This window comes from Chiloscyllium punctatum, chromosome 3, assembly GCF_047496795.1.
Source record: "Chiloscyllium punctatum isolate Juve2018m chromosome 3, sChiPun1.3, whole genome shotgun sequence".
NCBI classification, from domain to species: Eukaryota; Metazoa; Chordata; class Chondrichthyes; order Orectolobiformes; family Hemiscylliidae; genus Chiloscyllium; species Chiloscyllium punctatum.
The window spans coordinates 20,266,955-20,339,043 of NC_092741.1; the positions used below are offsets into that span (position 1 = coordinate 20,266,955).

General features: G+C 47.9%; 1 protein-coding gene across 1 annotated transcript; it reads right to left on the minus strand.

Annotated features, from left to right (window-relative positions):
- Positions 1–8,098: 8,098 nt before the first annotated feature.
- On the minus strand, positions 8,099–54,684 carry stum (stum, mechanosensory transduction mediator homolog). The gene is made up of 3 exons (XM_072549335.1): positions 54,430–54,684; positions 9,894–10,073; positions 8,099–8,284 (listed from the first exon to the last, which is right to left on the minus strand). The coding sequence occupies exons 1-3, from the start codon at positions 54,584–54,586 to the stop codon at positions 8,250–8,252; spliced, it is 372 nt and encodes a 123-aa protein (XP_072405436.1). The 5' UTR covers positions 54,587–54,684; the 3' UTR covers positions 8,099–8,249.
- Between the last annotated feature and the right edge of the window lie 17,405 nt (positions 54,685–72,089).

Consider the following 72,089-nt stretch of genomic DNA (forward strand, 5'->3'; position numbering starts at 1 on the left):
TGCTCTGACCAGAGAGCATGGCTTCACTCTATATTTCATAGATTGTGTTACGCATTTGGTGCCTTTTAGGAGCAAACACATTTAATTTAAACTGTAATTACCTAACCCAGGATCCATGCAGGTCCTTGGACTCCTCCATCGCCAGACCATAGCAACACGACGGTTGGAGGAAGAGCGCCTCATCTTCCGCCTAGGAACCCTCCAACCACAAGGGATGAACTCCGATTTCTCCAGTTTCCTCATTTCCCCTCCCCCCACCTTGTCTCAGTCAAAACCCTCAAACTAAGCACCGCCTTCCTAACCTGCAATCTTCTTCCTGACCTCTCCGCCCCCACCCCCACTCCGGCCTATCACCCTCACCTTGACCTCCTGCCACCTATCGCATTTCCAACGCCCCTCCCCCAAGTCCCTCCTCCCTACCTTTTATCTTAGCCCGCTGGACACACTTTCCTCATTCCTGAAGAAGGGCTCATGCCCGAAACGTCGATTCTCCTGTTCCTTGGATGCTGCCTGACCTGCTGCGCTTTTCCAGCAACACATTTTCAGCTCTAACCCAGGATCATGTCTGGAAGGGTATAATTGCGCACAGTTTCAACAATTATTCAAGAATTCAGCACCAGGTCCAGGGTTACATAGCACACAGGACAGCTCTGCTCAGGGGCTAGAGTGTTTTCCCTGGAACTGGGAGAGCACAGATGACAAAATGCACATAGGTGGAGGAGGAGGAGGTGTGTCACACACAAAATTAGGCATTATATACACACACATCCTCAAATGGGAGTAAGAGGGCCTTACACAAAGGGAGGGGTATATTGTAGGGAGGTGATGATCGAAGGGTTTAATCGATAGAAACTCAGCTGATGTTCTGGGGACCAGGGTTCAGATCCTGCCGTGCCAAATGTTGGAATTTGCATTCAATAAAAATGTGGCATCAAGAGTCCAATGATGACTATTGTCAGGAGAAACTTAAAGGCTCAATATTGTCCTTCAGGGAAGGAAATCTGCCATCCTAACCTTGCCTTGCCTACGTGACTGCAGATCCACAGCTACGTGGCTGACTGCCAACTCCCTCTGAAATGCCCTCGGCAAGTCGTTCTGTTGTAGCGGTCGCTATGAAGTCTCAACAATGAAATGAAGCTGGACAGTTCACTCAGCATCAACCAAGGAATTGGAAAAGACAACGGCAGAAACAGTTCTGTTGACCCCGCATAGTCCCTCCTTACCAACCTCTGGGAGTGAGCAACAAAAACTGGGAAAATGGACTGTCAGACTAGTCAAGCAACAGCCTGACATTGTCACAGTCACACTCACAGAATCATACCTTACAGACAATGTCCCAGACACCACTGGCACCGTCCCTCGATGTGTCTTCTCTCCCACCAGCAGGTAGACCCAGCAAAGATGGCAAAGGCAGAGTGATATACAGTCAGGAGGGAGCTGCCCTGGAGTCCTCAAAGTTGACTCTGGACTCCATGAAGTCTCATGGCTTCAGGTTAAAGATGGGTAAGGAATCCTCCTGATTTTTCCCATGCACCGCCCTCCCTCAGCTGATGAATCAAAATTCCATGTCGAACAAGGAAGCACAGAAGGTGGCAAGGGTGCAAAAATGGACTCGGGGGGGGGGGGGGTTGGGGGGGTGGGGGGGGGGGGGAGGGGGGGTGGAGGATTGCAATGTCCACCTCCAAGAATGGCTTGGCAGCAGCACTACTGATCAAGTCGGTCAGGTCTTAAAAGGACATAGCTGCTAGACTGGGTCTGCAGCAAACAATGATGGAACCAACTAGTGGGGGGGAGAACATGCCTGACCTCAGCCTTACTAATCTGCCAGTTACACCTGTCCGTGACAGTAGCACTAAGTGTCGAGTGGATGATACATCTCAGCCTCCTCCAGTAGGCCCTGGAATCACCAGGCTTCAGCCAATTTAATGCACTCGACATGATATCAACAAACAGGATACTGCAAAGGCAATGGGCACTGACAACGTTCTGGCAATGTTATTGAAGGCTTGTGCTCCAGAACTTGCCACTCTCCTAGCCAAGCTTTTCCAGTACAGTTACATCTCCAGCATCTATCAGACATTGTGGAAACGTGTCCAGGTACATCCTGAAAACAAAAAGCAGAACAAATCCAACTCGGCCCAATTACCGCCCCATCATCAGTAAAGTGATGGAAGGTGCCATCAACAGTGCTATCAAGCAGCACCTGCTCAGTGACACCCAGTTTGGGTTCTGCCAGGGCCACTCACCTATTACAGCGTTGTTTTCAAACACAGGACAAAACAGCTGAATTTCGGAGAGAGTGAGGAAGAGAGAGTGACAGCCCTTAACATCAAGGCCATGTTCAGCCAAGTGTGGCGTCAAAGAGCCCAAACAAAACTGGAATCAATCGGTTTAAAGGGACAAACTCTCTGGTGACTCGAGTCATTACCTGGCACAAAAAGAAGATGGTTGTGGTTGCTCGAGGTCAGTATTCTTAGCTCCAGGACATATCTGCAAAAGTTCCTCCAGGTAGTGACCTAAAGCCCATCCATTTTCAGTCAATGACCTCCCCTCCATTATAAAGGCAGAAGTCGTGTATGGAATGAGCTGCCAGAGGATGTGGTGGAGGCTGGTACAATTGCAACATTTAAGAGACATTTGGATGGATATATGAATAGGGAGGGTTTGGAGGGACATGGGCCAGGTGCTGGCAGGTGGGACTAGATTGGGTTGGGATATCTGGTCGGCATGGACGGGTTGGACTGAAGGGTCTGTTTCCGAGCTGTACATCTCTATGACTAAGTAGGGGACCATTCATGGTTCCTCAAATACTGAAGCAGTCCACGTTCAAATGGAACAAGATGTGGACAACATCCAGGCTTGGGCTGACAAGTGACAAGTAGTGTTCACACGACACAAATGCCCTGCAATGATCATCTTGAGTAAAAAAAAGAATCTAACCACTGCCCTTAGACATTGTTACCGTCATTGAACCCACCACTATCAAAACTGTGGTACCATTGACCACAAACTCAACTGGACTGGTCACGTAAACATAATGGTTACAAGAGCCGGTCAGCAGCTGGGAATACTGCAGCGAGTAGGGTCACGTCTCGACTCCCCAAAGCCTATCCACCATCTGCAAGGGAGAAGTCAGGAGTATGATGGGATGTTCCCCACTTGCCCCTGGATGGGGGCAGCTCCAACAACACTCAAGAAAGCTTGACACCATCCAGGACAAAGCAGCCCCCGCTCGATTAATACAAACATCAACTGCCTCAACCACTAACACTCAGTAGCAGCAGTGGAAACAACCTGCAAACCTCCTTAGACAGCAAATTCCAAACCCACAGTCACTTCCATCTAGGACAAGGGCTGCAGATACGTGGGCACACCACCCCCTGCAAGCTCTCCACCAACCACTCACTATCCCGACTTGGAAAGACATCGCTGTTCCTTCACTGTCGCTGGATCAAAATCCTGGAATTCTCTCCCCAAGGGCATTGTGGGTCTAATTACAGTACATGGACTGTAGCAGTTCAAGAAGACAATTCATCATCACTCCCTTTTCAAGAGAAACCATAAACAGATATTAAATATTGATGCGCTGAGATTCCCACATCCTGTCAACACAATTAGAGCCTCATAACCCTGGGAAATCAGCAAGGAGTGTTGAGGAAATAACACAGGGGTTGAAAGGAAGGAGGGGTGAGTGGGGACAAACAATGGCAGGGATAAAATAGATGAAGCAGGGCAATGGATGGAGGTAGCATATAGGAGAGGCCTATTCTGCCCCCAGTGACGACTGATACCTCAGCTAAATAAGCAGAGCCCAGGAATAAACAGACTAGTGCAGTACCTTCACTATCTCTGCACAGAGCTGACAACGGAGGAAGGGCGACTTAATGGCAACACATACAAAGGAAAGTGTTTGCAGCACCATCTCTGGCTGGGGATATCTCACGCTGACCTTTCACCTCAGTCTCACTACGAAATCACGAGGCGAAACAGAAAAAGCACTGAAGGACCACCAAGACTGACCTGCGCAAAGTATCTCTGGGCTGCAGTTCAACATTGGTGTCTTCCTCACTTCATATCTGATCTCACCTTGGATTAATTAGGAGGCCGATTACTGGGATGAAGAAAGGAGGACCGATATTTCTACAATTTCCAAGCCTTTGAACTCCCCTATATAATACCTTCCAACCCGATTGGCTCTTTCTGAAGTGTAGTCATTGTTGGGTTGTGGGAAACGCTCCATTAGCAATACTGTTTCCATCAGGAACTCCTCGATCTCCCCTGGTCTCTTATTCTAAAAGAAAGGCAGAAATCAGCAGGCTGCATGGTCAGAGAAAAAAAAAGTCCTGGGCCTAGAATCAGACTGTCAGGGAGTGCGGACAGGTTGAGGGAACTAGTGGATGCCCTTGAGTAACAGAAACAGAGACAATGGGAGCTGGAGTAGGCCAGTCGGCCCTTCAAACCTGCTCCACTATTCAATACGATCACGGTTAATCATCCAATTCGGTACCCTATTCTCATTTTCTCCTCTTACTCTTTGACCCCTTTAGCCTCAAGAATGACATCTAACCCCTCCTTGAAAACATTTAACACTTTGGTCTCAACTGTTTTCTGTGGCAGAGAATTCCATGGGCTTACTGCTCTCCGAGTGAAGGAATTCCTCCTCAAGTCTGTCCTAACTGGCTACATCCTTAGATACTGACCCCTAGCTCTGGTGACACACACACAGTCAGCAGTAGCATGGTGGAATGTCACTCGACATGCCTGTACAGTGTGAGCAGCACTGGCTCGGTCTCACACCTTCACCATCCTTCCCCACTGTTTTCAAAAATCACTCCTCCGGTCATACAGAGAAGAGGCAAATTGCAAACTGGGCCTTAAAGTTCGGGTACTAAAATAGAAATTGCTGGAAAAAAAAAACCCCAATAGAAATATGATCAAATGTGGCTTGTGGCACTATACAATCGTTGGTCCCTCTCTGACAGACTCGATGACAGCAGCAAGTTGGAAAAATTCAGCTTCCACACCGACCCTCTGAAGAGTATCCCACCCAGACCCATTCCCCTCTGACTAATGCACCTAACACTACGGGCAATTTAGCGTGGCCAGTTCACCTGACCTGCACATCGTTGGACTGTGGGAGGAAATCGGAGGAAACCTTGCCTGAGGTTGGATTTGAACCCAGGTTCCTGGCGCTGTGAGGCAGCATTGCTAACCACTTGGCCACCGTGCCGTTTACCACAGACCATTGAAGGTGACAGGGCAGGTAGAGAAGGTAGTAAAAAAAGGGCCAATGGTGTGCTTGCTGTCATTGGAAGAGGCACTGAGTATAAGGATAGACAAGTTATACTGCAGGTTTATGGAACTTTAGTTAGCCACCCTTGGAATATTAGGGACACAGTTCTGGTGACCACACTATTTTGGGGCATGCTTTAGAAAGGGTACAGAAAAGGTTTACCAGGATGTTGTCTGATATGGAGGATTTTAGCTATGAAGAAAGGTTGGATAGATTAGATTCCCTACAGTGTGGAAACAAGCCCTTTGGCCCGACCCTCCGAAGAGTAACCCACCTAGACCCATTTCCCCTCGACTAATTGACCTAACGTTATGGTCAATTTAGCGTGGCCAATTCACGTAACCTGCACAGTTTTGGACTGTGGGAGGAAACCGGAGGAAACCCGCGCAGACACGGGGGAGAATGTGCAAACTCCACACAGTCACCAGAGGCTGGGATCGAACCTGGGTCCCTGGTGCTGTGAGGCAGCAGTGCTAACCACTGAGCCACCGTGCCGCCCTAGACTGGGGATTGTTTTCAGGGGAAGGCAGGAGGTTGAGGGGTGACCTGATAGAAGTTTGCATGATTATGAATGGCATGGATAGTGTGCAAAGTAGGAGACTTTTCCCCAGGGTGAGGGGGTCAATTACCGGGGAACATGGGTACAAGGTGTGGCGGGGGTGTGGGTAGTTTAAAAACGTGAGGCACGTTTTTCATACAAAAGGGTGGGGAGTTCCTGGAATGCACTGTCAGAGGAAGTGGTGGAAGCAGGCATAATAGCAGCATTCAAGAAACATCTGGACAAATACGTGAATGGGAAGGGAATAGACAGATACAGATCCTGTAAGTGAAAACAGTTTTAGTATGGAAGGGCAAAACGTGTTGGCGCAAGGCCGAAGGGCCTACTCCTGTATTGCACTGTTCTTTGTCACGCAAATCAGTCATTCATCAAAACGAGCTGACTGATCCCTTTGGCTTCCATAATAAAACAGAACCACAACCACATCCGATTGCAAATTATTCGTGAAAAAACACTTCCTCGTCAGTTACGAAGAAACTATCTTGGTTCTACAACTCGGGGAAAGAATAGGCACGGAGTGGCCAGGTGGTGATAGACCACTGATCAAAAAGTTTCAGGACTACAGCGAATATTGGTGATTCTAGTTAGGAAAGAAATGGAGGCTGTTACTGAAATACAGAAACATCTTTACTATCTTTCCCTGCACATGCACTTTTCCCCCGGGTACAACAGAGTGTTACAAGGGGACATAAAGTTAAGGTGAAGGGCGGAAGGTGTAGGGGAGATGTCAGGGGTGGGTTCTTTACCCAGAGAGTGGTGGGGGCATGGAATGCGCTGCCCGTGGGAGTGGTAGAGTCAGAATCATTGGCGACCTTTAAGCGGCATTTGGATAGGTACATGGATGGGTGCTTAATCTAGGTTAGAAGTTCGGCACAACATCGTGGGCCGAAGGGCCTGTTCTGTGCTGTATTGTTCTATGTTCTATGTTCTATGCATCCCACATTCCAGTTTTTATATTTTAGCCAATATGGAAAAATCCCTTCCAAACCTTATTTGTGGACTGGATGAGGTGTCAGCTCAATTGAGGGGGGGGGGGGGGGCGGAAAAAAAAAGTGATTTGAGCATCTGGACCATTCCTTTTCATTAAAAAGCAAAAAAAGAGTAGATCTCACAATAAACTTGTACAATTACCAATCATAAAAGTTAGTCACATGAAGCAAACATTACCCTCAATCCTCCAAGGGGCATGAAAAATGCTCACATTATCAAAATTGTTTCCATGCATCGACTAAAGATTTAAAACGCTCAAATATGCGTACACCAGAATATATTTACAAATATATACATACAAATCCACCCTGGGTGGTTTGAAAGTCTACCAAATTCACAGGCAGAAATACTCAAATCATAATTTTTTGGCCCTTTCATAAATATCTCAAGAATTCTTGTGTTTGCATTTTGGTTTTTTTTGAGTCACTTGGGAAGACGACTCTCGGGCTCCCTGCAGGAATCCCTAAGGGAGTTAAGGAGAATGTTCTGTCTGGATAAATGCCAGGAGATGCTGAAAGAGGGCAGTGGACTCAATGTTAATTGAGTGGCTAGGAGTGGGCATCATGCAGAGCCCAGAGGGGCAGGAATATCGAAGGACGAGGGGACAACAGGTCACATCATCCATTTTCAATCAACCAACCAACCTGCCTCAATTTTCATTTATATTAGAATTTCCAGTAGGTATTTACAGATCATATTGATGCAAAACGCTTTCACTTGAATGAAACATAACATGCACGGTGGTGAGGAATTGAAAAAAAAACTTTGTTGCCCTCAGCTTTTTGGTTAGTCTTTAATAACTACATTTTTGAGGGTTCCCAAAAAAAAGGGCAAGCATAAATCCCTTTCACTGGTTCTAACACATTGTCCGCACACTAACTTTCCGAAGCACGAATTAATTCAGAATTTGTTCCCAGCGTTCTTCAGAATTGCTCATCCGAACATGTGTTTTTTTTTTTAAGCAAAGCAGTGGGTTTAGCACTTTAAATCCCAGGCTCTGCCAGAAACATTTTTAAAAAAAAAACGTCCCTGGAATTTACTGGAAAGCCGGATCTGGTCCCTGGGCGGCTCGTGCTGGAGACCGTTGGCAAAATGAGGGCGGCTTCACCATGGAAACGGATGAAGAAACGGTCGTTGCAGGTCAACCGAATGGGCAGTTCCAAAAGCAGAGGGGCAAGTACAGGGCGTTACCGATCAGGTTTATTTTTAATCACATACCACCCCCCTGCCCCCCCCCCCTCCCCATTCCCCTTCAGCGTAGTTATGAACAGTTGACTGAAACAAATAAAAACAAAGTCAGCCTGACATTCGGGCCTACTGACATCCTGAAGGGCCCAGTGAACGTCCTCGGGCCGCAGCTGCGGGTGGGAAATGGCAGGACAACGACTGATCCTTCCACGGACGGAATTACACTTGGTGAGGAATCCCCTGCTCTTTGTAGCCTGCAAATGAAAAAGGAAAAAAAAAAACACTTTTTTTTAACCCCCTCCTTGAAACTGGAATCAAAGTATAGAAGGAAGCCAATTCTCCCCCGTGCCCAAACCTTCGCCCAGACACTCATTCCCTTGGGTGCCTGCCCCAGTGTTTTAACCATCTTGTCCCCCTTAGGCTTGGTTTTAGCCAAACACAAAAAGAAAAGGTGGGAGGTGGCTATTCCAAATAAACCATTCTCTTGTCTCCTCCTTCTGGGAGTTCACTAGCTGGAGGCTCTGAGGCCGCAGTGGATTCTGAGATACAAGGTGATCCAGGGAAGGGCCAAGAGCAGACTGGGAAGACGCAAGCTTTTACCTCAGAGGAATAAAATGTAGTGAAAGCAATGGAAAATACTATCAGTGAAATTTACTGCTTAAAACTTCCAGAAGAGTTGGACTGGTTCCTCCCAGTTAACACAGTCATCTCAAGACTAACCCCAGGAAATTCTTCACTGGAACCGCACTGCCAGAATTACTGGGAACAAAATTAAAAATCACACAACACCAGGTTATAGTCCAACAGGTTTAACTGGAAGCACTAGCTTTCGGAGCGACGCTCCTTCATCCACACAACCACCTGATGAAGGAGCGACGCTCCAAAAGCTTCCAGTTAAACCTGTTGGACTATAACCTGGTGTTGTGTGATTTTTCAACTTTGTACACCATCTCCAAATTAGGAATAAATGACTGAGGAGCAACCAAGTGCAACATATCGTATAGTGTTTTTTGGTTGGTGAGTTAAGGTGAATGGAACGACTGATCTCCATCTCGGTGAGAGAGTGGCCCATGGCCATTGACACCTTTGACCTGGTGAATGCGCCAATGCACACTGTGCCAATGTCAATAGACCAGTGTCGGGTGGATCACACCATCCTGCTAATGAGCGTCACACCTTCAAACCCTGCTAAATACAAGACAGTTCAGAGCAATATAGTCAAGCAATACCGGAGTTATTAGGGCAGGTACAAAGCGTAGTCAGAGGTAGCTTTCAGGGAGTATCTTAAAGGGAGATATGTTTTCCAAACTATCAGCTCAAACATGTTATGATGCACCTCTGGAGCAGGTGGGACTCAAACCCTGGGCCTCCTGGCTCAGACATAGGGACACTACCACTGCACCACAAGAGCCCTCAAATCAGAGGGATTCCAGAATTTGAAAACCAGGCATCTGTGCAGGCAGGGACAACAACGGATTAAAATTGGAAATCCCCATGGGGCCAGCGTTGGGAGTGCGCAGATATCAGAGAGGGACAGAGCTCAGGAGAGGTAGGTTCACGGGAGATCCGACATTGAGAAAAGCAAAGTAGGGTTTTAGATTGGAGATATGGAAATGATGTAATTTAAAACACTTCCCGTGCCTTGGATTGAATTGACTGCAACCAAACTCCTACAGAGTTAAGCGAGCGGGAATTATTAACCTGATCTAAATCTCTCTAGGGGTGTAACCGTACAATAATCACCCCCCCCCCCCCCCCATCCCAGCTCAACACCATCACTCCAACTCCACCATGAACTCCCCCCTTTCCTCCGGTGACAGGACGCTCAGAGAAGGGAATTTGAGACACCCAGCTTCTACTTACTGGCGAGGATGACCATGTCCATGCCCCAGAATATACTCATGATCCAGCCCACCATCACCACCGCTGTGAGGATCTGAATGAGGGCAGCAGCCACGTTAAGAAGAAAGACACAGCACATGTGACGGTTTGGCAGATCGGTCCTCGCTCCACACAGCACCATGAAGGCAGACACAAAGGTTCCTGAGAGACAACAAGGAACAAAAATAAAATCCACCGCCCCACAGCCCCATTTCACCAAAGGGGAAGCGCGGTCCACAGAGGTTCAGATCCAAGTGGACACACTCATTGTTTGGGGCTGCCCTTTCCCTTTAATTATTAAGGGAAAACGGGAAGCAGCATTTAACGTTTAGCCGAGTACATCCACTGTTTTGATGATATAGTGGTTTCACAGGATAGAAAAACTCCATTTCGCTCCAGTGGACTGTGTACACAACTCTAATTTCTTGCACTCTTGGGCAGAGCATTGCCATACCAAGCTGTGGTGTCTGGATGGGATGCATTCTATGGTGGATCTGTAAAACGTTACATACAATACTCCAGTTGGGGCTTAACCAGCATTTTACACAGGCCCAGTTTAACCTTCCTGTTCTTCTATTCGATGCCTCAGCTCAGAAAGGCTAGAATCCCATATACCTTCTCATACCTGGAGATGGTTACCTTACCCACTTGCATTACTCGCTCCAGGAGCTTGTGAAAATGCACACCAAGAATTCTCTGCTTTCTGGAGCTTCCAATGTACTCCAATGCCTGGCTAGCCCTCCAGGAGTGAATTCTCTCTCATGGTTTTGGGTTGAATTCAACTGACCAGTCCAGGGATAGATTTCTGCAGTTAATCCCCGTTTTTAAACACTTTCCCAATTTTCTGTCATCAGCAAAACCTCCCGATTATGCCCTTTAAATCTAAATCCTTAATGTACACCATAATGAACAGAACCCCAGTGAAAACAGACTTCCAAATCTCAGAGACGTGCCACTACCATCACTCTCTGCTTCCCAATTTTGGCCAATTTTGGATCCAACGTGCCACTGTTCTTGAATCCCATGGACTCGTACTTCGTTGAACACAGTCTGTCACGAGGGACCTTACCAAAAGCTTTGCTGAAGTCCATATAATTAACAAATGCATTATACTCATCAATACTCTGGGGGTTAGCTCCTCAAAAGATTTGACCAAGTTTGTCAAACGTGACCTTCCCTGAATAAATTGATTCTGACTATCCCCAATTAAACCAAGTCTGCGATTTTTGAGAAGATTTGTAGCTCTGTTTTTGGTTCCGATTGCACGTTTGCTCACTGAGATGGAAAGTTTGTTCTCAGATGTTCTGTCACCATGTTAGATAACATCAGTGAGCCCCGCTGAAGTGCTGGTGTTCAGTCCCACGTTCTATTTGTGTGTCTTGGTCTGTTAGGATGGGCGATAGCATTTCCGGTTCTTTTTCTGAGAGGTTGGTAAATGGGGTCCAAATCGATGTGTTTATGTGAAATTCCAGTTTGAATGCCAGGCTCTCGGTATTCCCGTGGGTGTCTTTGTTTAGCTTGTCCTAGGATGGATGTATTGTCCCAGTCGAACTGGTGTCCCTATTTGTCTGTATATAAGGATGCTAGTGATAGTTGGTCATATCTTTTGGTGGCGAGCTGGTGCTCGTGTATCCTGGTGGCTAGTTTCCTGTCTGTCTGTCTGATGGAATGTTTGTTGCAATTTTTGCAGGATATTTTATATATGACGCTTGTTCTGCTGGTTGGCGGCACAGGGTCCTTTAGATTCATCAATAGCTGTTTCAGTGTGTTGGCTACCACGATGTGAAGGGACTGGAGTCGTCTGGTTGTCATCTCCGAGATGTCTTTAATGTATGGTAGCGTGGCTAGAGTCTCTGGGTGTGTTGTGTCTTCTCGTCGAGGAGCCAAACCAAGGACACAAATACCAGACAGCACCAACTCCATCAGCAAGGACACCATCCTCAAGCTAGTAGGCCTGTGCCCCACGACCCACTTCACCTTCCAACAACACCACCACCTACAAACAAATCATGGGACATCCATGGGATCACTGGTACCAGAGTCTCGGCAGAAGCAGTTGTGCAGAGGTTAGAACACACAGCCCTCCCCCTGATCCAGCCCAAGCTTTGGGTCCACTTTGTGGATGAAATGTTTGTCATCACAAAACGCAACAAATCTGAAGAAACCCACAAACAGCACCCAGACTGGTATAAAGTTCACCAAAGAGGAAGAGAACAATAACAGACTCACCTTCCTAGATGTCACAATAAAATGAACACAGACAATGTACAGGAGCAAGGTAAAAACAATGACTGCAGATGCTGAAAACCAAATACTGGATTAGTGGTGCTGGAAGAGCACAGCAGTTCAGGCAGCATCCAACGAGCAGCAAAATCGACATTTCGGGCAAAAGCCCTTCATCAGGAATAAAGGCAGTGAGCCTGAAGCATGGAGAGATAAGCTAGAGGAGGGTGGGGGTGGGGAGAGAAGCAATCATCCCAACACCCAGAAACGGAGCTGCATCAGGACATTGTTTAAACAAGCCACAACACACTGCAGCACCCAGGAACTTAGAGAAACTGAAAAAAACCCACCATGACAACATATTTAAGAACGGGTAACTGATGATCACAGTCCACTGATTCTTAAACAACAAGACAACATGCCTAAGAGAATCTAGCCACACTACCATACACTGAGGACATCTCAGGGATGACAACCAGACCACTCCGGCCCCTTGACATTATGGTAGCCCACAAACCTACCAACACACTGAAACAGCTATTGATGAATCTAAACGACCCTGTACCAATAACCAGCAGAACGAGTGTCCTATACAAAATACCCTGCAAAAACTTCAGCAAACATTACATCAGACAGACAGACAGGAAACTAGCCACCAGGATACACAAGCACCAGCTAGCCACCAAAAGATATGACCAACTATCACTAGCGTCCTTACACACAGACTAAAGAGGGACACCGATTCAACCGGGACAATACATCCATCCTGGGACAGGCTAAACAGAGACACGCACAGGAATTCCTAGAGGCCTGGCATTCAAACTGGAACTCCATAAACAAACAGATCGGTTTGGACCCAATTTACCAACCTCTCAGAAAGAGAGCCGGAAACGATGTCACTCACCTCAACCGACCAAGACACAAATAGAAACTGGGATAGAACACTAGCGCTTCACCGGAGGCTCACTGATGATGTAGCCTAGCATGGTGACAAAATGTCTGAGAACAAATCTACCAGCTCAGCGAGCAAACTTATAACCTAAACCATGTCTCTCAAGTGAAGACATTCTGTCCCTCAGAATTCTTACTAGCAACCTCCCCACCACTGTGACTAGACTGACTGGCTTGTGTTTTTCTGGGTCTATCCCTTACTGTTTTTTTAAAATAATGGGTCAATGTTCGCAGTCCTCTGGTACCTCACCTGTGACCAGAGATGATCTGAAATTACTGTCTGAATTAATGCACAGATTACCTCGATGAACCTGAATGAGGCTCTCCTCTTTTCCTAATAAATCTTTGTGCACTGAGAAAATAATCCTTCAAGCTTCCCTTTATTTTGCCAGCCAATGCTTTCTCTAATTTGTCAGAGAGATTTTCCCTTACCCTCAAAAGGACTCTGCTGTATTGAGCCCCTAAGTTTCTCCTTTTGTCTTTATGCTGATCTTTATGTCGGTTGACATCCAGGTTCTCTAGTCTTGGAACACCTTTGGTCTTTATGAGAGCATATTATTTCCACCTTGAATGCATCCTATTACTCTAACCATTCTATCTGCCAGGAGTTGCTCCACTCCACTTAGGCCAAATTGTATTTTGCTTTAGATAAATTAGCCTTCCCCTGTTTATCCCTGGCACATCCTTATCCATTACTGTCCTAAATCTAACTTGAGCTGTGGTCATTATCTCCAAAACACTTCACCTGAACTCCTTGAAATTCCTTCCACCTTCCCAGGCTCATTCCTAAAGGTTAGGTCCAGTACCGTCCCCCCAATTTGTTGGGCTATGTACGGGGTACACAAAGCTTTCCTGGATGCAAGATAAGATTTTGCTCTCTCCCTATCGTGCACGCCAAAAGGACCCCAGTTAGCACATGAATCATTGAAATCCCCAAAATGTTACGGCCTTATTATTCTGACACTTGTCTGAAATATGGTTCTTCCCATAGCATACAGACTGCAGTGGTTCAAGAAGGCAGCTGACCAGTCACTTCTCAGGGACAATTAAGGTCAGGTAATAAAATGCTGGGCCAAATAGCACTGTCCATGTCGAAGAGTAATTTTTTAAAAAACATATTTGATCTTTCTCCCTGAATGTGTGGGGTTATAGTTTATACCTGTTTGATCCCATTTGATGATCCTTCCAAAATATCATCGCTCCTCACAACTTTAACGGATTCCTTTATCGCCATAGGAAGTGACGTCACCACAGGAAATGACATCACCAACCCAAAGAAACCCCAACATATAAACGAAAAGCAGGAATTTTCAGCAGTGCTTCGTCCGGAAACTCACTGAAGATGTTACCTCGTTATGGCGACAAAACGTCTGAAAAATGAACTCTCCAGCTCAGCGAACAAACCTACATCCGGAATCTCAACCTGAGCTACAAACCTTCTCAAACCTCACTAAGCCTCTATTGCCTTCACCTTCTGACTCACTGAGTAGCATTTTAACTTCTAATTCCATCTCAGTTTCGTTCCCATTTGAACTCTGCGCTACATCTGGACAGGAATATCCAACTCATAGGGGTCCAACCTCCCACAGAATATGGTCCCAAAGCCTCAGGAATCTAAAGCCTTTCCCTCCTGCACCAAACCCTTCTGCCACATATTCATCTGCTCGATCGGTGTATTGCCTGACTCACTACTGCATGGCTAGGAGAAAGTCAGGACTGCAGACCCTCCCAGCTCCAGCCCTCTTCCGTTTATCTGTTGCCCTCCCCCCCCCCCCTCCCCCACATCAGTGAAGAGCTTATGCTCAAAACATTGACACTCCCGCTTCTCGGAAGCTGTCTGATTGCTTGTGCTTTTCCAGCACCACACCTAATGCCTCACCACTGCATGGCACCTAGAAAACATCACCTTTGACAGTATGAAGTTGTTGTTAAGTATTTGGTATCCGGCTATAAGTACAAATACTTTCTTTTATAAGGGATTAGGTACTTGAGCTCTTCCTCCCCTCCCCCACTCTCATCAGCTACAACTCTTCTTCCCAAAACCAGGGTTGGAGGAGTCCGGAATTTTCCCAATGATGCACTCCTAGCCCAGGAGCAGAAATCTAGAACCCAGTAACCATTTTCTACCTTCGCTGAGTCCCTAACCCCAGCTAGAGGTCCCCAGTTGACCCTATTTCCCCATCCCCCGTTAATCTTTATACACCTATAGAATAGAAAACTTCGAAAGGCAATCGGATAAATACTTGCAAATGAAAAATGTACAATGCCATAAGAAAACGGAATGGGGGAAGTCAGATTAATTGGATCATCCTATCAGAGCTGGTACACAATCATGGCCTCATTCAGTGACAGTATGATTTGAGTCACCTCACCACATACAATTTCCCATGCTCCACAATATAGCAGAGGACACTTTGGGTAAAATGGGGAGAGATCAAAAGGGCTCATGCCCGAAACGTCGATTCTCCTGTTCCTTGGATGCTGCCTGACCTGCTGCGCTTTTCCAGCAACACATTTTCAACAGAGATCATGAGAAAGGCAGCCAAATCATCTTCACCCATAAAAGGACACCACTATTAACAAAAATATGAAGTACTAAAAAACAAAATGAAAAAACAGCAGGGAATTTGAGTTGAAGATTTAAACAATATACTTTGCTCAGGGTCTGCAGGTGTCAGTGAAAGGTATCATAGCCTGAAATACTCGGCAACTCAAAACATTACAATAAAACTATATAAGCCTAACCCAACAACTGCAGGACAGTACTATCTCCAAACATCATTCCATTGTTGTTTTTCCAATCCCGATATCAATCAGTAAGTGCTCTCCTGCCTGTTGGCTCCAACCTCTTGTACTGAAGCTACATGGTATGGATTCAATTTTGAAACTCTATATAAATCAGCCTTGCTGTACAATAGTGGGATTAGACTCGCTGCTCAACACTGCTCCCTGCTTTATTCTGCCTTCCCCGCGTGTTCCTGGACTCACTGAGAACCGCAACATTCAGCTCCTATTCCTAATCATGGTTCATTTCAGCTCAGCCAACACAGGATGGATCCGAGTCTCTGATAGGCAAAAGTGAGGACTGCAGATGCTGGAAACCAGAGTTTAGATCAGAGTGGTGCTAGAAAAGCACAGCAGGTCAGGCAGCATCCGAGGAACAGGAAAATCGACGTTTCGGGCAAAAGCCCTTCATCGTTCCCGATTGCTGGGATGGCAGGGCTGATGTATTAGGAGAGACAGGATCGGTTCAGACTGTATTCACTGGAATTTAGAGGAATGAGGGAGGATCTCATAAAAACTGACGAAATTCTAACAGGACAAATGTAGGAAGGCTGTTCCCAATGACCAGGGCCTCCAGAACAAGGAGTCAGAGTTTAAGGGTACAGGATAAACCTTTTAGGAGCACGTTGTAAAATGTTTTTACCTAGAGAATGCTGAGCCTGTGGAATTCACTACCACAAGGAGCAGTTAGGGCCAAAACATTGAATGTTTTCAAGAAAAAGTCAGACGTAGTTCTTAGATCTAAAGAGATCAAAGAGCACAGGGAGAAAGTGGAAACAGGCTGCAGAGGAACCTCGATTATCCGAACGAGATGGACGGGCACTATTTTGTTCGGATAATTAGATTATTTGGTTAATTGATTCAATGCCTTTCCTCTGGGACTCGGAGTTTTCTGAAGTTTCCTTTTTCCTCGCTCTACCTGCCAAGCTCCCTCGGTCTGTCTCAGGGTTTGTTTCTGAGCAGACACACACACACAGTTGTGTGTAAGGGACCTGCAGCATTATTGAAGCCCCCCCAAACCACCACCACCAGTTCAACGGGATTGACACAGCCAGCACTTGCTAAGTCCGCGTCCCATTCAGGCAGCAGCACACTGTGCACAAGCCCCCCCCCGCTCCCTCATCCCACCCCCATCCGACACGGCTACTCCATCCCCCCCCCAACCCTGCCCCCATCTGCCTCCCCAATCCCACTTCCCGCTCCCTCCCTGGGCAGCTGGACTGGACACCAACAGTAAGACTGCTGCTGCCTTTGGGGAGAGCGCACATGGCACACACACACACACACACACACAGACACACACACACACACAGACACAGACACAGACACAGACACAGACACAGACACAGACACAGACACAGACACAGACACAGACACAGACACAGACACAGACACAGACACAGACACAGACACACACACACCTTTTTACTGCAACGTTTTGGACAGGTTCCACCTTTGCCCTGTCCAGGACAATGTTGGAGAGATTATCTGGGGAAGTGGGGGGGGGGGGGGGGTTAAGAGTACACCCCTGTGTAGAACTCCAGGGAAAGCGTGAGGAGAGAGGGAGAGGTGAACAGTCAGTCATTTGGAGACTGTGCCTGGGCTTCTATTGGTGTCCAGGACTGTACTCGGCAGCATTTTAGTAAGCGGAGTTCATTTTTAATCAATCATTGTAAACAAAAGCCACGATCAGTGTCCAAACACCTCTTTGATGTAATGTTTCTATCTGAACCTTGAGATCTTCTTTCAGATAATCCGATATTTGGATAATCGAAGTTCCTCTGTACTGAGTTAGATAATCAGCCACAATCATATTGAATGGTGTAGCAGGCTCAATGGGCCAAATGGCTTACTCACACCCCTATGGTCTCCATTTCTATGGATTACAGTGTTAAAAATGACATGATTTTTATTTGAAGGGGTGGTTACTGCACTCCAAACACAATGAGAATATTAAGAACGAACACACACACACACACACACACACACACACACACGTACACACTCTCTCTCTCTCTCTCTCTAGGTCATCGGCCTAACGATTGGTTTGGGAAAAGAAAGGAATGCTGCCTATTATTTAGGGGAAAAAAAAATGATAAAAATAAATACAAGGACAGCTTCTAAACCAAAACAGTTTTGGCATTTGGGAGCAGTTTCCCATGGGAAATGTCCTGTTCTGGGTCACCACCAAGCTCCAGTAAGTATTCTCCCCCGAGATTCTCAGGAAGGAGGATGAAGGAACTGTGAGTAACCTGCCAAAAACAAAAAGCAGCAGCAGCACATAGATCATTCCATTTTAGGTCAATTTATTTCATGGCTGGGACTTGCCCGATAACTCCCTTGCCAACATTTGTGGAGCAGAACCAATTAAACAATGCTTCCCTTACTTAGCTATTTTTCTATTCCTTACCACCTCCCCCCACACCCCCCGCCTCCCCCCCCCCCACCCCCCACCCCACCCCTCCCCCCGCCCACCCATCCCACAGACTCTATCGTCCATTTCCTTTTGGTGAAATCAGAGTGGTGTATAGGTTTTGGTGGATTTTTCAGTGTAAGGCCCGGTCAATTTTCTTGCCAGATCTTACTAAACATGCCTCAGCCATTACCCACCTCTGCGCACCCTTCAATGGCGTACCCTCCCATCGGATTCCAATCCCAACTCACCACACACCATTCGCAGAATGATTTAGCGGATACCCCAGAATTGACCAATTTCTCCTTGAGCCCACACTATCTTAAGGAGACCACTGTGCACCCAGACAAGTACCGCCAGCCCGGAGCATCCCTGAACTGTTCCTGACATTTGCCTTGGACATGGCAGAGAGAGGGAAATTGGCGCCTGCTATGTGGGCAGGAACATGGAGGCGCTGGTGGATAGGGGAATGCAGAGGTGGGATTTCCTTTGCCCCCAGGACACAACCAAACCATACACAAGCCCAGACCATGCTACCATGTGTGAAGCTGCCTACCTGGGCCAGTGTTGTCTCAGCTGCCTGGAGGAATGCCCAGCAATGTAGGAAGGTGGTCAATGAACCTTCCCACTCCACAATGTAAATGCCACACTCTTCCCTCGAACATTCACACTCACTCAAACTCTGACTGTGCCCACCTCCCACCCTGGCTCACGGCCTACCACTCCCACTATAGCCTGCAGCATCTTCCCTCACTCGTGCTAACCCACCCAATTCCCCTGACATCATGGCCTTTTGTACTGCTCGCTCACTCGTGTGGGACATCCCCCTCCATGGCTGTGCCATCCACCTTTCATTTCCCTTCAAACCTGCCTCTCTCTCATTCCAGGAGGAAAGCAGTCCACAATAGGATATAAAACAAAATTAAAGGTTAATGGCCGGCTGCCTGATATGCAGCTCCTCATCCTGACCAACTGCCCCAAGGGCTGATTGACCGTGTCCAAGTCCCTGGATGGTGGTTGCCATGGAGTCACTGCGCCTGAGGCCTGTCTCTCTGCCCCCTGCCTGAGGCCGGCTGACAACCAGAACAAGAGGCCTGGCTTTGTTTCTGTCCTAAACAGCACGGCCATGCATTGAGCTTTGTATCTCCAGCTGAGACGGCAAATTACACAAAGGCAAGGCAAAGCAGAAGGACAGGAGCTTCGAAGGAGTGAATGCTCGGAGACCCAGCAACCAAACTGGAGATACAGCCTGGTCCAGTCCGTTATCTGGGCAGTGAGAGCTGCTGATACCCCTTGCTGCAGCATCCTGTAAGTGAATCAGAGATATGTCACGAGACTTCAGAGACTGGTGCACACAAGATATTATTGCCTGTGACAAGAACATACCGACGGCCAGTGTCTAACATGGCAATCCATACAACACAGGAACAGAAGGAGGCCATTCGGCCCATCGAGCTTGCACACTGTTCAATGAGATTGTGGCCGATCTGATAATCCTCAATTCCACTTTTCTGCCTATTTCCTACAACCTTCAATTCTCTCAGGGACTATTTCAGGCCGGAGCCCTTCATTAGGAATGCTGAAGTTTCCTGATGAAGGGCTTAGGCCCGAAACACCGATTCTCCTGCTCCTCGGATGCTGCCTGACCAGCTGTGCTTTTCCAGCAACACCCTCTCGACTTTGATTTCCAGCATCTGCAGTCCGCATTGTCTCCATTCTGTTCTACTACCCTGATGTACTTATATAAAGACGCAAAACAATACTTCTCACTGTATCTCGGTGAATGTGACAATAATAAATCAAATCAAAAAAGAAAGTTACTATCCATTGTAGCAACCCTGGTCTCTCCCTCAGAGGCTGGATCTTCCAATTCGATGCTATCTTCCAATGACACAGGACACCCAAAATTGCTTAATAGCCAATAGTGTGCCACAGGAGCTGGCCACAATAGTATCAATACTCCTTTAATATTCTTAGGGAATGGAATCCTGTCCAGGTTTGGCCTCAGTAGAATTCTAAATCAACAAGGCCAATTCTTAACTGCCCTCTGAAATAGCCCAGAGTCCAAACCCGGGGCTTGGGGGAATACGTGACAAACCAGGCTTACATTTCAATTTAAAAAGATCACTTCTGCTTCAACTCAAACTTGCTCATCCTGGGCTCCAAGCAGCTCCTGCTGCTGATTCGGCACTGACTCATCATCGTGTTGTAAACCTGCAGAATGCATCACACAAAGTATCTCTGGATCATGATTCGGAGATGCCGGTGTTGGACTGGGGTGTACAAAGTTAAAAATCACACAACATCAGGTTATAGTCCAACAGGTTTAATTGGAAGCGACGCTCCGAAAGCTAGTGTGCTTCCAATTAAACCTGTTGGACTATAACCTGGTGTTGTGTGATTTTTAACTTTGTATCTCTGGATCGTCAGAGTCACAGCTCTCTCTCTCTCTCGAGAAAGCAGGCTTCTTTTTGGCAGTGGTGATGGTGAAGTCACCAGAATACTGCTTGACGGATCCCCCAGCCCTGAACCTGACTGGCTGGATGTATCCCACACTGTGGCTGGGGCTTCCTTTCATTGGCCATTCTACAGAAACATCATTGGCTTATTCAGCCCCTTGGATTTGTCGTCTGGCTCGATTGTGACGAAGCTCTACCTGGAAACCTCATCACTCTCTGCTCCGATAAATTTTGAAAATCATTTGCAAATTCCGAAAGCTGTCCCAGAGTATTTTGGAGGAGGAGTGCTCCTGATTCCTAACAGCGCGTGCGTGTGTGTATGAAGCACTTCCATTTTCCATTGAAGCCTTGGCCCTCATTTTAAGATTACATTGGGCTGCTTCCTGTTTCCCGATCCATCATAATCATCCGTCCAATTGCAATATCTTGATTAGATTTCCACCACCACCCCTTTCCCTTATTCAAAACTTGGGAATACAAACTAAGTTCATGCAATCTGTGTTTGTAAACTACACTGGAATCTTATTCAAGGCCAACGTCTCTTCCCTGTAAGCCAAACATTTAGTCCTGGTTTACATTTTAAACATCACCTTTTTGATGGACATACCTTCAGTTGCTGAGGGCCCAAGCCATTTCCCTCTTGCATCTAACCACCTCTTTCCCCCTTTAAAACCCAACTCTTGTGGTCAAGCTTGTGGTCACCCGCGCCCTGATGTCTCCTAGGTGTTAAACTTGGTTTAGAAACATTCCGGAAGTGCGTTGAGGTGTGAAAAGCACTATTATAAACGCAAATAGTTTTGGATTCGCCTCCTCCACTTTGGGAATCACTATGGTATTGGCAGTCCAGAGTGAGAAGGTTCTTGTACCCACAGTCCCATGCAGAGATTCACTGAACACCCAAAAAAAAAAACAAACAGGGCTGGCCTTCCCTAGCTGAGGGACTGTCCTTCTGATGGGAGACATTAAACGGAGCCCTGTCTCTGGTGGGTAGAGCATGGAGTTGGGTGGGGAAGGTATGGGAGATGTGGGAGTGAGCTTTGGTGCCCTGGCTGACAATCAACCCACAACCGAGAAACACAAAGACAGATTATCTCGTCGTTACCATATTACTGCTTGTGGGAGCTTGCTGCGCACAAATTGGTTCCCTGTAAAGCTCTGTGGGACATTCCGAGGTCATGAAGGCATCAGACGATCTAATTCAGAAGCTTTCCTGAAATCAGGATCATTTCTTCATGCACAGTATCCTGCCAGAGACTGGAGCCACTCCACATCACTGACTTGGTCAAGGATTGAGGCTTTTACAAATCAGATGGAGAGGTGTTGGCATAATGGACACATTACTGGACTCTAACCTAGTTTTCTAGGCCAATGTTCTGGGTTCAAATCCCACCGCAGATGGTGAAATTTGCATACAATAAAATCTGGAATAAAAGAACTGACCTAATGATGTTAAAAATCAGACAACACCAAGTTATAGCCCAACAGGTTGTAGACCACAATCACCTGATGTAGGAGCGGTGCTCTGAAAGTTAGTGCTTCCAATTAAACCTGTTGGACTATGACCTGGTGTTGTGTGATTTTTAACCTTGTACACCCCAGTCCAACACCGGCATCTCCAAATCATGACCTAAATGATGACCATGTGACCACTTCAATTGATATGAAAACCCATCAGGGTCACTCATATTTCAGGGAATGAAATCCGTCATCACCTTTACCCAATCTGACCCACACGTGACTCCAGATCCACAACAACGTGCTGACTGTTAACTTTGGGCTATTAGGGATAGAGAGTAAATGCTTGTGATATACGTGTCCCATGAATGAATTTGGAGAAAAGTGGGTTAACATGGAGGTGACAGAAGCCTGGGGAGGGTCCAGCTGGAGTGTTATCTACTGTTCAGGGCAGCACTTATTGAAAAGAAAATTGGACACATTGGAGAGAGACTATAGACGTGGTTCACAAGAATGGTTCCAGGGTTGAGGAACTTCAGTTATGAGGGCAGTTGGGATTGTTCTCAGAGTCATAGAGATGTACAGCACGGAAACAGACCCTTCAGTCCAACTTGTCCATGCCGACCAGATAGCCCAACCCTTCTCTTTGGAAAGAAGAGGAGATTCTACAAACTCATGAATGGTTTGGATAGAGTAGGTAGGGTGAAGCTGCTCCCACCTCACAAAAGAGGGCATGGATTTAAAGTTTAGTCCAAAAAAAAAATTGGTAATTGTAACAAGGGAGGAAAAAGTACTTTTCACACAGTGTGTAGTTAGGGAATGGAATGCCTTCCTTGAAACATGGTAAAGGCAGATTCAATGGAGGCATTCAAGAGGGCTCAAGATGGTTCCTCAAACAGAAACAATGAGTGAGAGAAAGGGAGGGGGGGGGTGGGGAGGGGGAATAAAAAACAAAGGAGATTGGCACTACATAACAATGTTCATTTGAAGAGCCAGTGCAGAGAAGACAGGCTGAATGGCCTCCTGTTGCAACATTGTGATTCTGTAATGATTAGGACAGAAGCTGGGGACAGATTTGAACACAAGGATGGGAACTTAACACTTAGGGAGTTGAAAGCTCAAGAAACGGCAGAGTCTGAAAGAGGCAACACCGACTTGATACGAATTAGGATTTTGGCAACAGATCAGTTCTACTTTAAGGGGAGCAGAGATTGGGAAGTGGCTAAGACGCCAGACCAAATAATAGGCCTGATCTTAACCTGCAGCCATGAACTGGGAAATGACTGGGGGCTTGAAACCTGGGGTCTTCCTGATGTGTCAGTGTAACACAAGGTGATGCATAGACCACTGAACCATTGGGTGGGGGGCTCTACAGTAAAACAGGGATTTCCGTGTTGCTCATGAGTAACTAGAGATCTGGAATAGAACTGGGATATTTCGCTATTGGCCCCAGGATCATCCCTTTGGAACAGTACGGTTTGAATTTGGAAATTAGCCATGAAACTCTACAAACCGTTGACTAAGCTACCTGTAGATTTTACTGCTCTGCTACAACTTGGTTTCTGTTTAGATTTTTTAAAATTTAAAATGTGTTTTTTTTTTACAAAATCAATGCAGGAAGTGTGACAGGTGGACGGTGACATATGACGTTTAACAGATGGGAGAGTGACAGATGCACCAGGACAGACTGGGCTGAGGACAGATGGAGCAACAGATTGAGCTTTATTTCAGCTATCCCCAAGCTTTCCTGTGGAAAATGTTATTAGTTTTTTTTTCCCCTGGAAGCCTCCAGGAAGGATGCTTGGGGGAATTACAAATCCCCAAACTATGGCTGGTCCCACAGACTTTTTAAATGACTGGTCGTTTCACCTCGGTTGGACAGGTTGGCCAGACTGACATACTTGCAGATCGACTGGGAACAGGTTGGAATGGAGAAAGGCCGGAAAATTTGGTTCAAGGGGACAGCTTTGAAACTCGCTCAGGCAGGGGTGGGAACTCAAATCGGACAACGGCATCTTCCTGGGAACGGGCAGGAGTTACATAGAATGTACTACTCAGAAACAGACCATTTGGTCCATCTGCAAGGCCTTGAAATAATTCCACAGTATCCCAACACTTATTTACACAAGAACAGCCCTTAACTATACGGTTTCCTGATGAAGGGCTTTTGCCCGAAACGTTGATTTTCCTGCTCCTCAGATCTGCCTGACCTGCTGTGCTTTTCCAGCATCACTCTAATCTAGACTGCTTCATACAGAGTCAGCATTAGAGCATCATTAGCTCAGACACTTCTCCCTTTTATAAATTAGCTCGGGATCCCTGGTTGGGGCTGTTAATCTGGTCCAATCAGGGAACTCATATTCGGAGGTTTCGCTGGCTGACCTCGTTACAATCTACCTCGACACTATAGGCTTCACTCTCGCCCCTTCTTAGCACACCTCCATTAACTGTCTCTGCAAATACCTTCCTCACATCCTTATCCTACCTCCACTTCGATGACTCAATACAATTCAGCATCATCCACTGTTTGTGATATAGGTCCCACATTCTCAACACTCAGGGAAAGAGACATCGCCTGAAGCCCGATCGAATTTTGACAAACATACAAATTCGGACCTGGAGCAGGTCATTCAACCCTGCCGGATTTTCATAACATCACGGCTTAGCTTCACAAGTCTGCCTTTCCCCAATGACCTTTCACCTCTTTGCCTCAAAAATATTCAAAGACACTGAGGAAGCGATACCCAAAGATTTCTCCTTGTCCATATCTTAAATGGGCAATCCTTTATTTTTAATTCAGTGACTGCTGCTTCTAGAGTCACTCAAGAGGAAGCATCCTCTCCACCTCGACTCTGTCAAGTTCCAGCAGGATCCTGTGTTTTAATCAAGTCATCTCTAACTCTGCTAAACTCTAGAAGATACAAACCCAGCTCGTGCAACCTTTCCTCATGGTAATCTGCTCATTACAGGTTCGGATCCAGGAAACCTTCTCAGAACTGTTTCCAATGCCTGAACGTCCTTCCAAGTGCAGTGCCGAGTACTGTCCGCAGTACCCCTGGGCTGGATGGGATTTATCCTAGGATCCTCTGGGAAGCCAGGGAGGAGATTGCCAAGCCTTTGGCATTGGCCTTTAAATCGTCATTGTCTATAGGAATAGTGCCAGAAGACTGGAGGATAGCAAATGTGGTTCCCCTGTTCAAGAAGGGGAGTAGAGACAATCCTGGTAATTATAGACCAGTGAGCTTTACTTCAGTTGTTGGTAAAGTGTTGGAAAAGGTTATGAGAGATAGGATTTATAATCATCGAGAAAAGAATAATTTGATTAGGGATAGTCAGCACGGTTTTGTGAAGGGTAGGTCGTGCCTCACAAACCTTATTGAGTTCTTTGAGAAGGTGACCAAACAGGTAGATGAGAGTAAACCGGTTGATGTGGTGTATATAGATTTCAGCAAGGCATTTGATAAGGTTCCCCACAGTAGGCTATTGTACAAAATGCAGAGGAATGGGATTGTGGGAGACATAGCAGTTTGGATCGGTAATTGGCTTGCTGAAAGAAGACAGAGGGTGGTGGTTAATGGGAAATGTTCATCTTGGAGTCCAGTTACCAGTGGTGTACCACAAGGGTCGGTGTTGGGTCCACTGCTGTTCGTCCTTTTTATAAACGACCTGGATGAGGGCGTAGAAGGGTGGGTTAGTAAATTTGCAGACGACACTAAGGTCGGTGGAGTTGTGGATAGTGACAAAGGATGTTGTAGGTTTCAGAGAGACATAGATAAGCTGCAGAGCTGGGCTGAGAGGTGGCAAATGGAGTTTAATGCGGACAAGTGTGAGGTGATTCCCTTTGGTCGGAGTAACCGGAATGCAAAATACTGGGCTAATGGTAAGATTCTTGGTAGTGTAGATGAGCAGAGAGATCTCGGTGTCCATGTACACAGATCCTTGAAAATTGCCACCCAGGTTGACAGGGTTGTTAAGAAGGCATACAGTGTTTTAGCTTTTATTAATAGAGGGATCGAGTTCCGGAACCATGAGGTTATGCTACAGCTGTACAAAACTCTGGTGTGGCCTCACTTGGAGTATTGTGTACAGTTCTGGTCACCGCATTATAAGAAGGATGTGGAAGCTTTGGAAAGGGTGCAGAGGAGATTTACTAGGATGTTGCCTGATCTGGAGGGAAGGTCTTACGAGGAAAGGCTGAGGGACTTGAGGCTGTTTTCGTTAGAGAGAAGAGGGTTGAGAGGTGACTTAATAGAGACATATAAGATAATCAGAGGGTTAGATAGGGTGGACAGGGAGAGCCTTTTTCCAAGAATGGTGACGGTGAGCACGAGGGGGCATAGCTTTAAATTGAGGGATGATAAATATAGGACAGATGTCAGAGATAGTTTCTTTCCCCTGCCACCGCAGGAACTGTAAAACCTGCACCCACACCTCCTCCCTCACCTCTATCCAAGGCCCTAAAGGAGCCTTCCACATCCAAAGTTTTACCTGCACATCCACCAATATCATTTATTGTATCCGTTGCTCCCGATGCTGTCTCCTCTACATTGGGGAGACTGGGCACCTCCTAGCAGAGCGTTTTAGGGAACATCTCCGGGACACCCACACCAATCAACCAAACCGCCCCGTGGCCCAACATTTCAACTCCCCCTCCCACTCTGCCGAGGACATGGAGGTCCTGGGACTCCTTCACCGCCGCTCCCTCACCACCAGACGCCTGGAGGAAGAACGCCTCATCTTCCGCCTCGGAACACTTCAACCCCAGGGCATCAATGTGGACTTCAACAGTTTCCTCATTTCCCCTTGCCCCACCTCACCCTAGTTCCAAACTTCCAGCTCAGTAACTGTCCCCATGACTTGTCCGGACTTGTCCTACCTGCCTATCTCCTTTTCCACCTATCCACTCCACCATCTTCTCCTTGACCTATCACCTTCATCTCCTTCCCCACTCACCCATTGTACTCTATGCTACTTTTTCCCCACCCCCACCCTCCTCTAGCTTATCTCTCCACGCTTCAGGCTCACTGCCTTTATTCCTGATGAAGGGCTTTTGCCCGAAATGTCGATTTCGCTGCTCCTTGGATGCTGCCTGAACTGCTGTGCTCTTCCAGCACCACTAATCCAGTATTTGGTTTCCAGCATCTGCAGTCATTGTTTTTACCTTATGGAATGCTTTGCCTACAATGGTAGTAAATGCACTTAAAGTTGGTGAATCTAAGTCATCATTGGACAAGCATATGGACGTCCATGGAATAGTGTAGGTTAGATGGGCTTCAGATTGGTATGACAAGTCGGCACAACATAGAGGGCTGAAGGGCCTGTACTGCGCTGTAAAGTAATGTTCTATGTACCTCAGATGTGATCTCACCTATACACTGTATAACTGTAATGTATAGTTACAGATTGCCCACCACCACACTATAGTCCAACAGGTTTAATTGGAAGCACTAGCTTTCGGAGCACTGCTCCTTCATCAGGTGGTTGACAATCACCTAGTGCTTCCAAATAAACCTGTTGGACTATAGTGTGGTGGTGGGCAATCTGTAACTTTGTCCACCCCAGTCCAACACCGGCAACCTCCAAGTCATAACCTCACTAAGTTTGTATTTAACTTCCCTCAACAACTGATAACATTCTATTCGCTTTCTGAATTATTTTTTGTACCTGAATCTTCACCTTGATTGCAGTTTATGCACAAGGTCACCCAGATCAGAGGTGAGCAAACTCTCACCACTTAAGGCAAGATGTTTTTCTTTCCTTATTCTTTCTGCCAAAATGGATAATGTGAAATTTTCCCCCAGCATACTCCATTTTGTCACATTTCAGCTGATAATGTGTTGCTGGAAAAGCGCAGCAGGTCAGGCAGCACCAAGGAGCAGGAGAATCGACGTTTCGGGCATGAGCCCTTCTTCAGGAATGAGGAGGGTGTGCCAAGCAGGCTGAGATAAAAGGTAGGGAGGAGGGACTTGGGGGAGGGGCGTTGGGAATGCGATAGGTGGAAGGAGGTTAAGGTGAGGGTGATAGGTCGGAGAGGGGGTGGGGGTGGAGAAGTCAGGAAGAAGATTGCAGGTTAGGAAGTTGGTGCTGAGTTCGAGGGATTTGACTGAGACAAGGTGGGGGGAGGAGAAATGAGGAAACTGGAGAAATTGGAGTTCATCTCTTGTGGTTGGAGGGTTCCCAGGCGGAAGATGAGGCGCTCTTCCTCCAGTCGTCGTGTTGCCATGGTCTGGCGATGGAGGAGTCCAAGGACCTGCATGTCCTTGGTGGAGTGGGAGGGGGAGTTGAAGAAGTGTTGAGCCACGGAGTGGTTGGGTTGGTTGGTGCGGGTGTCCCAGAGGTGTTCTCTGAAACATTCCGCAAGTAGGCGGCCTATCTCCCCAATATAGAGGAGGCCACTTCGGGTGCAGTAAATGATGTGTGTGGAGGTGCAGGTGAATCTGTGGCGGATATGGAAGGATCCCTTGGGGTCTTGGAGGGAAGTAAGGGGGGAGGTGTGGGCGCAAGTTTTGCATTTCTTGCGGTTGCAGGGGAAGGTGCCGGAAGTGGAGGTTGGGTTGGTGGGGGGTGTGGACCTGACGAGGGAGTCACTGAGGGAGTGGTCTTTTCAGAACGCTAATAGGGGAGGGGAGGGAAATATATCCCTGGTCCGAATCAACATGGATATTTACTATAAGCCGACCGACTCCCGCAGCTACCTAGACTAAATCTCCTCCCACCCTGCCCCCTGTAAAAATGCCATCCCATATTCCCAATTCCTTCGTCTCTGCCGCATCTGCTCCCAGGAGGACCAGTTCCAATACCGTACAACCCAGATGGCCTCCTTCTTCAAAGGCCATAATTTCCCCCCAGACATGATCGACGATGCTCTCCACCGCATCTCCTCCACTTCCCACTTCCCGCCCCTCCAATCGCCACCAGGACAGAACCCCACTGGTCCTCACCTACCACCCCACCAACCTCCATATATATCGTATCATTAGCCGTCATTTCCGCCACCTCCAAACGGACCCCACCACCAGGGATATATTTCCCTCCCCTCCCCTATCAGCGTTCTGAAAAGGACCACTCTCTCAGTGACTCCCTTGTCAGGTCCACACCCCCCACCAACCCAACCTCCACTCCCAGCACCTTCTCCTGCAACCGCAAGAAATGCAAAACTTGCGCCCACACCGCCCCCCTTACTTCCCTCCAAGGCCCCAAGGGATCCTTCCATATCCGCCACAGATTCACCTGCACCTCCACACACATCATTTACTGCACCCGAAGTGGCCTCCTCTATATTGGGGAGACAGGTCGCCTACTTGCGGAACGTTTCAGAGAACACCTCTGGGACACCCGCACCAACCAACCCACCACCCTGTGGCTCAACACTTCAACTCCCCCTCCCACTCCACCAAGGACATGCAGGTCCTTGGACTCCTCCATCGCCAGACCATAGCAACACAACAGCTGGAGGAAGAGCGCCTCATCTTCCGCCTAGGAACCCTCCAACCACAAGGGATGAACTCAGATTTCTCCAGTTTCCTCATTTCCCCTCCCCCCACCTTGTCTCAGTCCCAACCCTCGAACTCAGCACCACCTTCCTAACCTGCAATCTTCTTCCTGACCTCTCTGACCCCACCCCCACTCCGGCCTATCACCCTCACCTTAACCTCCTTCCACCTATCGCATTTCCAACACCCCTCCCCCAAGTCCCTCCTCCCTACCTTTTATCTTAGCCTGCTGGACACACTTTCCTCATTCCTGAGGAAGGGCTCATGCCCGAAATGTCGATTCTCCTGTTCCTTGGATGCTGCCTGACCTGCTGCGCTTTTCCAGCAACACATTTTCAGCTCTGATCTCCCAGCATCTGCAGTCCTCACTTTCTCCTTTGTCACATTTCACCCAACCATGTATAGTATCAGTAAGAGTGACCTTGTGGAGATGAAGTCCTGGTTTCCCATTGAGAGTACACTCCATGTTGTATGGTACTACTGCTGTGCAAACATTGGATTGACTTGGAACAGACCTAGCAACTCAGGACTGAGAATCCCTGAGGCACTGTGGACCATCAACACCAACAGTATCTTACTCTAGCACAATCTGTAATATCCCAGCTTGGCATAACCCATGTGAAGAAGGGGCAGCACAGTGGCTCAGTGGTTAGCACTGCTGCCTCACAGCACCAGGGTCCCAGGTTCGATTCTAGCCTCGGGCGACTGTCTGTGTGGAGTTTGCACATTCTCCCTGTGTCTGTGTGGGTTTCCTCCGGGTGCTCCAGTTTCCTCCCACAGTCCAAAGATGTGCAGGTCAGGTGAATTGGCCATGCTAAATTGTCCATGGTGTTAGGTGCATTAGTCAGAAGGAAATGGGTCTGGGTAGGTTACTCTTTGGAGGGTTGGTGTGGACTGGTTGGGCCGAAGGGCCTGTTTCCACACTGTAGCGAATCTAATCTAATCTAAATCGCTCATCTATGCTACTTCTACCCATCTGATTTTTCCAGTTAACATGACATTGGAGATCTCTCATGATCATTACTGCACCTTGCTGAAAAGCTCTTAGCATTTCTACCTTACTGTGTGGTTAAATTTTTTTAATAACATTTAGGTAGCAAACTGCTATATCTCCTTAAAGACAGGACACCAGGCAGCCTTCAACATTAGTATCCCACCTCATGATCGGAACTAGGAGATCACTCCCCAGATTCTGAAATGTCTCTGAAAACACAGTGAGTAAATACTCAGATGAGAATCGAAATGGAACCAGAGCAGTGGATTGACTAACCGCACAGTGAATGCAAAAAAAGGGGGTCACACACACATCAGTCCAAACAGTCTAACTCATCTTAAAAATACAAAACCAAGAATAGGCCTATTTACAACTTACCTAAATGGCATGGATGAGGAAATTGAATGTACCCTAGCCACGTTTGTGAATGACACAAATATAAATGGGAAGGCAAGTGGGGAGGGTGACACAAAGAGTTTGCAGAGGGATATAGACAGGTTGAGCGAGTCAACAAGGTCTTGAAAAGTGGAATATAACGCGGGGAAACGTGAAGTCACGCACTTTGACCGGAAGAACACAGAAAAGTATTCAAAGGGAGGACAACTGCAGAAGGCTAGAGGGAGGGATTTGCGAGTCTTTGTCCACCAGTCACCAAAAAACGAGCAGATTTCAGCAGTCAGTAGGGAGGGCAACTGGAATATTGGTCTTTATTTCAAAAGGGAGCGGTATATAAAAATATGGAGGTTGCTGAAACTCTACAGTGTAAGGCACTCGTCGGACTACAGCTGGAATACTGAACAGTTTAGCACCTCTTATCCAGAGGGAAATATCCTGGCATTGGAGGCAGTCCAGAGAAGGTTCACTAAATTAGATTAGATTACTTACAGTGTGGAAACAGGCCCTTCGGCCCAACAAGTCCATACCACCCCGCTGAAGCGCAACCCACCCATACCCCTACATTTACCCCTTACCTAATACTACGGGCAATTTAGCATGGCCAATTCACCTAACCTGCACATCTTTGGACTGTGGGAGGAAACCAGAGCACCCGGAGGAAACCCACGCAGACACGGGGGAGAACGTGCAAACTCCACACAGTCAGTCGCCTGAGGTGGGAATTGAACCCGGGTCTCAGGCGCTGTGAGGCAGCAGTGCTAACCACTGTGCCACCGTGCTGCCCCTTACCAGGTATGGAGGGCTATGTTAGGAGGAGATATTGAGTAGGTTGGGCTTCTACTGTTATGGACTAGGCCAGACCACTCAAAACATTCTTAAGCAGACCATAACTTTGCAATTTTTTTCGGTAAGTGTACAGTGAAAATTACTCAAAATAGGTTAGCTCGGTTGATGACCTGGTTTTAAAACAGAAAACATTATTCACACAGAATTACACAATGAAACACAAGGAACAGAATAAATACGCCCTATAGAGCTCAGTGTATCCAAACTAGAGTCTTGGTTATGCGGTTCAGAATATAAACAACAGTCCCCATGAGCAAACCCCTTAAACACAGTAAAAATGAAACAAAAGCTTACTTACAGGTTGAAGTTAGAAGGGCAGAAGGAGAGAGAGAGAGAGAGAGAGAGAGAGAGAGAGAGAGAGAGAGAGAGTGTCTCGCAGCCTGTTTCTACACAGCCCACAGCTGAACTCCTAAATTAGTTCTGGACTGAACTGCTCAGCTAGAGAGCTCTCATGCACCAGTTGCTGAAGGTAAGGAATTGGCTGGTACATCAGCAGCAAAGAAGGCAAAACGCACGTTGGTTTTCATAGCAAGATGTGGGTACAGGAACAAGGATGTCCTGCTGCAACTATACAGGGCCATGCCCCCATGACTTCTACAAAGTTACTTCGAAAATCATTCACGCTTTTGGCTTAAAGACTCATCTGTTTACATAGAAACAAAAAGGCCTTCCATCTCTTTACCAAACCCAGCCGTTTCAGAGCCCGGCCTGTTTATGATTCCGCTGACACAAAAAAAAACCACAAACTGCTTTTCGAAAATAAAAAGGACCAGCTTTGTGACAGTGCTCAATGGAGTTTAGAAGCATGAAATATAACACAAAGTTGGGTGGAAAGGTGAGCCTTGAGAAGATGGAGAGGTGCTTCAATGTGATTCAGTCAGGCCAAGTGAGTGGTCACAAGTGTATGCCACATGCATATAAATGTGGATAAATGTGGTGTTATCCACTGTGGTAGCAAAAACAGGAAGTCAAATTATTATTTGAATGGCTGCATGTTGAAGGGGGAGAATGTTCAATGAGTCTGGAATGCTCTCATGCACCAGTTGCTGAAGGTAAGGAATTGGCTGGTACATCAGCAGCAAAGAAGGCAAAACGCACGTTGGTTTTCATAGCAAGATGTGGGTACAGGAACAAGGATGTCCTGCTGCAACTATACAGGGCCACACCCAGAATAGTGTGTGCAGGTTTGGTCTCCTTATCTGAGAAATTATGTTCTCACTACAGAGGGACTACAAAGGTTGATTCCTGGGATGACAGGACTGACATATGAGGGGATGTTGAATCAGTTAGGATTGTACTCATTGGAGTTTAGATAAATTAGGGGCGGGGGGGGGAGAAATCTCATAGAAACCTTTAGAATTCTGATTTGGTGATGCCAGTGTTGGACTGGGGTGTACAAAGTTAAAAGTCACCTGATGAAAGAGCAGCGCTCCAAAAGCTAGTGCTTCCAAATAAACCTGTGGGACTATTACCTAGTGATGTGTGATTTTTAACTTTCTACAATTCTGAAAGGACTAAACATGTTAGATAAAGGGGAGGATGTTCCCACTGATGAGGGAATCCAGTACCTGGGGTCAGAGAGAGGGAGTAGATCTTTTAAGACTAAAGATGAGGAAAACATTTTTTGCCCAGAAGATTTACATTTGATTTATTGGCACCATTTATTAGGGGAGGGGGGAAAAGAGGGGGATCAAAATTAACATTTGACTGGTCTGTTCAAAAGCCTGATAACAGCAGGAAAAAAGCTGTACTTAAATTCTGTTTGTACATGTATTCAAACTTTTATATCCACTGCCTGATGGAAGAGGGTGGAGGGAGTATAACTGGGGTGGAAAGGATCTTTGATAATGTTGGTTGCTTTCCCAAGGCAGCGGGATAGAGTCACGGAGAAGTACAGCATGGAAACAGACCCTTCGGCCCAACCCGTCCATGCCGACCAGATATCCCAACCCAATCTAGTCCCACCTGCCAGCACCCGGCCCATATCCCTCCAAACCCTTCCTATTCATATATCCATCCAAATGCCTCTTAAATGTTGCAATTGTACCAGCCTCCACCACATCCTCTGGCAGCTCATTCCATACACGTACCACCCTCTGTGTGAAAAAGTTGCCCCTTCGGTCTCTTTTATATCTTTTCCCTCTCACCCTAAACCTATGCCCTCTAGTTCTGGACTCCCCGACCCCAGGGAAAAGACTTTGCATATTTACCCTATCTGTGCCCCTCATGATTTTGTAAACCTCCATAAGGTCACCCCTCAGCCTCCGACGCTCCAGGGAAAACAGCCCCAGCCTGTTCAGCCTCTCCCTGTAGCTCAGATCCTCCAACCCTGGCAACATCCTTGTAAATCTTTTCTGAACCCTTTCAAGTTTCACAACATCTTTCCGATAGGAAGGAGACCAGAATTGCACGCAATATTCCAACAGTGGCCTAACCAATGTCCTGTACAGCCACAACATGACCTCCCAACCCCTGTACTCAATACTCTGACCAATAAAAGAAAGTATACCAAACGCCTTCTTCACTATCCTGTGACTCCACTTTCAAGGAGCTATGAACCTGCACTCCAAGGTCTCTTTGTTGAGCAACACTCCCTAGGACCTTACCATTAAGTGTATAAGTCCTACTAAGATTTGCTCTCCCAAAATGCAGCATCTCACATTTATCTGAATTAAACTCCATCTGCCACTTCTCAGCCCATTGGCCCATCTGGTCCAGATCCTGTTGTAATCTGAGGTAACCCTCTTCGCTGTCCACTATACCTCCAATTTTGGTGTCATCTGCAAACTTACTAACTGTACCTCTGATGCTCGCATCCAAATCATTTATGTAAATGACAAAAAGTAGAGGACCCAGCACCGATCCTTGATGGACTGGGCTCTGTTCATAACTCTGTGCCTTCTTATGGTTTTGGGAATTGTAGTTGTCGCACTGTGATGCAGCCAGACAGGATGATTTCTCTGGTGCATGTATAAAAATTGGTAAGAGCCCTTGCGAACGTGCTGAATTTCCTTAGCCTCTTGAGGAAGTGGAGGTGTTGTTGTGTTTTCTTGACTGTTGAGTTGGTGATTGTTGGTGACCATCACTCCTCGAAACATGACACTCCTGGTCATTTCCACCAGTGATGTAGGCAGGGTTACGCCCTCCACCCTGCTTCCTGAAGTCAATGACCGGCTCCTTCTCTTTGCTGACCTGGATGGAGAGATTGTGGTCTTTTTAACCTGCCTATAACCACTCAATCACTTTCCTGTATTCTCTTGTTGTTTGAGGTCCGACCTACAATGGTGGTGTCATCAGCAAACTTGTAGTGGGAGTTGGGCTGGAATTTGGCCCCACAGTTGTGAGTATGTAAGGAGAAAGTAGAGACCCTGTGGGATTCACCTCCACAGAGAGTGGTTGAGGCCAAACTGTTATGTTTTGAAGGAGGTGGGAGATAGAACTCTTGTGGCTAAAAGGATCAAGACATTTGGGGGTGGGGATTAGAGTCTTGAGCTCAATCGTCAGCCATGATCAAACTGAATGGATAACAGGCTCAAGTGATCAATTGGCCTACTCCAGTTCGTAACTGCTACGTTTATATGACCTTATTGAAACATAAGAGTCTTAGAGGACTTGACAGGGTAGTTGTGGAAAGGTTGTTTCACCTCGTGGGAGAGTCGAGGGCCAGAGAGCATAATCTCAGAATAAAGAGTCATAAATGTAAGACAGAGGTGAAGAGGAATTCTTTCCGAGGGTAGTGAATCTGTGGAATTCTCTACCTCAGAAGGTTTTGTCGAGGTTGGATAGTTAAGTGTATTGAGCTAGACAGATTTTTAATCAAGAAGGGAAGCAAGGGCTATGGGGGGTGAGGCAGGAAGGTGATTGGCACAGCAGACTCAAATGGGCTAAATGGCCTACGCCCACTCCTGCACCTTATGGTTCTCCAGTTGAAGAAAATAAGATTACCTCATGCAAGGTTTGTAGCTCAGGTTGAGGTTTAGGGTGTAGGTTTGCTCGTTGAGCTGTAGGTTTGATATCCAGTGTTCTGATACAGCTTCGTTTGTGCGTGTTGGGATGGTTGCTGGTGTAGCCAAAAATTTGGTCAGCGTTTGTCGGTTTTCTGTATACGCAGGTTTGTAGTTCTCCGTTGTCCTTCCTTTCGACTGTGACGTCCAGGAATGCGAGTTTGCTGTCTGGCAAAAGACATGCCAGAGAATTCCTAGAGGCCTGGCACTCCAACCACAACATCATAAACAAACACATAGATCTCGATACCATCTGTCAACCCCTCAGAAAACAAACAGGAAATGACATCAGCACAAACCCCAGGAACCTCAACCAGGAGAAAGATATAAACAGAAAGCAGGAGACAACAGCTTCACTTCACTTGGAGGTCGCCACGGATGATGTTACCTAGCCAGGTAATGAAACATCTGGATATCAAACCTACACCCCAAGATTACTTCAAACTGCCCAGCAGCAACTTCTAGGTTTTGGTGAATACGTTGGGAGTACTTTTTTTAATAACCCATTGGCAGACTCTTGTATTGCTGTTCAGTGCCCTCCTTCCAGCTGCCATCGACATTAATGATGCCTCCCATAATAACTGTCCAAATGGACAGACAGCACCACACGCCAGGAGAACAGTTTGGAATGCAATAACACCCAGGCCTGGGCAGCCAGTGGGGACAGCTGCCATTTATACCCTCCACACCCTGAAAACACACCCTCATCCCAGCCATGAGCAGCAGCAGATATTCCGAATCCATCAACACGCCCTTACTGCTCTATCCAGCCTGGGGAAGGATGGATGACTGGATTCAGTCCTCAGTCTGGAACATATTCCGACAGTCACAGCTCCTGTGCAATCTGGCACAGTAAAAGGAGGCAACAGTACCACACGCCAAGTGAGCAGCATCGTGTTCAGGGTCAGGTTTGACGACTCACTGTCTCAAGCCTTCACTGCACCTACATCCAACACCAATCACCGACATCTTTACAGCGGAGATTCCAGGGATAGGGAGGGGAGTGGGTCTGGAGGGGGTTACAGAGATAGGGAGGGGAGTGGGTCTGGAGGGGGTTACAGAGAGGGAGGGGAGTGGGACTGGAGGGGGTTACAGGGATAGGGAGGGGAGTGGGTCTGGGGGGGGGTTACAGAGATAGGGAGGGGAGTGGGTCTGGAGGGGGTTACAGAGATAGGGAGGGGAGTGGGTCTGGGGGGGGTTACAGGGATAGGGAGGGGAGTGGGTCTGGAGGGGGTTACAGAGATAGGGAGGGGAGTGGGTCTGGAGGGGGTTACAGGGATAGGGAGGGGAGTGGGTCTGGAGGGGGTTACAGGGATAGGGAGGGGAGTGGGTCTGGAGGGGGTTACAGGGATAGGGAGGGGAGTGGGTCTGGGGGGGGTTACAGAGATAGGGAGGGGAGTGGGTCTGGAGGGGTTACAGAGATAGGGAGGGGAGTGGGTCTGGAGGGGGTTACAGGGATAGGGAGGGGAGTGGGTCTGGAGGGGGTTACAGGGATAGGGAGGGGAGTGGGTCTGGAGGGGGTTAGTTAGGAAGGTTAGATGCAACAATGATGAAACCAGGTAGAAGCCCTACCTTAATTACAAGGATAGCTCCCAGGGATGAGGACCTTCAGTTATGAGGATAGTTTGAAGAGATTGAGGCTGTCCTCCCTCGAGGCAAGGGCTGAGAAGAAATCTGACAGAGGTTTTCAAAAGCATGAACATAGGAGGGGAGGCTGGATTGGTTGGGCTTGTAGTCGCTGGAGTTTAGAAGCAGGGGGTGGAGGGGGTGGGGGGGTAAATCTCAGAAATATTTAAAATCCTGATGAGCCTGGACAGGCTAGATGCAGGAAGAATCTTCCTGGTGTTGGAAAAAAAGTCCAGAACTCGGGATCACTGTCTGAGAATAAGGGGTAAGCCAATCAGGATAAAGAAGAACTCGGTCACTCCGTGTGGCGAACCTGTAGAATTCTCTCCCAAAAGGAAGCTGTTGGGGCCAGTTTGTTCGACACATTCAAGAGGGAACTGTTCACATCCCTTGTGGCTAACGGGATCGAAGGGTATGGGAAGAGGGTAGGAATGGGATACTGAGATAGCACAATCAGCCACGAGCACATTGAAAGGGGATGCACGCCCAAAACAGCCTACTCCTCCACCTAAATTTCTATATTACTATGAACTGGTTGGATAGACTAGATAGGGAGAAACTAGTCCAACTCGTAAAAGGAACAAGTCCATGAGGGCATAAAATTAAAACGATGTGCAAATGAAGCAAAGTTAATGTGTGAAAAAAAAAAACAAATTTCGCACAGCGAGTAGTTAGGGTATGGAAATATCACAGAGGCAAGTTAAAATGAAGCATTCAGGAGGGCCTTGGGCAGAAACTATGTATAGGACTACAAGGAAAACGCAGGAGATTGGCATTAGATAACAGAGCCAGACTCAATCGCAGACACCATTGGCTGAACAGCATTGGCACGGTGGCTCAGTGGTTAGCACTGCTGCCTCACAGCACCAGGGATCCAGGTTCGATTCCAGCCTCAGGTTACTATCTGTGTGGAGTTTGCACGTTCTCCCCGTGTCTGTGCGGGTTTCCTCCGGGTGCTCCGGTTCCCTCCCACAATCCAAAGGCGTGCATGTCATGCGAAATTGCCCCCGTAGTATGAGGTGCTTTAGTGAGAGGGAAATGGGTCTGGGTGGGTTACTCTTCGGAGGGTCGGTGTGGACTGGTTTGGCCGAAGGGCCTGTTTCCACACTGTAGGGACTCTAAATCAGCACAGTAACAATTCTATAGCCATTGACCAATCAAGATTATCGGTAAGTGTCCAGTCACAGTAACTGCCGGGGAGGGGAGGGGAGGGGAGGGGAGGGGAGGGGAGGGGAGGGGAGGGGAGGGGAGCTGCATCAAGGAGTCGAAGCAGACCCTACTAGTGTGGGTGACAAAGATGGTCAGACTTAGGGCTAACACGCCTTTTATTCCTTGCTCTAACTTCCTCCTGATCAGAAGTTTGGGGGTTCATGTCTCACTCCTGACACAGAAACTTTTGGTTGACAGCATGATACTGAGGAAGTGCTACATGGCCCGAGGGGATCAGCTAACTGGAAGCTGGTTGGTGGTGCAGAGTGATGCTTACGGTGCGGGTTCAAATCTCAAACCAGCTGAGGTTGCCATAAAGGACCATCCTTTTCAATCTCTTTCCTCACCTGAAGGGGTGTTAAAGCACCACCGATCACATCTCTAATGAGGTCCTCTGGGACTGTGGCGACGTTGGATGCTTGGCTTTTACTCTTTCACTATTGAATTCCGGGAAACTGGAGAGACAGGGAAATGACCTGAGCTCAGGGAGAAAACGCAGTTGGAGTCAGGGATGTTCATGTAGTGAGCAGGAATCTTTCTAGCAGTAAGCGAATGCTACAAGGGACTGGAACAGCAGGATTCCCTGTCGCAGCTCAGCCTAATTATATCTCCATGCTACACAGAGCGCTGCTGAGAAACAGCAATCTTCCAGACCGAGAAAACACATTAATAATAGAGTGGACCAAATCCACAACAGAATATTCCTCAGTGTGGGCATCAAAAGGAAGGAACCTGCGTTTCTGTAGCACCTCTCACGTCCTCAGGAAATCCTAAAACAACTTATATTCAACTCAGCACTCCATCGTAACTAATCTTTGCACAGTTAGCTCCACAAACACAAGTTATAATGGCTAGATGGTCTATTTCTGACTTGTCCCTCCGTTCCTCAGAATATGTTAAGGCCAATCTTCCAGATCGCTCCAGATTGATATAATGTCTTATCCAAAAGGTGGCATCTGACAGTGTAGCACACCCTCAAGTACTGGACTGGAGTATCAGACTGGCCCAGTTGTAAAGCAGAGGGAGACAAACTCGCGACTAAACGAACAAGCTTATCGTGGTTAGGCCGCAGGGTGGACCTAGGGCAAACAGATCAGCTATAACGCTGTCAGACTGAGGAACAAGGCCAGACTAGCTGAGTGGCCCATGCGTTTTCCTGCTTTCTTTATCCTCTAGAAGGACTTGAACCTACAAAACACTGAACCACATCTGACATGATGCAGGGGCGATCAGAAGCACTGAGGAGCCTCAATTTAACGTCTCATTAAAGGGCAGCACCTCTGATACTGTGGCACCCCTTCACTACCTCACCGTCATAGCCAGACTCCGAGATCTACTGCACAGAAAGACCCTTCAGCCCACTGAGTCTGGGCTGGTTAAAAACAGCCGGCTAACTATATCTACTCCCATTTCCCAGCAGTTGGCCCATAGCCTCGTCATCACAAACATACATCTGAACACTTCTTCAGCGTTATGAAGGGTTCTGCCTCTCCTACCCTTAACAGGCAGTTAGTTCCAGATTCCCACCATCCTCTGGGTGAAAAGCGTTTCCTCACGTCTCCTTTCAACCTCCGAAGGGAAAATCTCCTCCAAAAAGGAAGATTTTCTTTCTGTCTAAGGTGAGAGGAGAAAGCTTTAAAAAGGGAAACGAGGGGCAACTTTTTCACACAGAGGGTGGTACGTGTATGGACTGAGCTGCCAGAGGATGTGGTGGAGGCTGGTACAATTGCAACATTTAAAAGGCATCTGGATGGGTATACGAATAGGAAGGGTTTAGAGGGATATGGGCCAAATGCAGGCAAATGGGACAAGATTAATTTAGGATATCTGGTCGGCATGAACGGGTTGGAACAAAGGCTGTTTCCGTGCTGTACAGGTCTATGACTCTGCCCTGTCTATATCCCTCTATTTTATACATCTCAATCTTCATTGCTTAAAAGGGAACCAATCCCAGCCTGTCCAACCTGTCTTCATAACAAACTCTGCAGACCAGGAAACACGCTGGTCCCACGGTATCTCCAGAACTTGCAGTGATGTCTATACAGCAGCTTCTGAGCCCAAAGTGCTCTTCAGCATCAACAATTCAAGCCTGGCACGTTCACATTTCTGACTTCACAAATCGTCGACCTTGATTCGAGATGATCTTAAACGGAACCAGAAATTCTTACAGCTGAGCGGACCACTCTTCAATCCACAACAGAACAATCCACAATACCAAGAAAGGAGGAAAGAACCTGCATTTCTCTAGCGCCTGCTTTTCTACCCCGTCGGTGCAAGTTTTGGGCTATTCTACCGACCCCATTCTCTGGCCCGTACCGTTCTTTTCCTCCCGTCTCCCAGTGCTGAGCTGCATCGGAGGAAACGGGATTGGAATTGATGAAACTAGTTCAAGAAAATGGAACAAAGAGCATCACAATGGGATGGATTCGAAAGTCAACCAAACCATCGGAGAGATGCAAATATTGGACCAGTCGGCAGCAGCTACAGAACACACAAGCCATTGATGAAGGAATAGACAAAATTAACTTAATGAGGGGAGCCCAGAACAGAACATTTAACGCCAACTCAGGTAACTGGGTAAGATGGAGAGAACTGGTTATAGGTGAACAGCCGTGAAGCTGGAGCCAGGAATTGAGGGGACAGGAGAATACGGAACAGGGGAAAGGAAAAAAAAAGCCTCATGTTTTCCCAGTAATAATTCCCCAAAGAATAACCGAGAGACCGGCAGTGGCCATTATATTACAGATACAGCTCTTTGCCCTTTCAGTCATAAAATATATCAGCCCCCCGTGCTCCTGACCAAGCAAATATTTAATAAACACTTCAGTCGATCAGCCTCTGGCACAGTCTTTCGTATCATTACCAACTTTGATGTTACATTGGCTCTCTCCCTCAGAGGTTATTTCCCCAGGTTCTGCGTTCTCTGTCAGCTGCTCAAACGGAACAGAATGCCCACTCCGTTATTGTAGCTCAGAGCCAACCACGTCGCTGTGGGTCTGTGCACATAAGGACAGCAACTTTCCTTTCCCAAAAGGGCATTATGAACTGGGTTTCTTTTCTTAAAAATGACAATCTGGTAGTTTCTTGGCCGTTGTGAGAGTTGCGAGCTTTTTAATCCACATTTATTAGAATTAATCAAATGTAAAATTTCTCCAGCTGGTGGCATTTAAACTATCGTTGCCAGGTTCATTAGTTAGGGCCTGGGATTATTCATCCAGCAACATAACTACAATGTTACTGCCATCCTATTCTCTACAGGATTTGGGCCTGTTAAACTGCCAGGGATGAGTGATCGGAGAAAGTTTGGCATTACAGACCTCTGTGTAACAGGGCTACAAATGATTTGAAGGGGGGGTGGGGGTGCAGAGCGAGAGAGAGAGAGAGAGAGAGAGATGCAGACAGCGTGAGAGAAATGAAGATAGAGTGAGAGAGGTACAAACAGAGAGACACACACAGACAAAGAGAGAAAGGGACACACAGAGACAGAGTGAGACTTATCTCTCTCTCACACACACACACACACACACACACACACACACACAGAGAGAGAGACACGGAGTGTTTGAGATAGTGAGGCACAGACACACAACGAGACACACAGACAGAGATTATGGTCCTGTTTTTCTGGGCCTTTCTTGCTGAAAGCTGTCTGAGATACAGCCTCCAATGAGGAGCTTCCTCTTATTTTCTTTTGTCCAAATATGGTAAACTCAGATCGGCTGCCAAGAGATGAGGAATTCTGAAATGCTCACAACTGAAATACATCCTTTAAATAAACCATCTCCTGCCTTTTAGTCACAAAGAATTCAAAGCAACACAGTCTCCAAGAGACAGAGGCCCCAAGTCAGACCTTCAACCACACTAACAGAGGGCAGGATGGTCAGATCCAGAGTTAAATTATTTTAGCTGATCTCCTGGGGAGTTCCTCACAAGTTACTGCAGAACCCCGCTGACAGCCTTGGCCTGTCCCTTTAAACCCTGCTGCTAAACATCCCACCACCCAAATCAAGATCACTCTGGGGAGACGTAAACTGTTCAGGAAGGCTGGAATTATTTACAGGTTTCAGGCTTCCATTCAAACCCCATGCTTTCCTCTGTTAAGGACGGAGGACAAATATAATAAAGGGGCACTTGACATCTGCCACAAAGTGGAATATGTGGTGCCTACACACAAGCAAAAACACTGGGGCTGGGGGTGGGGGGGGTCGAAAAAAAGAGGAGACAATTGCTAGTGTTTCTCCCTGCCCCTGCTCCACCCCCATGGGGATCAGCAGGGTCTGGAATCCATGGCACACCAAATACTCTCAGCACCCGACCAGCCTGGAGGATCACCAAATACTCTCAGCACCCGACCAGCCTGGGGGATCACCAAATACTCTCAGCACCCGACCAGCCTGGAGGATCACCAAATACTCTCAGCACCCGACCAGCCTGGAGGATCACCAAATACTCTCAGCACCCGACCAGCCTGGAGGATCACCAAATACTCTCAGCACCCGACCAGCCTGGAGGATCACCAAATACTCTCAGCACCCGACCAGCCTGGAGGATCACCAAGTACTCTCAGCACCCGACCAGCCTGGAGGATCACCAAATACTCTCAGCACCCGACCAGCCTGGGGGATCACCAAATACTCTCAGCACCCGACCAGCCTGGAGGATCACCAAATACTCTCAGCACCCGACCAGCCTGTGTACAAGATGATTAGGGGTTTAGATAGGGTTGACAGTGAGAACCTTTTTCCGCGTATGGAGTCAGCTGTTACTAGGGGACACAGCTTTAAATTAAGGGGTGGTAGGTATAGGACAGATGTTAGGGGTAGATTTTTTACTCAGCGGGTTGTGAGTTCATGGAATGCCCTGCCAGTATCAGTGGTGGACTCTTCCTCTTTATGGTCATTTAAGCGGGCATTGGACAAGCATATGGAGGTTATTGGGCTAGTGTAGGTTAGGTAGGCTTCGGTCGGCGCAACATCGAGGGCCGAAGGGCCTGTACTGTGCTGTATTTTTCTATGTTCTATGATCCAACCAAGTGTCTGGAACACAACTTCAACCCCGAATCTTCCGCCTCTGAAGGCTCGAACAGTACTAACTAATTATCAATTTGGTTATGATGGCTAACATTGAGAACACCATACGGAAAATTCTGGAAATACTCTGCTGCCCCAGTAGCATCTGTGGATAGGGAGGATTTCAGGCCTGTGGCTTTTCTCTCTGATGCAGACTGACTTTCTATTTTCATTCCACGTTTCCCAACATTCACAGCATTTAATCTGTTTTTAAAATTAACATTGTGTCAATCTTTTTAGAAAGATCTACAAAACCACGACCCCTTTCATCTCAAACAGACAAGGACAGCAGATACCAGATGGAAACCCCACCCACTTGCAAGTCCCCCTCACTCACCATCCTGACTTGGCGATATACTCGCCATTCCTTTCACTGTCGCTGGGTCAAAATCCTGGAATCCTCTTCCTAAGGGCATTGTGAACCTACAGCACGATAGGGGGCGGCACGGTGGCACAGTGGTTAGCACTGTTGCCTCACAGCGCCAGAGACCCGGGTTCAATTCCCGCCTCAGGCGACTGACTGTGTGGAGTTTGCACATTCTCCCCCGTGTCTGCGTGGGTTTCCTCCGGGTGCTCCGGTTTCCTCCCACACTCCAAAGATGTGCAGGTCAGGTGGATTGGCCATGCTAAATTGCCCCTAGTGTTAGGTAAGGGGTAGATGTAGGGGTATGGGTGGGTTGCGCTTCGGCGGGGTGGTGTGGACTTGTTGGGCTGAAGGGCCTGTTTCCACACTGTAAGTAATCTGATCTAAAAAAAAGCACATAGACTGCAGCTTACTATCACCTCTTCAAGGGCAACTAAAAGACAGATAATAAATGCCCCAGTTGGTGACACCCACATCCCTTGAAGGAATAGATGAAATAATGTCCTTTTGCTGATTGTGACCATGCAAGAGAAATTATAGTCAATTGTCTTTCCCCTAAAATGGATGTGTGAAATAGTCAAATCTCAGGGACACCATTTTATTCCCAGCTCCCACTGTAACTGGTTCAGGCCTCACCAACTCAGTCCAGCAGGTAACCTTTACTAAACAAGCTAGTGAAACGCCTAGCATTTATAATCTGCTTCGAAAGAAAGAGTTGTACCAGTTCTTTTTTTTTAAATTTAAATGTTTGATTTCCTTAAAATGTAGTTTGCCTTTGCACTGTGCCCATGGTAAGGTTTGAACATGCATTCCCTGCACATTTCCCAGGCTGAACGGCCTCTTTTTGGTCTGAGGCTAGTCTGTGATTAATCTCAACTTTGTCGTTGGTGTGGTGTAACTAGACTAGCAATAGGTCGCAGCTTAACCTCAGTCTTTTAGCACTATCCCTATTACAAACAATCTTCATTTCAGATATTACACCCACAGTTTTCCTAAGTCCAAATTCCAGAGTTTTCTGCACAGACATGACAATCCTAAACAAAGTCCTCTAACAAACTCCTCTGTTTTTGGTGATGACTTTTTTTTTGCTCACTCCATACTGACTGTCAAAGAATCTTCCCTGCTCTCTGCTTCAAATATTCCTCGTTACTCAGAGGGAACTAATACCCCACTGTTGCAGTTGCAATGCTCTTGCATACTGATCCAGTTAGAGGCCTAAACAGGATACAAAATGAATACAAAGCAAGATAGTGGACAAAGACACATCTCCTCCCTGATGCACTCGATGCCTTGGTTTGAGCAGAAGGCCAGTGGCGTGGTGACATCTGCCCCATTAGCCCCGGACACACTTGCTCCCTCAGTCACCGCTCCAGGTGTCAGACTGGTATTCCTGGAGTCAACCCCAAGGAAGGTGATGGGCTGAGTTGTCAGATCCTGTGTGGACCCACTGGTGGAGATATTCACTTCAAATTGCACCCCCCCTACAAGTCAAAATCCCCACCTGCTTCAAGAAGCCACCCTCATGCCCATCCCTAAGAAAGCACAAGCAATGTGCCTTGATGACTACCGCTCAAGGGTTCTGACCTCGATAATCGAGAGAGACTGGACATGGCCCACGTCAACTCCAATCTCCCAGCCTGCCTTGATCCCCTATAATTTGCCCACCGCTGGAACAGTGCCGCAGCCGAGGACGCATCCCTGGAACATCAAGGACACACATATGTCAGACACCTGCTCATTATGGCAGCTTTGCCTTCAACACCATAATCCCCATCAAACTGACCTCAAAACTGTGACCTAGGTCTTGGCACGGTCCTCTGCAAATGGGATCTTCAGCTTTCTGGCCCACAGACTGTGAAGATAGGTAACGCCCTCCACATTGGACCCTCACGAGGATGTGTCCTCAGCCCCCTACTGTACTCCCTGTACACCCACAATTGTGTTGCCAAATTCCAAAAGAACATCATCTATAAGTTTGCTGATGACACCACCCTAGTAGGATGGAAATCCAACAATGACAGGTCAAAGTACAGAAGGGAGATAGAGGGCTTGGTGACAGGGTGCAATGAGAACAACCTCTCTCTTAACATCAGCAAAACTAAAGAACTAATCATGGATTTCAGAAAGAAGGGAGAAGGACACACTCCCATCGACATCAAAGGAACATGGATCGAGGGTGGAGAGCATTCCTTGGAGTGAAGATAACTGACAACTTGGCCTGGATTTCCCACACAGACGTGACAGTCAATGCGGCACAACAATGCCTCTTCTTCCTCAGGCAGACTCAGGAAATTTGGCACGTCCGTAAGGAGCCTCACCAACTTTTACAGATGCACCATGGAGAGCACAGTCTGGGTGCAGAGTGGCTTGGTACGGCAGCTGGCTCTGTCCCAGACTGGAGGAAACTACAGAAGGTGGTATGCACAGCCCAGACCATCATGGAAGCAGAACCTTCCATCAATGGACTCCATTTACGTGGCTCGTTGACACATCAAAAACCACAGTGATGATCTCCTACCACCTCTCCCATCAGGTAGTTGATACAGAAGCCTGAACACATGCACCAGCAGGTTCAGGTTCAGCTTCTTCCTGACTGTTATGAGACTGATGAATGGACTCTCTAGCCTCCAGTAATGCTGATCTTGCCATTGATGATTGCACCTAGTGCATGCCTTGTACAATGTAACCTGTATGCCTCTGTCTACGTCTTTTTGATCTGCCTGAACTGCTCGCAAACAAAGCTTTTCACTGTACTTCAGCACACATGACAAAAATCAATCAATATAGATGTACTCCTGTGTATATTCCCCCTAAATCACCGCCCTGTTGTCCTCTCTGCTCTTTCAGCTCAGTGTCACATTTCCTGAAGTCAGAGAGGTCTACAGCAGAGAACAAAAGGCCCTTTGGCCCATCGAGTCAACACTAACCTAAAACCATCACCTAACTATTCTAACCCCAGTATCCAGCATTTGACCCATAGCCTTGGATGCTTTGGCATCAGAAGTGTACACTCAAATACTCCTTAAATATTGGAAGAGTTTGTGTGTCAACCACCCTGACGGGTAGCAAGTTCCAGAGGAAGCAGAGTTAACATTGCTTCAGTGTTCTGAAGAAGGGTCACTGGACTCGAAACATTAACTTTGCTTTTTCTCCACAGATGCTCGCAGACCGGCCGAGTTTCTCCAGCGATGTCTAATTTTGTTTTTGATTTCCAGCACCCACATCTTTTTTGCCGAATGCGTCCACCCTTTTCATAACGGAAGCTCTCCAAGCCCAGGTAACATCCTGGTAAATCTCCTCTGCACCGTCTCCAAGCGCTAATGCAGCCCTCCTTTAACGTGGTTTCCTGAATTTCACATAATGCTGCAGCTTAATCAATGTTTCACACAGTTCCAACTAAACTGCCAGGCTCTTAAGCTCTCGTGGCTCACCTAATAAAGGCAGGGCAAAATCAAAAAGCTGAAAAGTTACAGTCAATCATGTATTGAGATTTGGCTGGATCACATTCAGAGTACCCTGAATATTTCTGGTCTCCATATTCTAATAAGGGCACCAACAAAAAGACAGAGTCACAGAGCCATGCAACCAGAGCTTTCAATCCAATCAGTCCATGCCAACCGTAATCCCAAACTAAACTAGTCCCACCTGCCTGGGCTTGGTCCATCTCCTCCCGAACTTTTCCTATCCATGAATTTATCCAAAATGTCTTTTAAATGTTGTGTCTGTCCCTGCATCCACCACTACTGTATTTAAAAAAAAAGTTGCCCCTCATGCCCTTTTCAAAGTCATAGAGATGTACAGCATGGAAACAGACCCTTCAGTCCAACTCATCTGAACTGACCAGATATCCTAACTTAATCTAGTCCCATTTGCCAGTATTTGACCCATATCCCTCCAAACCCTTCCTATTCATACACCATCCAGATGCCTTTTAAATGTTGTAATTGTACCAGCCTCCACCACATCCTCTGGCTGCTCATTTTCTACATGCGCCAACCTCTACATGAGAAAGTTGCCCCTTATGTCCCCTTTAATTCTTTCCCCTCTCACCTTAAACCTATGCCCTCTAAGTTTTAGACTCTCCTACCCTGGGGAAAAGACTGACTATTCACCCTAACCATGCCCCTCGTGATTTTATAAACCTCAGTAAAAGTCACCCCTCAAACTCCTCTGCTCCCAGCCTTTCCGGTCTGTTTTTATCTCTCAAACCTTCCACTCCCAGCAGCATGCTGGTAAATCTTTGATGAACCCTTTCTAGTTTAATAATATCCTTCCTAAAGCAGGGCAGCCAGAATTGCACACAGTACTCCAGAAGAGGTCTCCCCAACATCCTGTACAACCTCAACATAACATCCCAACTCCCACACAAAGATCTGAGCAATGAAAGCAAGCACGCTAACCACCTTTTTAACCTCCCTGGCTCATCTGTGATGCAAATTTCAAAGAATTACATACCTGAATCCCTCGGTCTTTCTGTTCTACAACACGACTCAGGGCCCCACCAACAATTGTAGAAGTCCTGCCCTTGTTTGTTTGCAAGACCTCACGTTTATCCGAATTCAACTCCATCTGCCACTCCATAGCCCACTGACCCAATGATAAAGATCTCCATGTAACCTTCTTCACTGTTCACTATACCACCAATTTTTGAGGTCATCTGCTAACTATGCCTCCTATATTCTCATGCAAATCATTTATAGAATGACAGAAAGAGAGGTTGGATAGACACAGGGCGACTGCAGAACCCGAGAGGCTGAGGAAAGGCTGAACTGGCTCGGGTTCTTCTATTTTCTGGATTTAAAAAAGCCAAGATTGACTTGATGCAGCTTTTTTTTTACAAAATAAAGATGACAAGAGGGTCCACTAAGGCAGGCATGAAGAGAAGGATTCTGTTTATTTGAGGAATCAGAACTAGAGGGCATTTATAAAGGTCGGTCGCTGATTAAACCCAAGAGGGGGGGGGATTCAGGAGAAACACACATTTCAGTTCTGAAGAACAGTCATATCGGACTTGAGATGTTAATTCTGCTGCCAGACCTGCTGAGTTTCTCCAGCATTGTTTTGCTTTTTGTTTCAGGAGAGACTTTACCCAGAGAGAGGTGAGAAAGTGGAAGATGTCGAAACAGAATTGGGTCATTCGGTCCATTGAGTCCACTCAATCATGGCTGATGCGTTTCTCAAACCCACTCTCTTGCCTTCTCCCCCATCTCTCTTGATCCTGTACGAATTAAGATAGTGATAGATAGATTTGGCCTTCACACTCCTCTGCGGCAATGAGTTCTACAGATTAATCACCCTGTGGTTGAACAAATTCCTCATCATCTCAGTTCTGAAGCTTTTTCCCTTCACTCTGAGACTGTACTCTTGGGTCCTAGTCTCTCCTACTAGCGGAGACATCTTTTCCACGTCCAGTCTATCCAGGCCTCTCAGTATTCTGTAAGTTTCAATCAGATCCCCCTGGTCATTCGAAAGTTCATTGAGTACAGACACCAAGTCCTCAACTGCTCAGCATTTGACAAGCCCTTCATCCCCAGGATCATTCTTGTGAACCTCCATTGGATCCCCTCCAACAGCAGCACATCCTTCCTTAGATACAGGGCCCAAAACTGCACACGATATTCCAAATGTGGTCAGATCAGAGCCTTGCACTGCTGAAGCTATACATCCCTGCTATTGTATTCTGGCCCTCTTGAACTCAATGCTATCACTGCATTTGCCTTCCTATCTTCCTAGTCTGTCCAAGTCCTTCTACAGTCTCCACATTTCCTCAATACTATCTTTGTGTTTTCTGGTAAAACAAAGCTGCAATGCCCTCAGTTTGTTCATTCAGATCATTAATGTATCCCATGAACAGTTGAGATCCCTTCTCAACAGAACTCCACACCGGCTGCCATCCTAGAAAAGACCCCTTTATCCTCACTCTCTGCCTTCTGCCAGTCTGCCAATCCACTACCCACGCCAGTACCTTGCCCCTAACACCATGGGCTCTTACCTTAGTTAGCAGCTTGTCAAATGCCTTCAGGAAACCCAAATAGATCACATCCACTGGTTCTCCTTTGTCTAATTTACTCATTACTTCCTCAAAAGAAACCGAACAGATTTGTCAGGCGTGACCTCCCCTTGACAAGGCTATGCTGACTCAGCCCCACGCATTCCCAGGGTACTCCACATTCTCAAGCCTTATAGCGGATTCTATCAACAACCGATAGAATAGCCGACAATTTCCATCTTCTGCCTCTCTCTCTCTTCCTATACAGAAGTGTCACATTACCCATGTTCCAGTCCTGTGGGACCCTCCCTGATTCCAGTGATTCCTGCCAGACCACCACCAATGCCTCCTCAGCTATCTCCCTCAGAACTCTGGGGGCCTTGTCCATCTGGTCTGGGCAATTTATCCACCAGAATGCCTTTCAGCTTCCCCAGCACCTCCTTCTTCCTTATGGCCACCTCTGCCCCCCTGGCCCTCAATGTTCTGGTATGCTGCTGGCGCCTTCCACTGTGAAAACTTCACAAAGTACCAGTTTGTGTTTCTCCACCATTTCTTTGTTCCCAATTACTGCTTCTCTCGCCTCATTTTCCATTGATTCAATGTCCATTCTTGGCTCTTTCTTATCTTCTTTTCCATTACTAACTGGCTTATTCTGATATTTCATCTTCTCCACCCTTATTCCCTTAAGAAAACGTTATCCTCTGCCGGTTTTTAAAGGTTTCCCAATCCTCTGGCTTCCCATTAAATCTTCACCACATAATATCTTTCTTTAGCTTTTATACTGCCCCAACGTCCCTCGTCAGTCATTATTGCCTCATACTCCCGTTAGTGTGTTTCATCTTTCTCGGGGATGAGTCTCTGCTATGTCTCCCCAGTCACCCACGGAAACGAGTTGCGAGAAGACTTGTAGCCCACAAACCCACCAACACACTAAAACAGCAGCTAATGAACTTGAAATAACCTATACAGACAACTAATGTCATTTACTACATACCGTGTAAGAACTTTAACAAACACTACATTGGACAAACAGGCAGAAAACCAGCCACCAGGACACATGAACATCAACTAGCCACAAAACAACGACATGACCCCCTCTCACTGGTATCCTTACATACAGATAAGGGAGGACACCACTTCGACTGGGACAACACATCCATCCTAGGACAAGCCAAACAGAGACACGCACGAGAATTCCCAGAAGCACGGCATTCCAACCGGAACTCCATCGACAAACACATTGACTTGGATCCCGTTTACCACCCCCCTTGAGAAATAGAACAGGAAATGACTCCACCACAGGAAACGACATCACCAACCCAAAAGAAACCCAAACATATAAATCGGAAGCAGGAGTTAATCAGCAGCGCTTCGCCTGGAGGCTCACTGAAGATGTTACCTCGTAGGGCGACGAAACGTCTGGAAATGAACCTTCCAGCTCAGCGAGCAAACCTACATCCAGTACCCACAGAAACCCCTGCCATTGCTGTTCCACCATCTTCCCCGCTATATTGCTATGACAGGCAATAACTGAGGCAAACAATTCAGATGCATTTCAAGGATGCTGGATAAACAGGCAGGAGTAAGCCAATAGAAGGCTCTGCTGCTCAGTTAGATGGAGCCTAAGTACCAGCTGAAGGGCTGGCTTCTGGGCTGTACATTCAACCTAATTCTACACATCTAGAGAAAAGGAGGTTCTGATCCATTGCTTGTCATTTCATATATTCTCTGGCAATCTACTGCCCCAAACTCCCTTGGGCACCATACCATAGCATCTTGTCCTGCCTGTCCCTGTGCCACGAACAGCTCACCACATTATGAAGGTGTTGGCAGACACAGGAATGGTGTATCATCCCTTTTCATGTGAAAAACAAATGCAAGTTCTATTCCAAGAACTGGCATTGCTATAGCAACATGTCCCACAGTTGTGCGACTGAGTGAAGGGTTAGGAAGGGAACTTGCCTCTTTGCACTTCACTCCAAGAAATCATTTGCAATCATAGCTGTTCCTCAGCGTCCACCTTCCCCAAATCCTCACATCCACTGCCTCCCTCCCAATAACTTCCCCAGGGACCCTCGAAGCTTTCACTCCTGCTGCAGTTGTAGACCATTCAGCCCATTGCCTGTTCTAGCTCTTTGAAAGAGAAATCCATTGTTTCCCAACCCCTCACTCTTCCTTGTTTTCCTGCAGCTTTACCCCTTTAAATCAGATCAATCCCTGAGGTTGGAGGATTTGAGCTATAGGGAGAGGCTCAACCAGTTGGGGCTGTTCTCCCTGGAGCGTTGGAGGCTGAGGGGTGACCTTATAGAGGTTTACAAAATTATGAAGGGCATGGATAGGGTAAATAGACAAGGTCTTTTCCCTGGGGTCGGGGAGTCCAGAACTAGAGGGCATAGGTTTAGGGTGAGAGGGGAAAGATATAAAAGAGACCTAAGGGACAATGTTTTCACGCAGAGGGTGGTACGTGTATGGAATGAGCTGCCAGAGGATGTGGTGGAGGCTGGTACAATTGCAACATTTAAGAGGCATTTGGATGGGTATATGAATAGGAAGGGTTTGGAGGGATATGGGCCGGGTGCTGGCAGGTGGGACTAGATTGGGTTGGGATATCTGGTCAGCATGGACAAGTTGGGCCGAAGGGTCTGTTTCCGTGCTGTACATCCCTATGACTCTATGACACTCCCCTAGTTTCTTCCCCTCTGCCCTGACCTTTAGAGGCTACACAACCATCCTCCCCACCCCCTCTCTCTGTGAGAAGTGAGCCTGAACTCATCTTGTGCCCATCCCAACCCCTCCCCATTGTCCTCCTGGACTCAGCTGACTCACCCGGTCTCCTCTCAAGCCACCCACCCTCACCCTCGCCACACTTCCCCAGCTTTAGCCCCCTCCCCCCCCATCCTATTCCATTGTGCTCCCTCCCCACAGAGCTCTTCATTCACATGGAGATCAAACTTGAGTAAAAAGCCATCTTGAGATCAAGTGAATCAAAAAAAAAATCCTGTCTCGTCACTCAATAAGATCAAGTGACTGAATATTTAACCGTTATGAATAGTCAAGAGGGGCTGATGGAAGGGGCAGTGGGAAGGAGTGAGAAATGGGGAAGGGAAGGAGAAAGAAAAAAGCAGAGAGATGGAGGCATTGAGAGAGAAAGAGCAAAAGGCAGACATAGAAGCAAAGTTGGGAGGGGGACCATCTTACATATATAAAACACATAACAATTGTGCCAACGTTCACGTTCACTTCTGCACGATATTTCATAAGAACATAAGAGTAAAACAAATTAGGTCATTTTAAAGACTGTTTGCCTTTAAATATTCAGTTTTCTTGCGAACTGGGGAAGAGGTGAGACAGGTCAAGTAAATCCAGGACTATTGCTAATGTCTCTGACATGCTGGAGATGCAGCTCCGTAATAGATTCAGCATTTCGGAAGGGGGAATAACATGTTCTTTTACAACTGCAGAATGACTAAAACATCAGCTGAGGAAACAGGAGAGAGAGAGAGAGAGAGATGGGGGAGAAAATCCAGCCAACAGACTACACATTCCCTGACAATCATTATTAACATCGCCTATTTCACCGAAAGCAAACTGACAGGAGTTATTTGGAAATAAATCAGATGGAAAGAAACCCCAGGCAAAAAGGCACTTTTGTACCCATTCAGATCAACAGAAAAACACAGCAACTTTGTTCAGATACATTGCTACAATTCTACCTAGTGGGAATCATAACATGAGATAGAGGCACAGGAAAGCAAGGAACAGAGAGAGAGAGAGAGAGAGAGATTTTTGAGAAAGAAAACATTTATAATCAGAAAATACAAAGATCAACATTCAAATTAAAGAGGAACATACAGAGCTCATACAGAAAGAGATATACACATTAGAGCAATTTATATCAGAATATATGCATTAGAGACAGTATAGAGTTCACATATATAAATACATTTACAGAGTACATACACATTAAAGGCAGAATTTATACATATCAGTTTATTCATATAAAGATACAGATATAGAGTTAGGTATGTTCAAGAGACGTACAGAGTTTACACACAAAGTACATCATAGAGAGACATGTATAGAGTCAATGCGTTAGACAGACATAAACAGGACATATACATTAGAAAGACATACATTAGAGAAGCAATCCATTCGAGATAGACAGAGGTGAATGAGAAGGAGTTACACTAGCTCTGTTATGAGTTGAAGTTGCCCCAGTCCTGTGGATTTAAAGGGCCCTTACCCAATCCTGGGATGAAGGTGTTGAGGAAGAGGCAGAATACAGCCAGAGGGAAAGGCATGTAGGGGATGGCCGCTCTCAGGCAACTCTTCTTCTCCCGGACCTGGATGACCACCCCACGGCTGGAAGACGTGGCCGTGACATTGACTGACTCGTCCATGGCGAGTGTTCGAGCCCCGGCCAGAGCGAGAGACCCACAGAGAGCAGGCACAGCCCGGTGTTCACTCAGACAGACACAAGCAGAACCTGCTGCTACCACCACCACAGGAGGAGCTATCACAAAAATGAATGGGACTGCGTTTGAGACAGGCACTGGGTTAAAGGGACAGGCACTGGGTTAAAGGGACAGGCGCTGGGTTAAAGGGACAGGCGCTGGGTTAAAGGGACAGGCGCTGGGTTAAAGGGACAGGCACTGGGTTAAAGGGACAGGCTCCCGGTTAAAGGGACAGGCTCTGGGTTAAAGGGACAGGCGCTGGGTTGTAGGGACAGGCACTGGGTTAAAGGGACAGGCACTGGGTTAAAGGGACAGGCTCCCGGTTAAAGGGACAGGCTCTGGGTTAAAGGGACAGACGCTGGGTTAAAGGGACAGGCTCTGGGTTAAAGGGACAGGCACTGGGTTAAAGGGACAGGCGCTGGGTTAAAGGGACAGGCTCTGGGTTAAAGGGACAGGCTCTGGGTTAAAGAGACAGGCTCTGGGTTAAAGGGACAGGCTCTGGGTTAAAGGGACAGGCTCTGGGTTAAAGGGACGGACTCTGGGTTAAAGGGACAGGCTCTGGGTTAAAGAGACAGGCACTGGGTTAAAGGGACAGGCTCCCGGTTAAAGGGACAGGCTCTGGGTTAAAGAGACAGGCGCTGGGTTAAAGGGACGGGCTCTGTGTTAAAGGGACAGGCACTGGGTTAAAGGGACGGGCTCTGCGTTAAAGGGACGGGCTCTGGGTTAAAGAGACAAGTTCTGGGTTAAAGAGACAGGCACTGGGTTAAAGAGACGGGCTCTGTGTTAAAGGGACAGTCTCTGTGTTAGAGGGACAGGCACTGGGTTAAACAGATAGTCTCTGGGTTAAAGGGACAGGCACTGGGTTAAAGGGACGGACTCTGGGTTAAAGGGACAGGCTCTGGGTTAAAGGGACAGGCACTGGGTTAAAGGGACGGGCTCTGCGTTAAAGGGACGGGCTCTGCGTTAAAGGGACAGGCACTGGGTTAAAGGGACAGGCTCTGGGTTAAAGGGACGGGCTCTGCGTTAAAGAGACAGGCACTGGGTTAAAGGGACAGGCTCCCGGTTAAAGGGACAGGCACTGGGCTAAAGGGACAGGCACTGGGTTAAAGGGACAGGCTCCCGGTTAAAGGGACAGGCACTGGGTTAAAGGGACAGGCACTGGGTTAAAGGGACAGGCTCTGTGTTAAAGGGACAGGCACCGGGTTAAAGGGACAGGTGCTGGGTTAAAGAGAGAGAGGCTCTGGGTTAAAGGGACAGGCACTGGGTTAAAGGGACAGGCACTGGGTTAAAGGGACGGGCTCTGGGCTAAAGAGACAGGCTCTGGGTTAAAGGGACAGGCTCTGTGTTAAAGGGGCGGGCTCTGTTTTAAAGGACAGGCGCTGGGTTAAAGGGACGGGCACTGGGTTAAAGGGACAAGCTCTGGGTTAAAGGGACAGGCACTAGGTTAAAGAGACAAGTTCTGGGTTAAAGGGACAGGCACTGGGTTAAAGAGACAGGCACTGGGTTAAAGGGACAGGCACTGGGTTAAAGGGACGGGCTCTGGGCTAAAGAGACAGGCTCTGGGTTAAAGGGACAGGCTCTGTGTTAAAGGGGCGGGCTCTGTGTTAAAGGGACAGGCGCTGGGTTAAAGGGACGGGCACTGGGTTAAAGGGACAAGCTCTGGGTTAAAGGGACAGGCACTAGGTTAAAGAGACAAGTTCTGGGTTAAAGGGACAGGCACTGGGTTAAAGAGACAGGCACTGGCTCATTGGATGCTGCCTGAACTGCTGTGCTCTTCCAGCACCACTAATCCAGTATTTGCTTTCCAGCATCTGCAGTCATTGTTTTTACCTCACTGCGTTAAAGGGACGGACTCTGGGTTAAAGGGATGGGCTCTGGGTTAAAGAGACAGACACTGGGTTAAAGAGACAGGCACTGGGTTAAAGGGACAGTCTCTGTGTTAAAGGGACAGGCACTGGGTTAAACAGATAAGTCTCTGGGTTAAAGGGACAGGCACTGGGTTAAAGGGACGGACTCTGGGTTAAAGGGACAGGCTCTGGGTTAAAGGGACAGGCACTGGGTTAAAGGGACGGGCTCTGCGTTAAAGGGACGGGCTCTGCGTTAAAGGGACAGGCACTGGGTTAAAGGGACGGGCTCTGGGTTAAAGGGACGGGCTCTGGGTTAAAGAGACGGGCTCTGTGTTAAAGGGACAGGCACTGGGTTAAAGAGACAGGCACTGGGTTAAAGGGACGGGCTCTGCGTTAAAGGGACGGGCTCTGCGTTAAAGGGACAGGCACTGGGTTAAAGGGACGGGCTCTGCGTTAAAGGGACGGGCTCTGGGTTAAAGAGACAAGTTCTGGGTTAAAGAGACAGGCACTGGGTTAAACAGATAGTCTCTGGGTTAAAGAGACAGGCACTGGGTTAAAGGGACAGGCTCTGGGTTAAAGGGACAGGCGCTGGGTTAAAGAGACAGGCACTGGGTTAAAGGGACAGGCTCTGGGTTAAACAGATAGTCTCTGGGTTAAAGAGACAGGCACTGGGTTAAAGGGACAGGCTCTGAGTTAAAGGGACAGGCACTGGGTTAAAGGGACGGACTCTGGGTTAAAGGGATGGGCTCTGGGTTAAAGTGACAGGCACTGGGTTAAAGGGACGGGCTCTGCGTTAAAGGGACAGGCTCTGGGTTAAAGAGACAGGCACTGGGTTAAAGGGACGGGCTCTGGGTTAAAGGGATGGGCTCTGGGTTAAAGGGATGGGCTCTGGGTTAAAGAAACAGGCGCCGGGTTAAAGAGACAGGCACTGGGTTAAAGGAGAAAGTGAGGACGGCAGATGCTGGAGATCAGAGCAGAAAATGTGTTGCTGGAAAAGCACAGCAGGTCAGGCAGCATCCAAGGAGCAGGAGAATCGAGGTTTCGGGCATGAGCCCTTCTTCAGGAATGAGGAGAGTGTGTCCAGCAGGCTAAGATAAAGGGTAGGGAGGAGGGACGTTGGGAATGCGATAGGTGGCAGGAGGTTAAGGTGAGGGTGATAGGCCGGAGTGGGGCTGGGCGTGGAGAGGTCAGGAAGAAGATTGCAGGTTAGGAAGGTGGTGCTGAGTTTGAGGGATTTGACTGAGACAAGGTGGGGGGAGGGGAAATGAGGAAACTGGAGAAATCGGAGTTCATCCCTTGTGGTTGGAGGGTTCCTAGGCGGAAGATGAGGCGCTCTTCCTCCAACCGTCGTGTTGCTATGGTCTGGCAATGGAGGAGTCCAAAGACCTGCATGTCCTTGGTGGAGTGGGAGGGGGAGTTGAAGTGTTGAGCTACGGGGTGGTTGGGTTGGTTGGTCCGGGTGTCCCAGAGGTGTTCTCTGAAACGTTCCGCAAGTAGGCGACCTGTCTCCCCAATATAGAGGAGGCCACATCGGGTGCAGCGGATGCAGTAAATGGTGTGTGTGGAGGTGCAGGTGAATTTGTGGTGGATATGGAAGGATCCCTTGGGGCCTTGGAGGGAAGTAAGGGGGGCGGTGTGGGCGCAAGTTTTGCATTTCTTGCGGTTGCAGGGGAAGGTGCCGGTAGTTACGCCGGAGAACAGAGGTAGCTGGGTAACAGTTAGAGGTGGGAAGGGGAAGAAACAGGCAGCGCAGGGTTCCCCTGTGGTCGTTCCCCTAAAAAAAAAGTATACAGCTTTGGAAACTGTTGGGGGGGACAGCCTTGCAGGTGTAAGCTGCAGTGAAGGGGTCTGTGGCTCTGAGACTCAGAAGGGAAAGGGGGAGAGGAGGAGAGCGCTAGTTATAGGGGACTCTCTAGTTAGAGGGACGGACAGGCGGTTCTGTGGACATGGGCGAGACTCTCGGATGGTTTGTTGCCTCCCGGGTGCTAGGGTCCGAGACGTCTCGGACCGTGTCTTCAGAATCCTTAAGGGGGAGGGTGTGCAGCCAGAAGTCGTGGTACACATTGGCAGCAACGACATAGGTAGGAAGAGGGGTGGGGAGGTCATTCAAGAGCTCAAGGAGTTAGGCTGGAAGCTAAAAGCTAGGACAGACAGAGTCGTCATCTCTGGGTTGTTGCCGGTGCCACGTGACAGAGAGGCAAAGAATAGGGAGAGAGTGCAGTTGAACACGTGGCTGCAAGGATGGTGTAGGAGGGAGGGCTTCAGATATTTGGACAATTGGACTGCATTCTGGGGAAGGTGGGACCTGTATAAACAGGACGGGTTGCACCTGAACCAGAAGGGCACCAATATCCTGGGGGGTAGGTTTGCTAGCACTCTTCGGGGGGGTTTAAACTAATTTGGCAGGGGGATGGGATCCGGACTTGTAGTCCAGCAAGTAAGCTAGCTGTGTGTCAGGATGTCCAAGACTGTAGGGAGGCTGTGGAGAAGGTAGCACTGACAGGGACTACTTGCGGACACAGAGATGGGCTCAAGTGCGTATACTTCAATGCAAGGAGTATCAGAAATAAGGTGGGTGAACTTAAGGCGTGGATCGGTACCTGGGACTACGATGTTGTGGCCATCACAGAAACATGGATAGAAGAGGGACAGGAATGGCTGTTGGAGGTTCCTGGTTACAGATGTTTCAGTAAGATTAGGGAGGGTGGTAAAAAAGGAGGGGGGGTGGCATTGCTAATTAGAAATGGTATAACGGCTGCAGAAAGGAAGTTTGAGGGGGATCTGCCTCTGGAGGTAGTATGGGCTGAAGTCAGAAATAGGAAAGGTGCAGTCACCTTATTGGGTGTTTATTATAGGCCCCCCAATAGCAGCAGAGATGTGGAGAAACAGATTGGGAAACAGATTTTGGAAAGGTGCAAAAGCCACAGGGTCATAGTCATGGGCGACTTCAACTTCCCAAATATTGATTGGAAGCTCTTTAGATCAAGTAGATTGGATGGGGCGGTGTTTGTGCAGTGTGTCCAGGAAGCTTTTCTAACGCAGTATGTAGATTGTCCAACCAGAGGGGAGGCCATATTGGATTTGGTACTCGGTAACGAACCGGGACAAGTGGTGGGCTTGTTGGTGGGTGAACATTTTGGTGATGGCGACCACAATTCTGTGACTTTCACCTTGGTTATGGAGAGAGATAGGTGCGCACAACAAGGTAGATTTTACAATTGGGGGAAGGGAAATTACGATGCTGTAAGACAGGATTTGAGGAGCATACGTTGGGAGCATAGGCTGTTAGGGAAGGATGTGGTGGAAATGTGGGACTTTTTCAAGGAGCAGATACGACGTGTCCTTGATATGTATGTACCGATCAGGCAGGGAAGAAATGGTCGTGTGAGGGAGCCTTGGTTGACGAGGGAGGTTGAATGTCTAGTAAAGAGGAAGAAGGAGGCTTACATAAGGTTGAGGAAACAAGGTTCAGACAGAGCAGTGGAGGGATACAGGATAGCCAGAAGGGACCTGAAGAAAGGGATTAGGAGAGCTAAGAGAGGGCATGAAAAATCCCTGGCGGATAGGATCAAGGATAACCCCAAGGCATTCTATGCATATGTGAGAAACCTGAGAATGACGAGAACGAGGGTAGGTCCGATCAAGGACAGTGGTGGGAGACTGTGTATTGAGTCGGAAGAGATAGGAGAGGTCTTGAACAAGTACTTCTCTTCAGTATTTACGAACGAGAGGGACCGTATTGTTGAAGAGGAGAGTGTGAAACGGACTGATAAGCTAGAAGAGATACCTGTTAGGAAGGAAGATGTGTTGGACATTTTGAACAACTTGAGGATAGACAAGTCCCCCGGGCCTGACGGGATATATCCTAGGATTATGTGGGAAACAAGAGAGGAAATTGCAGTACCGTTGGCAATGATCTTCTCGTCTTCACTGGCAACTGGGGTGGTACCAGGGGACTGGAGAGTAGCGAATGTTGTGCCCCTGTTCAAAAAAGGGAATAGGGATAACCCCGGGAATTACAGGCCAGTTAGTCTTACTTCTGTGGCAGGCAAAGTAATGGAAAGGGTACTGAGGGATAGGATTTACGAGTATCTGGAAAGACACTGCTTGATTAGGGACAGCCAGCACGGATTTGTGAAGGGTAGGTCTTGCCTTACAAGTCTTATTGAATTCTTCGAGGAGGTGACCAAGCATGTGGATGAGGGTAGAGCAGTGGATGTAGTGTACATGGATTTTAGTAAGGCATTTGATAAGGTTCCCCATGGTAGGGTTATGCGGAAAGTCAGGAGGCATGGGATAGAGGGAAATTTGGCCAATTGGATAGAAAACTGGCTAACCGGTAGAAGTCAGAGAGTGGTGGTAGATGGTAAATATTCAGCATGGAGTCCAGTTACAAGTGGAGTTCCGCAGGGATCAGTTCTGGGTCCTCTGCTGTTTGTAATTTTTATTAATGACTTAGAGGAGGGAGTCGAAGGGTGGGTCAGTAAATTTGCAGATGATACAAAGATAGGTGGAGTTGTGGACAGTGAGGAGGGCTGTTGTCGGCTGCAGAGGGACTTAGATAGGATGCAGAGCTGGGCTGAGGAGTGGCAGATGGAGTTCAACCCTGCCAAGTGTGAGGTTGTCCATTTTGGAAGAACAAATCAGAATGCGGAATACAGGGTTAATGGTAGGGTTCTTGGTCAGGTGGAGGAACAGAGGGATCTTGGGGTCTATGTACATAGATCTTTGAAGGTTGCCACTCAGGTGGATAGAGTTTGTAAGAAGGCCTATGGAGTATTATCGTTCATTAGCAGAGGGATTGAATTCAAGAGTCGTGAGGTGATGTTGCAGCTGTACAGGACTTTGGTTAGGCCACATTTGGAGTACTGTGTGCAGTTCTGGTCGCCTCACTTTAGGAAAGATGTGGAAGCTTTGGAGAGGGTGCAGAGAAGATTTACCAGGATGTTGCCTGGAATGGAGAGTAGGTCGTACGAGGATAGGTTGAGAGTTCTCGGCCTTTTCTCGCTGGAACGGCGAAGGATGAGGGGTGACTTGATCGAGGTTTATAAGATGATCAGAGGAATAGATAGAGTAGACAGTCAGAAACTTTTTCCCCGGGTACAACAGAGTGTTACAAGGGGACATAAATTTAAGGTGAAGGGTGGAAGGTATAGGGGAGATGTCAGGGGTGGGTTCTTTACCCAGAGAGTGGTGGGGGCATGGAATGCGCTGCCCGAGGGAGTGGTAGAGTCAGCTTCATTGGCGACCTTTAAGCGGCATTTGGATAGGTACATGGATGGGTGCTTAATCTAGGATAGAAGTTCGGCACAACATCGTGGGCCGAAGGGCCTGTTCTGTGCTGTATTGTTCTATGTTCTATGTTCTATGTTCTATGAGTGGAGGTTGGGTTGGTGGGGGGTGTGCACCTGCACAACGACCCCGCCGCATGCATCTCCGCCCCCACGCCGATCTCCGTCCGCACGCCTAACCCCGCCCCCACGCCGATCTCCGTCCGCACGCCTAACCCCGCCCCCACGCCGATCTCCATTTGCACACCTAGCCCCGCCCCCGCCCAATCTCCGTCCACACACCTAACCCCACCCCCGCCCTGCTGCGATCTCCGTCCACATGCCTAATCCCCCCCCCCACCTGATCTCCGTCCCCACCCCGATTCCCACCCCTACGCTTAACCCTGCCCCCACTCCAAGCTCCAGCCCCACACCAGCTCCTAGCTCCCAGCCCTGCCATGTTTTCACCATCCCTCCAGAACTACCCCTCTCTGAGGATGAAAGATCACTCCTCAGCAGAGGCCTCACCTTCATCCCCCTACGCTCTCGGATTAATGGGTTCAACACGCGGCGAGACATTGAACAATTCTTCCGCCGCCTTCGCCTCCGCGCCTACTTCTTCAACCAGGATTCTCACCTACCCTCTGACGACCCCTTCTCCCACCTCCAACACACCCCATCCACCTGGACACCCCGTGCTGGCCTCTTACCCGCCCTCGATCTCTTCATAGCCAACTGCCGCTGTGACATTAACCGCCTCAACCTGTCCACCCCTCTTACCCACTCCAACCTCTCACCCTTGGAACGTGCAGCCCTCCACTCCCTCCGCTCCAACCCCAACCTCACTATCAAACCGGTGTACAAAGAGAGGCGTGGTAGTAGTTTGGCGCACCGACCTTTACACTGCTGGAGGCTAAACGTCAGCTCGCAGACACCTCCTCCTACTGCCCCCTTGACCATGACCCCACCTCCCACCACCAAACCATCATCTCCCAGACCATCCATAACCTCATCACCTCAGGGGATCTCCCATTCACCGCCTCCAACCTCATAGTCCCACATCCCCAATCCACCCGTTTCTACCTCCTGCCCAAAATCCACAAACCCGACTGCCCCGGCCGACCCATTGTCTCAGCCTGCTCCTGCCCCACCGAACCCACCTCTGCATACCTCGACATGGTCCTGTCCCCCTTAGTCCAAGAACTCCCCACCTACGTTCGGGACACCACCCACGCCCTCCACCTCCTCCATGATTTGCTTCCCCGGCCCCCAACGCTTTATCTTCACCATGGACATCCAGTCCCTGTACACCTCCATCCCCCATCACGAAGGACTCAAAGCCCTTTGCTTCTTCCTCTCCCGCCGACCCAACCAGTACCCTTCCACTGACACTCTCCTTCGACGGACTGACCTGATCCTCACTCTGAACAACTTCTCTTTCCAATCCTCCCACTTCCTCCAAACCAAAGGAGTAGCCATGGGCACCCGCATGGGCCCCAGCTATGCCTGCCTCTTCGTAGGATATGTGGAACAGTTCATCCTCCGCAGCTACACTGGCCCCACCCCCACCTTTTCCTCCACTACATCGATGACTGTATCAGCGCTGCCCACACTGTATCGGTGTGGGCGCAGGTTTTACAGTTCCTGCGGTGGCAGGGGAAAGTGCCAGAATGGGAGGGTGGGTCGTAGGGGGGTGTGGACCTGACCAGGTAGTCACGGAGGGAACGGTCTTTGCGGAAGGTGAAAAGGGGTGGGGAGGGAAATATATCCCTGGTGGTGGGGTCTTTTTGGAGGTGGCAGAAATGTCGGCGGATGATTTGGTTGATGCGAAGGTTTGTAGGGTGGAAGGTGAGCACCAGGGGCGTTCTGTCCTTGTTTCGGTTGGAGGGGTGGGGTCTGAGGGCGGAGGTGCGGGATGTGGATGAGATGCGTTGGAGGGCATCTTTAACCACGTGGGAAGGGAAATTGTGATCTCTAAAGAAGGAGGTCATCTGGTGTGTTCTGTGGTGGAACTGGTCCTCCTGGGAGCAGATACGGCGGAGGCGGAGAAATTGGGAATACGGGATAGCATTTTTGCAAGAGATAGGGTGGGAAGAGGTGTAATCCAGGTAGCTATGGGAGTCGGTGGGTTTGTAAAAAAATGTCAGTGTCAAGTCGGTCGTCACTAATGGAGATGGAGAGGTCCAGGAAGGGGAGGGATGTGTCAGAGATGGTCCAGGTAAATTTAAGGTCAGGCTGGAATGTGTTGGTGAAGTTGATGAATTGCTCAACCTCCTTGCGGGAGCACGAGGTGGCGCCAATGCAGTCATCAATGTAGCGGAGGAAGAGGTGGGGAGTGGTGCCGGTGTAATTACGGAAGATCAACTGCTCTCCGTAGCCAACAAAGAGACAGGCATAGCTGGGGCCCATACGTGTGCCCATGGCTACGCCTTTGGTCTGGAGGAAGTGGGAGGATTCAAAGGAGAAATTGTTAAGGGTGAGGACCAGTTCGACCAAACGAATGAGAGTCTCGGTGGAAGAGTACTGTTGGGGACGTCTGGAGAGGAAAAAACGGAGGGCTTGGAGGCCCTGGTCATGGCAGATGGAGGTGTAGAGGGATTGGATATCCATGGTGAAGATAAGGCGTTGGGGGCTGAGGAAACGGAAGTCACGGAAGAGGTGGAGGGCGTGGGTGGTGTCTCGAACGTATGTGGGGAGTTCCTGGACTAGGGGGATAGGACAGTGTCAAGGTAGGTAGAGATTTGGGACTCCCATAGCTACCTGGATTACACCTCTTCCCACACTATCTCTTGCAAAAATGCCATCCCGGATTCCCAAATTTCTCCGCCTCCGCCGTTTCTGCTCCCAGGAGGACCAGTTCCACCATAGAACACACCAGATGGCCTCCTTCTTTAGAGATCGCAATTTCTCTTCCCACGTAGTTAAAGATGCCCTCCAACGCATCTCGTCCACATCCCGCACCTCCGTCCTCAGACCCCACCCCTCCAACTGTAACAAGGACAGAACGTCCCTGGTGCTCACCTTCCACCCTACAAACCTTCGCATCAACCAAATCATCCGCCGACATTTCCGCCACCTCCAAACAGACCCCACCACCAGGGATATATTTCCCTCCCCACCCCTTTCCACCTTCCGCAAAGACCGTTCCCTCCGTGACTACCTGGTCAGGTCCACACCCCCCTACAACCCACCCTCCCATCCTGGCACTTTCCCCTGCCACCGCAGGAACTGTAAAACCTGCGCCCACACCTCCTCCCTCACCTCTATCCAAGGCCCTAAAGGAGCTTGCCCGATGAAGGGCTTTTGCCCGAAACGTCGATTTCGAAGCTACTTGGATGCTGCCTGAACTGCTGTGCTCTTCCAGCACCACTAATCCAGAATCTGGTTTCCAGCATCTGCAGTCATTGTTTTTACCTCACTTGATTAAAGGAGCAAGGTCCGCAGTAAAACAGACAGGGAATGGATTAAAGGGGCAGGGTCTGTATTTAAGGGGCTGGATCAAAGAGTTAGGGTCTGGATTAAAGGGGTGGAGTTTATTTAAAGATGCAGGGACTGGATTAAAGGGCAAACTTCAGGTGAAATGGACAAAACTGGGATTAAAAGAGCAGGTACCGGATTAAGGGAACAGTCAGAGACCACATTTAGAGGGGCAGATATAGATTCAATCCACTGTTAAAGGGGAAGCAACATGGAAATCCACTCTTAAAGTGAAAAGCAGTGACTAAGCACAGTCCTAAAGAGAGAAATGTCCACCTCCTGCTCCAAATTTGAATGTTTATGGTCATTAAGATTCAAGTAGTCGACATAGGTGTAGGTAAGTGATGAATGCACCCTCAAAGGGGGGAAATACAACTGCCCCATTAAAGGGGAGAAGACTAGATGATGGTACTGTCACTGGAATAGGAATCCAGAGACCTCGGGTCATACTCTGGAGGTGTGAGTTCAACTCTCACCATGGCTGGATTAGTGGTGCTGGAAGAGCACAGCAGTTCAGGCAGCATCCAACGAGCAGCGAAATCGACGTTTCGGGCAAAAGCCCTTCATCAGGAATAAAGGCAGTGAGCCTGAAGCGTGGAGAGATAAGCTAGAGGAGGGTGGGGGTGGGGAGAGAGTAGCATAGAGTACAATGGGTGAGTGGGGGAGGAGATGAAGGTGATAGGTCAAAGAGGAGAGGGTGGAGTGGATAGGTGGAAAAGGAGATAGGCAGGTAGGACAAGTCAAGGAGACAGTAACTGAGCTGAAAGTTTGAAAGTAGGATGAGGTGGGGGAAGGGGAAATGAGGAAGCTGTTGAAGTCCACACTGATGCCCTGGGGTTGAAGTGTTCCGAGGCGGAAGATGAGGCGTTCTTCCTCCAGGCGTCTGGTGGTGAGGGAGCGGCGGTGAAGGAGGCCCAGGACCTCCATGTCCTCGGCAGAGTGGGAGGGGGAGTTGAAATGTTGGGCCACGGGGCGGTTTTGTTGATTGGTGTGGGTGTCTCGGAGATGTTCCCTAAAGCGCTCTGCTAGGAGGCGCCCAGACTCCCCAATGTAGAGGAGACCACATCGGGAGCAACGGATACAATAAATGATATTGGTGGATGTGCAGGTAAAACTTTGATGGATGTGGAAGGCTCCTTTAGGGCCTTGGATAGAGGTGAGGGAGGAGGTGTGGGCACAGGTTTTACAGTTCCTGCGGTGGCAGGGGAAAGTGCCAGGATGGGAGGGTGGGTCGTAGGGGGGTGTGGACCTGACCAGGCTGCCAGTGGGATTTAAATTCAGTTGATAGATTTTTAAAAGTTCATTGTGGGGTTAGGGCTGTCACTAGCTAGCCATTGCTGTGCATCTGGAATCACATGAAGGCCAGACCAGGTAAGGGTGGCAAATAGGGGAATATCACTGTGAGAGGGGGAATTAGTGAGTCAGCTGGGTTGTTATATTCGAATCATTTGCCTGGCTTTTTGTTGAATTTGAATGTCACCATCTGCTGTCACGGGATTTGAATCCATGGTCCCAGAACACCAGGCCTCTAGATGGATATTATCTCAACACCACAGCCATCCTGGAAATCAGGTGATCTGGAAATGGAAATGGAAACTACCATCAATTGATGGTAAAATCCCATCTCGGGAAGAAAATCTGCCATCCTTACCTCGTCATAGAGTCACAGAGGTGTACAGCACGGAAACAGACCCTTCGGTCCATCCCGTCCATGCCGACCAGATATCCCAACCCAATCTAGTCCCACCTGCCAGTACCCGGCCCATATCCCTCCAAACCCTTCCTATTCATCTACCCATCCAAATACCTTTTAAATGCTGCAATTGTACCAGCCTCCATCACTTCCTCTGGCAGCTCATTCCATACACACACCACCCTGTGTGTGAAAAAGTTGCCCCTTAGGTCTCTTTTATATCTTTCCCCTCTCACCCTAAACCTATGCCCTCTGGTTCTGTACTCCCTGACCCCAGGGACTCCCTGACTTTGTCCATTTACCCTATCCATGCACCTCATGATTTTGTAAACCTCTATAAGGTCACCCCTCAGCCTCTGACACTCCAGGGAAAACAGCCCCAGCCTGTTCAGCCTCTCCCTGTAGCTCAGATCCTCCAACCCTGGCAACATCCTTGTAAATCTTTTCTGAACCCTTTCAAGTTTCACAACATCTTTCCGATAGGAAGGAGACCAGAATTGCACGCAATATTCCAACAGTGGCCTAACCAATGTCCTGTACAGCCGCAACATGACCTCCCAACTCCTGTACTCAATACTCTGACCAATAAAGGGAAGCATACCAAATGCTTTCTTCATATTCCTATCAACCTGCAACTCTACTTTCAGTCTGGTCTGCTCTTGTTGACTCTGAACCACCCCATGAAATGGCTGAACAAGCCTCTGAAGGACAATGAGAGATGGGCAACAAATGCTAGACCTTGCCAATGAGACCCGCAAAGAATAAAGAAAATCAAAGCATCCTGAGACATGAAGACAGAAAGCAGCTGCATTGGTGAGGTGGGAAGTTGTGCAAAGACAGTGCCTGATGGACGGTATTTCAGGACGAAACTAAAACATTCACCATTCCCCCAAATTGATAACTTCCTGTAAGTCAGAGGGATGGGGATTGAAGCCCCTCTCCGGTGACTCAACTAATAAAATACAGCCTTGCATTTCAGTGCAATGCTGAGGGTGTTCTGCCCAGTCAAAGACGTCATCTTTCAGGTAAGACAAAAAAAAGTCCTCTCTGGAACATACGGAGGCCATTCAGCCCATCGAGCTTGCTCCATGATTTAAAGCTCTCATCGCTAATTAAACACTTCAGTTCTTAAACCCATGGTTATGGACCAGTCTAAACCCCCTCAAAATGTTCAGAAGATAGTCTAGACCCGAACTTTTATTTTAAATGTAAGGTGTCACATTCCTACGCAATTCAAAACTCCCACATTTAAAGCAAAACATGTTTTATTCTTCTGCTATAGTTAAAATACAACAAAAGAAAGAAGGAATTGGAATCATAAAGTCATAGAGATGTACAGCATGGAAACAGACCCTTCGGTCCAACCCGCCCATGCCGACCAGATATCCCAACCCAATCTAGTCCCACCTGCCAGCATCCGGCCCATATCCCTCCAAACCCTTCCTATTCATTTTCCCATCCAAATGCCTTTTAAATGTTGCAATTGTACCAGCCTCCACCACATCCTCTGGCATCTCATTCCACACACATACCACCCTCTGTGTGAAAAAGTTGCCCCTTAGGTCCCTTTTATATCTTTCCCCTCTCACCCTAAACCTATGCCCTCGAGTTCTGGACTCCCCGACTCCAGGGAAAAGACTTTGTCTATTTATCCTATCCATGTCCCTCAAGATTTTATAAACTTCTCTAAGGTCACCCCTCAGCCTCCGACACTCCAGAGAAAACAGCCCCAGCCTGTTCAGCCTCTCCCTATAGCTCAAATCCTCCAACCCTGGCAACATCCTTGTAAATCTTTTTCTGAACCTTTTCAAGTTTCACAACATCTTTCTGATAGGAAGGAGACCAGAATTGCATGCAATATTCCAAAAGTGGCCCCAACATGACCTCCTGACTCCTGTACTCAATACTCTGACCAATAAAGGAAGTTAACTCTGTTGGAAAACTTAACAGCATAATAGGCGCAGTAACTATTACTCGTTAACTGTTCCAATATAGTAACATGCCATAAACACATCCCTTGGCAACAGGCAAATTCAGAAAAGGGGTTGTCTCACATTAACTCCAGCAGACCATGAGGAATAAACAAAATCAAGAGAACATTCTGAGAGAGTGTTACAGCTGGAGATATTTACTACAGCTTCCAATCCTGCTGAGATGCCAGCAATAATTGCTGTTACGACTGAAAACTAAGAAAGTTTAACTGAAAACCCTGTATCTGTAGGAACTTGACCACACCCGTTCAGTCTGCTTCTACTGTTCCAACTTTTAAAAAAAACCAAGGCCTCACTAGCTGTTTAGTGGCTTTGGTAGATTTTTCAAAACCTCTTTTCAAAACAAAAACCAGGACAAAATACATCGCTTAAAGCAACAATATCGTCACAATTACAACATCTCCACGATCCTCTACGCCACTGGTAATCAATAAATTTTCAACTTCTACTCAAAGACTGATATCCCACAGCCCTCTAGGATAAAGAATTCCAAAGATTCACCAGCAGAAAATATCTCTCCTACTCTCTTTCCTAAATGCATTCCCCTTTATTTTGAAATTGTACCCCTTGGTTCTTGATTCCCCAGCTGGGGTATCGTCTTATCTGTATCTATCCTGTCTTTCCCATTAAATATTTTCTAGATCATTGAGATCACTTCTCATTCTTTAAAACCCCCAGAGAATGTAAGGCCTGGGTTTGCCTAATCTCCCTTCATAGGCTAGTCCCACCGTTTGGGAAGAAGTCTGGCTGACCTTTACTGCACTCCCTCTATGGTAATATGATCTTTCCTGAACCAAGTCCAAAACTGCACATGGTAGTCTGGGTGCAGTCTGACTAAGCACCTATACAACTGAAGATCTTCACTCCTCCTGTAGTTAAATCCTCTTATAATAAAGGCTAACATTCCATTAGCCTTCCTAATAGTTTGCTACACCTGCATGTTCGCCTTCAATGACTTAAAGGTAAGAACGCTTATGTCCCCTGGCAAATCACACGTTCCAACTTCCCTTATTATTTGAAAAATATTCTGCATATCCATTTCTTCTACCAAAGTGGATTACCTCACATTTCTCCACATTGTATTCCATCTGCAATGTTGGTAGATTAGATTTAGATAGATTACCTGCAGGCCCTTTGGCCCAACAAGTCTACACTAACCCTTCAAAGAGTAACCCACCCAGACCCATTCCCCTACCCTATATTTACCCCTGATGAATGCACCTGACACATTGGCCAATTTAGCATGGCCAATTCACCCTGACCTGCACATCTTTGGACTGTGGGAGGAAACCGGAGCACCCCCACACAGACACGGGGAGAACGTGCAAACTCCACACCGACAGTTGGCTGAGGAGGGAATCGAACCCAGGTCCCTGGCACTGTGAGGCAGCAGTGCTAACCACTGAGCCACCGTGCTGCTCTTGGCCGTTCAGGAAGCCTGGCTAAACCTTTCTGTTGCCGTGTAACATTTCCACGCAACACACTTTTCCATTTAGCTTTGTGTCATCCCAAAATGTTTAAGCTATTACGTTTCGTTCCCATCTCCAAATCATTGGTGTACGTTGCGAACAGCTCGGGTGCAAGTACTGATCCTTGTCGTAGCCCATTAGTCACAGTTTGCCAATCTGAGAATGACCCCCTTTATTCCTACCCTCTTGTTTTCTCTCTGTTAGCTAATGATTAATCCATGTCTGAGCATTGCCATGTGTTTACTTTAGCCAACCAGTCTCCTGTGGTGGATCTTATTAAAAGCCTTCTGAAAGTCCAAATATATTACATCCACTGACTGCCCTTTTTCAATTTTACTTGTAACTTAGAACATAGAACAATACAGCGTAGAACAGGCCCTTTGGCCCTTGATGTTGCAGTGACCTGTGAACTAATTAAGCCCACCCCCCTGCACTATCCTATCATCACTCTTATGCTCATCCTGTTTAAATGTCTCTAATGTGGCTGAGTTAACTACATTGGCAGGCAGGGCATTCCATGCCCTTACCACTCTCTGAGTGAAGAACCTGCCTCTAATATCTGTCTTAAATCTATCATCCCTCAGTTGGTCCCCTCGTCCAAGCTGACATCATCATCCTAGGAAAAAGACTCTCACTGCCCACCCTATTTAATCCTCTGATCATTTTGTATATCTCTATCAAATCTCCTCTTAGCCTTCTTCTCTCCAACGAGAACAGAGCCGGGTCCATTGGCCTTTCCTCATAAGACCTTCCCTTCAGACCAGGCAACATCCTGGTAAATCCCCTCTGCCCCTTTTCCAATGCTTCCACATCCTTCCTGTAATGGGGCGACCAGAACTGTACACAATATTCCAAGTGTAGCTGCACTAGTGTTTTCTACAGTTGCAGTGTGACATCACAGCTCCCGAACTGTGACGGCACGGTGGCACAGTGGTTAGCACTGCTGCCTCACAGAGCCAGAGACCTGGGTTCAATTCCCGCCTCAGGCGACTAACTGTGTGGAGTTTGCACATTCTCCCCGTGTCTGCGTGGGTTTCCTCCGGGTGCTCCGGTTTCCTCCCACACTCCAAAGATGTGCAGTTCAGGTGAACTGGCCATGCTAAATTGCCCATGGTGTTAGGGGAATGGGTGGGTTGCACTTTGGCGGGTCGGTGTGGACTTGTTGGGCCGAAGGGCCTGTTTCCACACTGTAAGTAATCTAATCTAATCTTACCCAAGTCCCCCTGCACCCTGTAACATTCTTCCACACTGTCCACTACTCCACCGACCATAGTGTCAACTGCAAACTTACTAACCCATCCATCTATGCCTGTGTCTAAGTCATTTATAAAAATGACAAACAGCAGTGGTCCAAAAACAGATCCTTGTGGCACACCGCTAGAAACCGGACTCCAGGCTGAATATCTCCCATCAACCACCACTTGCTGCCTTCTCTCAGAACGCCAGTTTCTAATCCAAACTGCTAAATCCCGCTCAATCCCATGCGTCTGCATTTTCTCCAACAAGTGGAACTTTATCAAAGGCTTTACTGAAGTCCATGTACACCACGCCAACTGCCTCACCCTCATCTGCACATGCTTGGTCACCTTCTCAAAGAAACTCAGTGAGATTTGTGAGACACCACCTGCCCTTGACGAAACCATGTTGACTATTCCCAATCAGAAAAAATCCTCATAAATCCATGCTGACTATGCCCAATCAA

Bases quoted from the DNA above. Each gene is read 5' to 3' on its own strand.
- stum (XM_072549335.1), bottom strand. From the start codon at position 54,586: ATGGACGAGTCAGTCAATGTCACGGCCACGTCTTCCAGCCGTGGGGTG. The intron at 10,074-54,429 runs GTAAGGGCCCTT...GTTGTCTCTCAG, and splicing joins CACCTTCATCCCAGGATTGG to GAACCTTTGTGTCTGCCTTC. The intron at 8,285-9,893 runs GTAAGTAGAAGC...TTTCATTTGCAG, and splicing joins GGACATGGTCATCCTCGCCA to GCTACAAAGAGCAGGGGATT.